Source organism: Phaseolus vulgaris, chromosome 11, assembly GCF_051622355.1.
Source record: "Phaseolus vulgaris cultivar YP4 chromosome 11, ASM5162235v1, whole genome shotgun sequence".
Taxonomy (NCBI): Eukaryota; Viridiplantae; Streptophyta; class Magnoliopsida; order Fabales; family Fabaceae; genus Phaseolus; species Phaseolus vulgaris.
This window is the reverse complement of record NC_143508.1, coordinates 20,855,572-20,927,660: the sequence shown is the minus strand read 5'-3', so window position 1 is coordinate 20,927,660 and position 72,089 is coordinate 20,855,572. Positions and strand designations below refer to the sequence as shown.

The 72,089-nt window shown below is 37.7% G+C and overlaps 3 protein-coding genes, 1 long non-coding RNA gene and 1 pseudogene across 10 annotated transcripts; 1 reads left to right on the top strand and 4 right to left on the bottom strand.

Moving 5' to 3' along the window:
- Positions 1-27,873: 27,873 nt before the first annotated feature.
- On the bottom strand, positions 27,874-36,472 carry LOC137820798 (uncharacterized). The gene is made up of 4 exons (XR_016517352.1): positions 29,168-36,472; positions 28,944-29,068; positions 28,483-28,625; positions 27,874-28,201 (listed from the first exon to the last, which is right to left on the bottom strand). It is a non-coding gene; the product is annotated as an uncharacterized LOC137820798 (long non-coding RNA).
- Positions 36,473-38,375: 1,903 nt separating this feature from the next.
- Positions 38,376-40,108, bottom strand: LOC150023106 (uncharacterized). The gene has a single exon (XM_090297305.1). The coding sequence runs from the start codon at positions 40,067-40,069 to the stop codon at positions 39,713-39,715; it is 357 nt and encodes a 118-aa protein (XP_090153431.1). The 5' UTR covers positions 40,070-40,108; the 3' UTR covers positions 38,376-39,712.
- A 176-nt stretch (positions 40,109-40,284) lies between these two features.
- LOC137820773 (uncharacterized) lies at positions 40,285-55,293 on the bottom strand. 7 transcript variants are annotated; one of them, XM_090297306.1, is made up of 14 exons: positions 55,053-55,293; positions 54,534-54,705; positions 54,325-54,435; positions 53,871-54,182; positions 53,658-53,776; positions 53,293-53,428; positions 53,128-53,210; positions 52,930-53,046; positions 52,720-52,846; positions 52,504-52,641; positions 46,145-46,267; positions 45,605-45,697; positions 40,689-45,504; positions 40,285-40,580 (listed from the first exon to the last, which is right to left on the bottom strand). In XM_090297306.1, exons 1-4 carry the CDS (start codon positions 55,190-55,192, stop codon positions 54,063-54,065), a joined length of 543 nt encoding a protein of 180 aa, XP_090153432.1. In that variant the 5' UTR covers positions 55,193-55,293; the 3' UTR covers positions 40,285-40,580; positions 40,689-45,504; positions 45,605-45,697; positions 46,145-46,267; positions 52,504-52,641; positions 52,720-52,846; positions 52,930-53,046; positions 53,128-53,210; positions 53,293-53,428; positions 53,658-53,776; positions 53,871-54,062. The 7 variants fall into 6 exon arrangements, with proteins under 7 accessions (XP_090153432.1, XP_090153433.1, XP_090153434.1 ...); XM_090297307.1 differs by having other exon boundaries at positions 54,391-54,435; XM_090297308.1 differs by having other exon boundaries at positions 40,689-45,493; positions 54,391-54,435.
- On the bottom strand, positions 40,289-41,307 carry LOC137820756 (uncharacterized). The gene is made up of 2 exons (XM_090297716.1): positions 40,689-41,307; positions 40,289-40,512 (listed from the first exon to the last, which is right to left on the bottom strand). The coding sequence occupies exons 1-2, from the start codon at positions 41,305-41,307 to the stop codon at positions 40,289-40,291; spliced, it is 843 nt and encodes a 280-aa protein (XP_090153842.1).
- LOC137820764 (uncharacterized) lies at positions 47,179-48,765 on the top strand (annotated as a pseudogene).
- Positions 55,294-72,089: the final 16,796 nt, after the last annotated feature.

Genomic DNA, 72,089 nt, shown 5'->3' with positions numbered 1-72,089 from the left:
GGTGTCCAAAGTATAAGGTGAGATGTATTAAACTATGGCTTATGAAAAAAAAATGCATTGGTATTGATTTTTTGCTTATGGTTTTGTCTAATACAGAGTAGGAGTGGTGTAAGCATGGGATGCAATTTTTTTTAGATGGTGCAAGTGCATTGAAGACATTGGGGATGACAAAGATGGAACTATTGCTAGACAAAGAAACAAGATTTGTAGCTTGGAAAAGCGTTTGAAGATGTCAAGAAAGTGGATAAAGATGTTGTTAGTAGGGTTGTGTGTTGTTGTTGTAATAAACCTTGCGATGTTGATTATTTTCTTAAAATTCCCTTGAGTGACGTCTGAATGTATGTTTTGGTTGGGATTATGATTGAAAGAATTAATGTAATATGTATTAGTGTGTTGAGTTGATTATGTCTAGTATGTAATATGTATCCTGAGATTTGTATCAATGAAAAATGAATTTTAGCAAGTGGTTGACATAGAAGTTATGTACTATTTTCTTGTTTTGTGGTGCTGCATAATTTTGGGGTTGAATAAGTTGGCATTGTGGAAAATAAGAATGGTGTAACCAAATTAAGATGCAGATTCATTCTTGAAATCAGTATCAGAATAAACTAACATGGGTGCTTTTACTTTTTTATGAGACAATAAAGTTCAGTTATCCTGTGTCTGAATAAGGTGATATGCATCTCATAATGGTCTAATGGACAATTCCACAATGGTTGCAGTGAACGAAGTAAACTTCATAATTGAAACTATGTTGGTTAACTGATTTGCAATTCCCAGGGCCAAGGCTGCATTGTAAATGCAAGTTTATTATATGTAAATGAAACCTGATTGAAGATTTCACAAAAGTGATGTGAGGGTACATCAAATACGTTGGCTGTTTAGAAGATATTTATAGAAAAGATAAGCAGTGATATTCTCAGAAAAATTTAAACAACATTTAAAAATGTGCAACCGCTATATAAGTTTTTTCTCCAAGGGCTTGAGATTGAAAGGTATTATACAATTGAAATTAAGAATCAAACAAATTAGTATCATGAACAATTAAGAACTCTGATTTGGACAACACAGCAAGAAAATTCAGAGCAAGCAGAGGCCAATCTCATCAAAGACTAAATAAATGAAGGAAAACTATGATGTTATAATAATATAAAGGTAAAGTATGTAAAAGTAATACAAAAGATATGTAATACATTAGAAGATAAAGCACAAGCAGATTTTCTTCACTAATGAATCCATAAGAGCTACCATAGTTTGGTCCTATAATAATTTTTTTTCAAAATACATATGTTTAGAAATGAGTGAGTTCCAAAAGCATTCATTACTTCCAAAAGCGGCCTCTGATGGACTGTTTTTTTTTTTTTTATCAGCAATAAATTAATAGAATAAAAAGAGACACTTGAGGGGTGTCTCAACCCTTATACACAAGGCCTTCATAGTTTAAACAAACAACAATACAAAGCAGAGTTAAGGGATCACTTACCACTAGAAAACATAAACTATAAAGGCTTCCCAAACCAGAAAAAATTGATTAGCACATACACCAGCATAAAACAGATTGCGAGGATATGAGAAAAGAGACTCCCTCCCATCCCTTTACAACATGACAAAGCCATTTTCAACTTAATTAGGACCAAAAACCCACGGTAGTCCCAGTCACAGCTGTAGGCAATACCCAGGTTTTCTTACAACATGACAAAGCCTCTGATGGACTGTAACTTAAGCCTCGTGTTGGGTCTTGAAAATGTTGCAGTTGTAGCTGCCTAACTTAGACCCTACATCATAAACAACTTTGTATATGTTCTCTAAAAGTAATAAAAAACAGAACCACTCTGAAACTAAGTCAAAAATTACTAACCTTATAAAGAAGCAACCACAAAATGACACCACGGTTTGGATCGTAATTGCTACCCCTTCACCACCTCTGGATCGCACCACATAATCGCTCCTCCAAATCGACCATGGGAACGCAGCTCACCATTGTAACTCACGATCGCACCATCGAATGAGGGGAGCACACCTCCGAATGGAATCGAAGCAGGGAAGCGCACCACAGAATCCAACCAGGGGAGCAATCCTCGTATCAGAAACCCTAAATCAGAAATTTGAAATCCCCAATTTGAATAACCTAAACCCTAATTCAGTATTCACCAAAGTAATGTAAGCACAATCCACGTAACTTACACGTGTCTGCCACATAAGCACCACTTAACGCCGTTTGGTGATATTTAACAGAAAGGACCATTTTGAATACATTTTAAAAAACTTAGGGACCAAATTGAATTTTTTTAAAACCATTGTACCAAATTGACTATTGGCTATAAATATAGGGACGAAAAAGGTAATTAAACCATATATTTATCATGTTATTTATTCTTTCTTTAAATATCACTACCTCAATCTATAGAATTACTGAAACATGATCATGAGATATATAAAATATTTTTTAAATAAAAGTGATATAATAAATAGTATCTAAATATTTTATTATTAAAATATTTTTAGAATTATTGAGACATTGATTATATTAGAATATATAAAATAGTTTTAGAGTAAAAATATATAAATAAATAGTATTTAAATATTTTATTATTAAAATAAAAAGTTTATATAAATAAAAAATATATTCATGAGTTTGTCAATCTCCAAATTTGGATGTTAACTTGTATGTCATACACATTATTTATAGACTTTTAAAATTTAATTTTATCCCGTTCGAAATGAAAATTATTAGTTATATGAAACCGAATATCATTTGTGACCTCCATATGCAACATAAGGAATTAGGAAGACCAACTACTAATCGTAGTTATAACGAAATTTATCAATCAATTCCTGTAGGGATATCGTGTGCGGAAGCGTGATAATTTCAACCAAACATTATGAGAAATTAAAGTAACAAGTAAAATGAGAATGATACCAGAAATTTTTCGGTGAAAAACCCCTTTCAATAGAGGTAAAAAACCACCGGCGAGAGAGCCAAAACTTCCACTATAATGGTACTGGGAGTACAATGAATTCCTCTTAGGCTAATAGATAAACAGCCCCAAAACAAATTTTCTCTATATGGGTTAAACACTTACACCCAAGAGCATAAATAGAGAGTATAGGAAAAGAGAGAGGAAGCAAGTGTGTGTTGGTGTTTGTTGTGTGTTACATTGCTTGAAGGAAGTCACTATATATAGTGGTTCTTTGAGACAACAATAATAAATACAATTAATGGTAATTAACCTCCCTTTAATGACAATTAATTGTAGTAAGAAACCTCCATTTGATGACAATTAATTGTGGCAATTAATCTCCCATTGATTGCAATTGATTGTGGCAATTAACCTCCCATTGATTGCAATTGATTGTGGCAATTAACCTCCCATTGATTGCAATTGATTGTGGCAAGTAAACGGAAAGGTGAGTCATAACCCACAAATCTCCACCTTGACTTGCCTTTGACTGAAACACTCTCTCGCCATGAAGCCTTGATTAAGTATGGATAATACCAGCTAAGTTCAGGCAATGATTGAAGTTAGCCGATGGAAGTGGCTTGGTCAACATGTCCGCAGGATTTTCGGCCATATGGATTTTTTCAACAATTATATCTCCTGTATCAACAATGTCTCGGATAAAATGGTGTTTAATTTCAATGTGCTTGGTCCTTGAGTGATACTTGTTGTTCCTGGTTAAGTGGACAACACTCTGACTATCACAAAATATAACAAGAACATCTTCTTGACAACCAAGTTCACTTACCAAGCCTCGAAGCCATATAGCCTCTTTCATACCTTCTGTAACAGCAATATATTCTGCTTCAGTGGTGGACAAAGTCGCAATGGCTTGAAGTGAAGAATAGCAGCTGATACCAGACCCACATAGGGTAAAAATGTATGCTGAAAGTGACCTTCTCCGATCTAAATCACCACCATAGTCAGCATCAACATAGCCAACTGCTCCTCCGGGATCGGCTCTATGTTGATCATGTAAGAATGGATGGCTTTAAACTAGAAGGGGGGGGGGGGTGAATTGTTTAAAGAGAATTTTCGTAAACTTTTAAAACAAGAATGAATTTATCTTAGGAAACTATTGATAAGAAATTCAGTTTACCAAAAACAGCAAACAAAATCAGCACAACCAGAAAAACAATCGGTTGTTTATACCAGCAAACAACAATTAAAAACTGAATTTAAAGAGTTAGAGATAGAGAGATTGTACACAGTTGTTTATACTGGTTCACTCCAAACCCAGAGCTACATCCAGTCTTCTCAGAAACCCTGAGGAAATCCACTAAGCAATCACACCTTGATCACTTACACAACAACCAAGAGAATGACCTTGAACATCTCAAGAAACACACTCTCCTTGGTCAACACACCTACACCAAGATTGTTGATCTTGATCCCCTCAAGAACACACAGCCAATCTTAGCAAACACAGAAACGAAACTTGTTTCACAGAGAGTACAAGGATTACACTTGTTACAGAAGATAATCTGAAATCAATACAAGCAGAATCCTATTCCACAAACTTTGATCAATCACAAACTCTTAGCAATCTCAGCTCTTTGAAAAACTCAAAAACTCTTAGCAAAACTGATGGAAAAGGCCCAAGCACAAGCCCACATGCAAGCCCACCAAAGGGTAGATTTGGGCCAACCATAGAGTTATGGCCAAGAGGATCCAAGAAGACGTTCTTTTACATGTTCAAATGCCATAAACTCTAGTGTAGAGTAGACTTTAATTTCTTGTCAAAATTAGCATAGGAACTTTATTTGTAATTTTCTTAGAATTAATTTTGGCACCTAAAACACCAACCTAGGTAAACTTAGAGTTTCTAAAAAAACCTCTAAATTTACCAAGGCCGGTCTAGAAAGCCCATGGAGGGGGTGAGCATAAAAACTAGACACACCCCTCCCCATGTGCTCATTTGTGCACCCATGTGCCATGTGCACCCATGTGCTTCATATTTACATTTCATTTGGCTAGCATTAGGGTCGCATTATGGTCCTCCTTAGCCTATAAAAGGAGGAGCCTACACCTTGTATTTTCAAGTTTATTGTGAGTAAAGTTATGCTGTCATTTTGTGCCAAGCTTTGCTTCTCGTAGAATTCTAGGCTCTAAACTTCATCTCCTTCACCTCTCCTTGGGTTGGCCGAACCTCCCTAGCTTCATACATATCATGCACCTTCAAGATCAACACCACTCTTAGGAGGATCTTGCTCACACACCTTCATAGCTTCCGCACCACTTTTTCTTACATGATTCAAGAAGACCTTCATGAAATGCCATCATTTGGTATCATGAGCTATGGTTCTTCAAGATGAGTTGCTTTTGGTCTTTCATTTTTAGTTCTTCTTTACTTTCATGTTGTTCATCTTATTTTCCATAATTGTCTTGCTGTTTTTTACATTTTAATTTGTTTGGTGTGCTTTGTGGAAGATCCAACCGAAGCACTCTTGTTCAATTGATCTTGAACAAGTTCTTGTGCAAATTGTGATAGGATTCCATACACCTTTGAGTGCCTATTTTCTTTTAGGCTTTTGAGTCTTTATTGCTTTTATTATTTGGTTCATATTATGCTTTTGAGTCTTTAATTTCTGAATCTTATATGTTTTGTCAAGTCATGTTCATCCACATTGTCAACAATTCTTAGTAGTCCTTTATTTGGCTTGATTGTTTCTTGATTTTGGGTATCTTTAATTGCTTTGAATCTACTGTTCTTTGATCTTTTGGTGCCTTTTTAATTTTAGTTTGAGTTCATATTGTGTTTAGATCCTACACAATTCTATTTTCACAAATTTCCATTGTGTCTAAACTTTGGTATCTTGCTGTTTTTTTGTTTCCAGTTTTCAGAATCCCCTGTTTCAGATTTTCTGTGCTGACTGTTTTGATCCAGAAAATATTTACACTCATAGGAAAAAAAAATTTCTCTGGAATTTGAAAGTTTGAAGTGTTATAGAAAGGACAAAAAAAGAATTAGTCCAAAAGAAGTAACAGAAAAAAAATGATAAATCTTTTAAAATCAGTGTGCAAATCTGAGGCGCTACAGCTGGCGTAACTGAACACCAAAATTGCAAAATTTATTAAAAAAAATTGGTGCATGCGTTTTGAGTGATTCCAAAGCCAGGATTTAGCTAAGATCTTGAATATCTTGCATATCAAATTTCAGAATCATATCTTAAAAACACAGCTCAGCATAAATTGGGGAAAAACACGTTTCTGGCCCACAACATTTTCCAGTGGTGCTGCTTTTTTTATTTGGTCATCTAATTCTAGTGCTATTCTTAGGATTCTTTTGTGTGCCTACCTTTATTTTGGTACCTTTTTTTTGCTTGCTTAATATTTCTTGGACCTCTTTCTAGTTGTCATAATCTAACTCCTTTTGGTGGTACTGTTTTATTCAATTAAATTGTTTCTTGCTTTTGTTCTTTGACCTCTAATTTGGTGTTGGAATTTATTTCTCCTTTGGTGCTTAATTGAATGGAAACTTGACTTGGGTAAGGTCTAGTCTTTTGATAGGTGCTGGAATTGGAGAATTAAAACCTTCATTCTAAGGGGAAACAAAGCCAAGGCCGAAACAAGCTTTCTTGAAAAACACTACAAACACTTGGAGGGCCAACAAGCAAAGACAACAAGGAAGTGCATTTAGCAAAAAGAGGATCAAAAAAAGGGAGTTTTCTTAATTTCCTTGCAACTTAATTTGTGTTAATTACCTCTTAATTACGATTTAGACGGTGAGTGTGTCTTCAAGGGCTCAAAGTGTCCAAGAAGCCTCACCTAGGGCCGACTAGTATAGAATTCTTAATTAGCAATTGTTAATTGTTTGTAATTGCCTTTTCTTTTGCTTAGTTAGTGACGCTTTGCATGCTTATTTTGTTAAGTTTGTGATAAACCGTCTAGCTTTGTTAATTAGTTAGCATACATTGTTTTTCTTGCATTGAAAAAAAAAGTTTTGATTTCTCAACTTAATTGTGTTTCAAGTGGTTTACTAAGAGAAAGCTTTGTGTGAAGACATTGAGGGATAGTTTTTGGCTAAGGCAAAGGCTTGGTATTTAAGTAGTCCACTGTGACTCACCTCCCTTACCTGGAAGACTACCTTCTTTGACTTCCCTAAATTTTTCTCAAGGTAAAATACTTCTACACAAAGCTTTAGTCATGTCTTCTCACTCCTCTAAATCTCTTAAAAGTGAGGTGAAATCCTTGAAATCTCTTTTGAAACAACTTACTAAGGATATTCAATCAATTTCATCTAAACAATTGGAGAATGAGATCAAAACTAATGAATTGACTAAAGCAAAGAATGAGAAGTCTCAATTTTCAAAAAAATTACATTCTCATGCATCTAGCTCTAAACATCATGATTATCTTGGGGAAGAAAGTCTTAGAAAAAATGAATATCATCAACAATTCCCTAGGAGAGCTAGGAAAGAGAGACAAGAAAACCTAACCAAGCATATCTCTCACACTCAAGCTAGAGAAATTCCATGTTTAGAATACCTTGGCAATGATCAATTAGCATCTCAATGTTTCAATGAAAGATCTATGATCTTAAGGGACAAAGATGAGAATAGTAGCCAAGAAAAAGAAGCTAGTAAGAGTGAAGAAAATGTAAAAATGGAAAAGCAAGAGAAAACCCTTGGGAAACAAAAGGCGTGGGAGAAGAGTGTTCCTTCCCACAAGGTCATTCAACAAGAAGGAAAAGTTGAAAATATACCTCTTGTTGAACAACCTAGCCTTACCTTTTGTAAAGGAACACTTGCAAGCCTAGAAAAAAAAGAAGAATCCTTAAAAAAGGCTTGCATAGATAAAAATATAGTAGATTATTTTACATACATGCCAAGATATCACCAAGTGAAGGTCAAGTCATCTATACGCATCTACAAAGGCAATTTTTTATGTGAAGTAGTGCCTAAAGAAACTTGTCATGTCTTATTGAGACAACCTTTGCAACGAATTGAAATTTCCATGAACAAAGGTTGTATCAACGAGACTACCTTCACACATAAAAGAGAAATTCTTCATGAAGGAGAACTCATGGGTCAAATTAGAGTTGATAAAACTCTAGAGCTTTTAAAAGGAAAATTATTGTCACCCATGAGAAAAGATGTTCAAAGACATTACCCTAGATACATGCCGTGTTTTAAAAATACATCTAAGGCGATGTCTCATGAACTCTATACTCCTTCACCTTTTGCAAATGATCCTTGGGAAGACATAAGCCTAAATTTCATATTAGATCTTCCTAGGACAACAAAAGGTTTTGATTCCATTTTCATGGACATGGATAAACTCTTCCTTAAAGAAGTGACAAGTCTTCATGATTTCTCTTCAAACTTAGTGTTGGATAGAGCTCCAAAATTTGAAAACCATCATTTGAGGATTCTCTTGGAAAAACTTGCAACTAAGTTGTCCTTTTCAAATTCTTATCATCCTCAAAAGAATGGTCAAAATAAAATTGAAAACATAGCTCTTGTTACTATGCCTAGAGAAATCATGAAAGACAACCACAATTCTTGGGATGAGTATCCTTTTTCTATTGAGCATGCATACAATAGAGTAGTCCACAAGACTACTAATATTTCTACATTTGAAGTTGTATGTGAATATAGTCCTCTTTCTCTTTTTGCGTTGTTACCACTTCCTAAAGGAATTATGCCTAAGGAACAAGTAACCACTATTGAAAATTTTACAAAGCATGAGAGGATTAGAGAACACATGCAACCATCAAAAGAGAAATATTGTAAAAAGTTGCCAAAAACAAAAGAAAAACAAAAATGGCAACTTCATAAAATTGATTTGTATATAACTGCTTCAACTAACTCATTTGCTTTTTTGATAATTCCCCTAGGTGGACGTTTGATCCAGGAGGACAAGCTTTGGCGAAGCAAGAAGCTGCTATCCGAGATCAAGTCTGAAGATCTGAGGATAAGTCTTCTCAAGAAAGAGGAGATGATGGACACCATCCAGCCACAACCATTCCCTTAGGAAGCAAAGGCATTGGATTTGAGGACAAATCCTTTTCTAGAGGGAGGGGATGATGGAAAAGGCCCAAGCACAAGCCCACATGCAAGCCCACCAAAGGGTAGATTTGGGCCAACCATAGAGTTATGGCCAAGAGGATCCAAGAAGACGTTCTTTTACATGTTCAAATGCCATAAACTCTAGTGTAGAGTAGACTTTAATTTCTTGTCAAAATTAGCATAGGAACTTGATGAGCATATATTTATTCACACACAATAGCCTTAATCATAGATTATTGGACTATAATAATAAATAAATCCATTGTTTTAATTAATATTCTTATAATTGGGTTTATTTGGGCCTTAACTATTATTATTGTTAATTTTGTGTTTTTAGAGTAAATTATCCAGAGGAAGCATCTACCTTTGTGAATGGGCCAAATATGCAAAAGTCCAAGTTGCTTCTTGAACCAAAACAGAAAAAATATTCTGAGAAGAAGAAAGAGAAAATAAAAGCTACAAGATTTCAGAAACAGAATTGGAAGCAAATGTTATGCAAAATACAAGAATTCTAGAAAGATAGAAACTTGGAAACGGTTAACAAAATATAAACTACAATATTCTCTCAAGATCCTTGGAGCAGAAAAGCCTATAAAAGGACACAAGCATCAAGGAGAAAAGAGAGAGCTTCATAGGGTTTTCTTAGTTTATTTTCTTCTTTATAATTCTTTTGTTTTGCCTCCGCATGGAAGGCTAAACCTTTTTGGTTGATTCTTTTGTAATTCCCCATTGAGTTTTGAGGTTTTGTTCAATAAAAGTTTCGATTTTTAATTCTCTATAACAGTTGTTTTTATTGTCTAATCTCCTGGAAAACTGGTTTTTGTGAGAGGTTGTACTTGAACGCATGATTGAGAGTCTTCCTTATCTTGAACTTTGGTTTCTTAGTTAGTTCGCATTGCTCTAATTAATTTCTTGGGCGCATGATTCAAGGGAGAGGAGGTAAGCATTCCCATGGAGTATACGCATGGAACAAAGTGGGTATTGATTAAACCAGTAGACGCATGCTTTACTGGTGAGTTTCAGTTGAATCAGATCGGCGCATGTTCAATCTGGTTTAGCTCTGTTGGAGGATTGAGAAAAGATTAATCTTTAGAGAACCTGTGAAGAATTCAATGGTGGAAGAACTTGGGATCAACCGCTTTTTATTTGTTATTTTAATTTTTTTTATATTTTCTGCACAACTATCTCAAACCCCCTTTTTATCTTTATTGTTATTGCTAACTTTTATTGTCTGCATATAGATTTTAAACCCTGATCAACTGATTTTACTATTGGATTCGTTGGGAGACGACTTGGGGACATTTGTCCACAATTATACTATCATCTCTCTAGTGTTAGACAAGTTTACGCTAGAATCATATTAATTTGACAGCAAAACCACAGTTATCAGAACTTTATTTGTAATTTTCTTAGAATTAATTTTGGCACCTAAAACACCAACCTAGGTAAACTTAGAGTTTCTAAAAAAACCTCTAAATTTACCAAGGCCGGTCTAGAAAGCCCATGGAGGGGGTGAGCATAAAAACTAGACACACCCCTCCCCATGTGCTCATTTGTGCACCCATGTGCCATGTGCACCCATGTTCTTCACATTTACATTTCATTTGGCTAGCATTAGGGTTGCATTATGGTCCTCCTTAGCCTATAAAAGGAGGAGCCTACACCTTGTATTTTCAAGTTTATTGTGAGTAAAGTTATGCTGCCATTTTGTGCCAAGCTTTGCTTCTCCTAGAATTCTAGGCTCTAAACTTCATCTCCTTCACCTCTCCTTGGGTTGGTCGAACCTCCCTAGCTTCATACATATCATGCACCTTCAAGATCAACATCACTCTTAGGAGGATCTTGCTCACACACCTTCATAGCTTCCGCACCACTTTTTCTTACATGATTCAAGAAGACCTTCATGAAATGCCATCAAAAACTTATCAAAGATTACTTGTCAAATTTGTTTTTCTGAATTTATTCAAAGATGTAGTTTGTTATCAAATCTTAACAAACTCTTAAATTGCATTAAAAGATTGGTGAAAGCATTTAATGACTGGAGCGTAAGCAATTAAAACATTTAAAGCTCAGTCAAAGATAAAACAGTTTTTTTGTTATGGTCCCAAAACAAACAATCTGTTGTTTCCTCGAATCAATCGGTTGTTTTGGTTCTTAAAAATTCAACCATTTTAAAACCAGTTTTCAATCTTTTTCTCAAAACACCTAAGTATAAACAATAGGTTGTTTCGACAAAACAATCGGTTGTTTTAACTTAGTTTGAAAACATTTTACTTTCACAAAGATTGAGAATGCCTATGCTTTAGATTTAATCAAAGGGTGGATTACAACATTTAAACTACCCCATAACTAAGCTAAACCAGCACAGCAACACCAAGCACAGCAAAGGCTTCAACATCCTTCAAAGGGTTTGGATTCTTCAAAGCTTTGAACACCACTTGGTTCAACAATCTCCCCCTATTTGATGAAGACAAATCCCTTATGCTTGTGTTGTACCTGATTAAATCTGAAGCAGTTCCTGCAAGATACAGTTTTGAACAAAGCATAAAACTTCTGATATTTGGTTAGCACAGATAAACAGTAATAAACTTCAGAGCTAAATATCAGAAAATATTACTCATCCCAAACTGTTTTAACAAAACTTAAACATAGCAGAAACACAACATATATCTCCCCCTATTTGTCTTCACAAATAGACGAAGAGAAGAGATAAAACAAGATATTGTTTTGATTACATCATAATTAAAGCAGTAACAGCAGAAAGAAAGAAATTTAAAAACCAGATATAACAACCAAAAACAATCGATTGTTCCGATAACCAATCGGTTGTTTTTCCTTCATTCTTCTTCATCAGCAAACTGAAGATCAAAGATTTGGTTCTGGACAGCTTCAATTTGTTCATCTAGAGTCATGAATCTTGCATCCATGTTGTCAACCTAGTGTCAATTCTTTGGAAATTGCTAACACAGAGATCATGGAGGCTCCTTTGATTTTCAGCAAAGTTATCAAGCCTATTCACCATGAGTCTTTCAAAAGAAGACATGGTTTGCATCCTTTCTCCTTGATTTCCAGCACCAGTACTTGGTCCAGCATCTTGATAATCTTCAGGTGGATCTTCATGTTGAACATCCATATCAGCAGGTTCATCTTGTTCAAGATTAGCAGCACCACTAGATGAGGCACCATGATCACCATCCTTGCTTATCCATTTTCCACCTACTTTTGTAAAACCCATTTTGCTGAGTGATCCATTGTTCAACTCTTGAGTTGACTTGACCAACTCAGATGTTTCATCTTCAAGGTTTACTTCAAAATAGAGTAGAAATTTAGATACCAAAACAACATATGGATAATGATAATCACCTAACCTCATGGCTTTTTGCATGTGTTCTTTCATGATGTGGATCCAATTGATTTTGATTTTCTTGGTGATGCAGAAGATATATACCAAATCTTCTTCAGTTAGAACAGAATGATTACTCCCCCTTGGAGTTAGAATCCAAGTCACAATGAGAGCAAGCAATCTCTCATCAAGCTTTAGACCTCCAACCGAGCATGTACTTACTTGAGCATGTTGATTCTTCAAGCAACTCTTGTAGAATTGGATTTTGTTAAAATCCTCCACCACTCCAAAGTATCCCTTGTTAATTCTAAGACTAGAGAACTTGAGACCAGCAACAACAGTCCGTACTTCATGAGTTATCTCCATTTCTACACCCTTCACATGAGAAACTAGATTGTTTCCCTCAAACTTTAGGTTTGTGTAGAACATCCTCACCAAATCTGGATATATGTTTCCCTTCATCTCCAACAACTTTCTAAGAGATTGATCCTTGAGCAGCCTTCTCACATTATCAAGCTTTTGACTTTTCAGCCAATCAAAGCATACAACCTTGGGGTTGTTTATCTTCTTGATACTTGTTTCATACCTATACTTCTCAATAAGATCATTGTCTCCAGAAAACCAGCCTTCTAGCCTTCCTCCAGACCTTATAGCTCTGGATTTGACTCTCTTTGAAGTGGGAGGAGTTGATTCCATGATGGCAGAGACGAAAACAGAGAGGAGCTCTCTTCACATATTTTTGCAAGAGATGTTGCAATTGGTTGTTCTTGTTGAAGAGATCAGCTGCACCAGATTTTATAGGAGAAAAAGAATCAATTAGCATTTAATTTTATTCAGTGGGTACCTGATTTTCAGAGAGAGAGGACTTGACTCTGCTCTGCACAGAAAAAGCTGAGAATCACATGGTCTTCACATGTGATCTTTGACTAGTCATTAAGGCTCTTGAATTTCCAAGATTTTGGAATATTTTCCTTTATGACTGTTGTAACTCCTTTCTGAACGTAATCAGCTTTCAATACAGATTCTTTGACCAAGATTCTCTCTTTGAATTGATCTGCAACGGATAGAAATTCAAAATAGCAATTAAAACAATTTCTTCATAGTGCTGTCAGACCAAAACAATCGGTTGTTTCGAAGAAACAATCGGTTGTTTTTCTACAGCAGTTTAAAACTGTTTTTGAATTTTAACCATGAGCAGAAGGATTTCAAAGCAGATGACATTGTGCATAATAAAAAGATTGTTTAACCATGAGAAAGAACTTTGAAACATAAATTAAGAATAAATAAAGGAAAGTCTTATCCTTATTTTAATTCTTCAATGAGTCATGTGCTTTATGATCAAGAAGCCTCTTTTCACTGTTGAGGTCTTTTGCATAGCATTGATTCAGCTTCAATGACTGTCTTTTTCTTCAAGAACTTGATCAGATGACTCAGTCCCTCCTTTTTCTTTAGTTTTCCTGCATGAAAGATTTTAAGCAACAAGATTTGGTCCCTTTACAAATTTGGGTCCGTTTGACTTTTTCTTTGCAGTTAGAAACTTCACATCCCTTAGGAATCCATTTCATAAAATCTCTTGGAACAGAATATTTCCTTATTTTACAAAACCTAACAGAGTGGCCTTTCTTCATGCAGTAAAAGCATATAACAACCGGTTGTTTCGTCTTAACAATCGGTTGTTTTTCTGATTTTCTTCAAAAACTTTTTGAAAACTTATCTTGCTTGTTCTGTGGATTAAAGCCTAAACCAGCCTTTCCAAAAACACAGCTTTGAGATGCCAAGACATTCTCAAAGTTAGATTTCCCCTTTGAAAGCTTGTCCACAGTTTCAACAAGATAGTGAACCTTTTTCTCAAGATTTTCACAATTTTCGCAAATGAGAGTATCACACTTGCAAGAAGCATTTTTGAAATGGTTTTCCAATTTTTCAAAATCACTTTTTGCTTTTTCCAATTCTTCTTCAAGTGATTTAACTCTCTTTTCAAGCCAACTGTTAAGATCTTTCAATCGGTTGTTTGAAAGAACCAACCTATTAGCTTCATCATGTGTTTCTTGAAAAGCTTCAAGTAATTCACTGTAATTTTGTTCATTTAAGGAAGCACATGAACTTACCTCACTTGAGCTGCAAGATTCATCATCATTTTCAGCTACCAAGCATATGTTTGCTTTCTCATCTTCACTTGATGAAGAACTTGATGATGACACCTCATTTTCATCCCAAACTATGTAGGCTCTTTTTGTCTTGTCTTTCTTCTCCTTGTAGCTAGTCTTTTTCTCTTTGCTCTTGTTTGGACAATCTGCCTTTATATGACCTTGCTCACCACAACCAAAACAAGTATAGTTATTTGAATTAAAATCATTGGATTTCTTGTTTCCATACCTATCTTTGTTGTTGTCTTTGTTGTGGTTTCTCTTTAGGAATTTGCTGAACTTTCTTGACAGCAAGCTAAGGTTTTCCTCATCACTATCATCATTGGAATCTTGCTTTCCCTTGTGCTTGGATGCTTTTAAGGCTATGCTCCTTGTGTGCTTATCTTCACTCTCTTGAACATTGAGTCTATTCATCTCTAGCTCATGTTCCCTAAGCTTTCCAAACAAAGAAGCAACACTTAATGATGTTAGATCTTTAGATTCAGAAATAGCAATTACCTTTGGTTGCCTTGCTCTATCAAGACATTTCAAGATCTTGATGTTCAGCTCTTCTTTATCAAAGGTCTTGTCAAGGCTCATAAGGTGATTGATGATGTGCATGAATCTTTTCTGCACCTCAACAATTGTTTCTCCTTTAAGCATTCTAAACATCTCATACTCTTGGATTAGAGCATGCTTTCTAGCTCTTTTCACCTCATTTGTTCCTTCATGAGTGACTTCCAAGGTGTCCCACATTTCTTTTGATGATTTGCTTTGCGAGACCTTAAAAAACTCATCAGAATTTAAAGCAGAGGTTATAATATTTTTGGCAATGCAATCGAATTTGGCCTTTTTGCTTTCTGCATCAGTCCATTGAGACCATGGTTTCTCAATGACAGATCCATCCTTTTCAAACTTTGGGACAAAAGGACCATTTTCAATTGCATCCCAAATTCCTTTGTCAAGAGATTTCATAAATATTTTCATTCTTACTTTCCAAAATTGGTAGTTCAAACCACAAAACAGAGGTGGTCTGTTAATTGAAGCACCTTCCCTAAAAGGTAGTCTATCAGCCATTAAAAAAGATTTTTAGGATCAACTTGAATAACTTTCAAGAACCAAGCTCTTGATGCCAATTGTTAGAATGGATGGCTTTAAACTAGAGGGGGGTGAATTGTTTAAAGAGAATTTTCGTAAACTTTTAAAACAAAAATGAATTTATCTCAGGAAACTATTGATAAGAAATTTAGTTTACCAAAAACAGCAAACAAAATCAGCACAACCAGAAAAACAATCGGTTGTCTCACAGAAACAATCGGTTGTTTATACCAGCAAACAACAATTAAAAACTGAATTTAAAGAGTTAGAGATAGAGAGATTGTACACAGTTGTTTATACTGGTTCACTCCAAACCCAGAGCTACATCCAGTCTTCTCAGAAACCCTGAGGAAATCCACTAAGCAATCACACCTTGATCACTTACACAACAACCAAGAGAATGACCTTGAACACGTCAAGAAACACACTCTCCTTGGTCAACACACCTACACCAAGATTGCTGATCTTGATCCCCTCAAGAACACACAGCCAATCTTAGCAAACACAGAAACGAAACTTGTTTCACAGAGAGTACAAGGATTACACTTGTTATAGAAGATAATCTGAAATCAATACAAGCAGAATCTTATTCCACAAACTTTGATCAATCACAAACTCTTAGCAATCACAGCTCTTTGAAAAACTCAAAAACTCTTAGCAAAACTTATCAAAGATTACTTGTCAAATCTGTTTTTCTGAATTTATTCAAAGATGTAGTTTGTTATCAAATCTTAACAAACTCTTAAATTGCATTAAAAGATTGATCAAAGCATTTAATGACTGGAGCGTAAGCAGGTAAAACATTTAAAGCTCAGTCAAAGATAAAACAGTTTTTCTGTTATGGTCCCAAAACAAACAATCGGTTGTTTCCTCGAATCAATCGGTTGTTTTGGTTCTTAAAAATTCAACCATTTTAAAAACAGTTTTCAATCTTTTTCTCAAAACACCTAAGTATAAACAATCGGTTGTTTCGACAAAACAATCGGTTGTTTTAACTTAGTTTGAAAACATTTTACTTTCACAAAGATTGAGAATGCCTATGCTTTAGATTTAATCAAAGGGTGGATTACAACATTTAAACTACCCCGGAACTAAGCTAAACCAGCACAGCAACACCAAGCACAGCAAAGGCTTCAACATCCTTCAAAGGGTTTGGATTCTTCAAAGCTTTGAACACCATTTGGTTCAACATAAATACCAAACCAAGATCTGGAGACCCTTTCAGATAACGAAGTATCCATTTAACGGCTTCCCAGTGTGCCTTGCCTGGATTATGCATGAACCTGCTAACAATGCTAACAACATAAGCTAAATCAGGTCTAGTACATACCATAGCATACATGAGACTTCCAATTGCATTTGAATACGGGACATGTGACATGCGTCTTTTGTCCTCGTCTGATTTTGGACACTGATCTGATGACAACTTAAAGTGGGCGGCAATTGGAGTATTAACAGCTTTGCAATCTCGCATTCCAAATTTGTCAAGCATCTTAAGAACATACTTCTTTTGTGATAGAAAAAGTTTTCCAGCTTGACGATCTCTGTTGATCTCCATTCCTAAAATTTTCTTGGCAGGACCTAAGTCCTTCATATCAAATTCACTGCTAAGCTGAGCCTTTAACTTGTTAACTAAAGATTTATCTCTTGCGGCAATCAACATGTCATCAACATATAACAACAAGTATATAAATGACCCATCAGATGTCTTTTGAAAATATACACAATTATCATAGCTACTTCTGGAGTAGCCATGTCCAACCATGAAAGAATCAAACCTCTTATACCATTGTCTTGGTGATTGCTTCAAGCCGTAGAGAGATTTCTTCAAACGACATACATGGTCCTCCTTTCTAGGAACAACGAACCCCTCAAGTTGTTGAATGTAAATCTCTTCCTCAAGATTACCATGAAGAAAAGCAGTTTTCACATTTAACTGTTCCAGCTCCAAATCATACAAGGCAACTAAAGCAAGTAATATATGTATTGAAGTAAGACGAACAACAGGAGAAAATACTTCATTAAAGTCAATACCTTTCTCTTGATCAAAACCTCTTACAACAAATCTTGCTTTGTTCCTTGTACTCTCAATACCAGGGATCCCTTCTTTTCTCTTAAAGATCCACTTGCAACTAATGACTCGTTTTCCTTCTGGTAACTTCACCAATTCCAATGTTTCGTTTTTGAGAAGACTCTCAACTTCTTCTTGCATAGCAGCAATCCACTTTGTTGAGTCGTCACCAGAGATAGCTTGAGAGTAATTCTTGGATTCACCTTCTTCACCCATCTCTTGTGCAATAGTTAAAGCATAAGCAATGTTGGCAGATTCTGCAATTAATCTTTGAGTCGGTTTTCTTGGTCTCTGTTGTGGAAGTTCTTGAGCCATAGACCACGGCTGTGGTAATCGTCGTCGTTTAGGTGGACATTGCTCATGTGGACTCAAATGTTCACTTGTACCATCAATAGCAGTGACTTGATCATCTTGAGTACTGGAGGAATTGGGAACGTCTTCCTCATGAGCGGGTGTTTTAATCTCAAACTCCACCTTCTCTCGAGCATCTTCATGGTCACCTGTATCAATTGAGGAAATTACAGTATCTTTTACAGAAGAAAGTATAGCATTTTCATTAAAGGTCACATTCCGACTGTGAATTACTTTATGAGATTATGGGTCATATAGACGATAGCCTTTAACCCCTGAGTCATAACCCAAGAAAATGAACTTCTTAGCACAAGGTTCTAATTTTCCCTCGTTTACATGAGAATAAGCAAGGCAACTAAATATTTTAAGATTAGAATAATCAACATGGTTACCTGACCGAACTTCTTCTGGAATGTTGCAATCAGTTGATCTGTTAGGAAAGCGATTTATCAGATAACATGCGTTGAAGTCGCTTCAGCCCAAAAAGATTTGCTCAAACCAGAATGGGAGAGCATGCAACAAACTCTCTCCAGGATAGTTCTATTCATTCTTTCTGCAACCCCGTTATGTTGTGGAGTACTTGGGATGGTGAAGTGTCTGGAAATGCCTTCCTTCTTGCAGAAATCATTGAATTCATTCGAACAGAACTCAAGACCATTGTCTGTCCTTAGCCTTTTTATCTTCTTGCCAGTTTGATTCTCAATCAATAATTTCCACTCTTTAAAAGTGGAAAATCCTTCATTCTTATGTTTGAGAAAATACACCCACAGTTTTCGTGAGAAATCATCAATAATTGTCATCATATAATGACATTTACCTCTGGAGGGAACTTTTGACGAACCCCAAAGATCCAAATGATTATAATCCAAAGTACTTTTGGTTCTGTGTATGGCTTTAGAAAAACTAACCTTTTTCTGCTTACCAAAAATGCAATGTTCACAGAAATCAACCTTTCCAGTACAGTGGTTACCAAGATGACCCTTCTTCTTGAGGATTAGAATTCCCTTCTCACTCATGTGGCCTAATCTCATATGCCACAACTTGGTGTTATCTTTGTTGGGTGAGGCAACAGCTGCAGAACCTGTAACTGTTGAACCCTGCAGCACATACAAACTATCACATCGAATTGTCTTTAGTAACACAAGAGCTCCTTTAGACACTTTTAAAACTCCACCTTCGGCTGAGTATCTACACCCATGAGATACAAGGGTGCCTAAGGAAATGAGATTCCGTTTCAACTTAGGGACATATCTGACACCTGTTAAAGTTCTAACAATTCCATCATGTGTCTTGATTTTGATGGTTCCTTCACCAACAACTTTGCATTGAGCATCATTTCCCATCAAAACAAGACCATTATAAACTGGTTCATATGTGGTAAACCAATCTCTATTATGAGACATGTGAAAAGTACAACCAGAATCAAGAATCCATTCATTTTTTAACCTTTGTTCAGTGTTGGAAGCTACAAAACAATCCCCATCAGATTCAGTTTCAACAATACTAACTTCGGCAAATTTTTCTGGTTGTTTACCATTTCCCTTATCTTCTCTATCTTGCTTATTTTTCAATTTATAACATTCAGAGATCTCGTGTCCCTTTTTCTTGCAATAACGACAATATTTGGAGTTCTTGCCCCTAGATTTTGACCTAGATTTATACTTATTGTTCCTACCTTTCTCTTGGTTTCTCCTTCTAACTACTAATCCTTCACCAGAACTTTCAGAATGAATTTGAGTATCAAATTTTTCTTTGGCTAGTAAATTAGTCTTGACATCATCAAAACTTAAGGTAAGATAATTACCGTATAACATAATTTCTTTGAATTTTCGATGCGAGGGTGGTAGAGAAACAATAAGTAGAACGGCTTTATCCTCATCATCAATTTTAACATCCAAATTTTCCAAATCAATTATGATGGAATTAAATTCATCAAGGTGAGATTGGATGGGAGTACCTTCGGACATTCGGAGTGTAAAGAGTCGCTCATTTAACCGGAGTTTGTTTGCAAGACTTTTGGTCATGTATAGAGACTCCAATTTACTCCATATGCCTGTTGTAGTTTTCTCGTTGATGACCTCACGCAACACCTCACGAGACAAGCATAACTGGATTGCAGACAATGCCTTTTCATCCATCTCATCCCACTGCTCCTCCGTCATAGGGGTTGGTCTCATCATTTTACCTGTCAAAACTTTCTTTAAACCATTCTGGGTGAGAACAGGTAGCATCTGGACTCGCCAGTTAGCAAAGCTAATTTTACCATCAAATTTCTCAATATCCAATTTTGACATTATTGAACAACAAATCCTGGTTGAATTATCGAAAAGCTCTTATACCAATTTGTAGAGATATCGTGTGCGGAAGCGTGATAATTTCAATCAAAGATTATGAGAAATTAAAGTAACAAGTAAAATGAGAATGATACCAGAAATTTTTAGGTGGAAAACCCCTTTCAATAGAGGTAAAAAACCACCGGCGAGAGAGCCAAAACTTCCACTATAATGGTACTGGGAGTACAATGAATTCCTCTTAGGCTAATAGATAAACAGCCCCAAAACAAATTCTCTCTATATGGGTTAAACACTTACACCCAAGAGCCGAAATACAGAGTATAGGAAAAGAGAGAGGAAGCAAGTGTGTGTTGTTGTTTGTTGTGTGTTACATTGTTTGAAGGAAGCCACTATATATAGTGGTTCTAGGAGACAACAATAATAAATATAATTAATGGTAATTAACCTCCCTTTAATGACAATTAATTGTAGTAAGAAACCTCCATTTGATGACAATTAATTGTGGCAATTAACCTCTCATTATTGCAATTGATTGTGGCAAGTAAACGGAAAAGTGAGTCATAACCCACAATTCCAAATAAGTTACATGAATATTCTTACTATAAGAATGAAGGTGATAGAGGGTAAACTATCCATATAAATAATATAATGTCATTTATTGTAACATTTAGTTACTCTCTTTTTAAAAATTTATTCACTTAATTGAAAACTTTATTTTATTTTATTTCATCTCTTTTTTTTTAAGAACAGATTTTATACATTCAATCATAAAAAAAAATATATAATTAATTTAAAGGTTAAATATGTTTTTTTCTTGAATTTTGATGAAGAATTGGATTCTGTCCGTCACTAAGTAGACCTATTAAATCTTTGAACATTGGTAAGTCATGCAAGGCATTCTGATAATCATAAGGAGTAACTGACATTGACTATTTGTCTACGTCAACGTGATTTTTCATCTTCATCAAAATTCAGAAATTAAAAATATATTTAACTTTAAACAAAAATAAATATTATATGTATAAATAGATACAAAATTATTATTTAAGGTTTTGAATTAAAGATAGTTTATTATATAGGTTTGTTACATTAATTTTTTTTATAAACTTCTTTATAATACATGTTCTTTCTTGAAGAACCCACATGCTAGAAATTTCTTTTAAATAATAATAATAATAATTTTAAAAATTATAAATGAGGTTTTTTTATTATGATATGTCTATTTTAAAATTTATAAATCTAATTTTTTTCTGTATTACAAAATTAAAATTAATTTTATTTACTTGATTTAAATTTTAACAAATACATATTTTACCTTTTTTTAACTTTTGCAATTAATTTTCTCTTTTAAATATGATTAAAATGAATTATTTACTCGTTAACTCCATATAGAGTCGAATTAAATTTAAAATATATAAAACTTTAAAATACGAATAAGCACGTGGAATTAGACTAAACCATTTATTTTAACGGTTGCACTGTTGAATTTTGAACTACCACTTATCAACATTGAGATTGTAGTAATGGATAATGAAACCTTTTTGTTTGTTAAAAGAATGTAGATTTTATCTACGAAATTTTTTTATAGATAAATTAAATTTTTCTTGTAGTGTTTCGATATTCTACTTTTACGAGTTCTGATATTCTGTTATATTTTGAGAGACTTGCAATATAAGTCTTTAAAAAGAAATCAACATTGTGTTTTAAAACTTTATATATGTACTATAATTAGATCAGCATTAACTCCACTCTGGCCTCGCAACATTCCATATGGAATAAGTTCCATGAGTCTTAATAAAGTCTGGCATCTTAAACTTAAACTCAACCTTATTGACATCAATATCCACATCAAAGCACGATGCCAAATCTGCAGTTACCTGCGAATTCACTTGCATTAAAAAAAAATAGTAGTGTTGAATGCACGAAAATCAAAATAATAATAACCCTGAAATCGTTGGGAGTTTTAGCAATGGATATTTGATGGCTAAAACGGTGTTGTCAACAAATTTAGTCCGTTGATTCCATGGTGCTTCTCCCTCCATTCTCGTGAGTGTTGCGGAGACGCAGTAGAATACTAATTGTTTGTTTGGATTTAAGGTTTATGGCAAAATGATGGCACTTCATGTGTTAATGGCCACACCTTTTTAATTATTGCTAATGGGTCAATCAATCTACTTAATTATGCTTAAAATACAAAAAACGACTTTTTTAAATTAATTGTGTTTGAATTTAATTGTAAAAAAAATATCAAAAAAATTTAAAAAGTACAAAGGTGATGTATTCTATATTTCAAAATGATTTTTTGTATTTTATATTCTATATCTGGAATAAAATTGAATTTTTAAAGGCTTTTGCATCCCACAATTTTAAAAATTCTAAAACTGACCTTGACCTTTTATTTGGAAAAGGACATCGTGGTGGAGTGTGCTACGGATTCATCAATTTGGAAGTGAATCATATTGTTTTTTGGATGGGGAGATGTGTTGTGCTACAGATTTCCCAATCCAAAAGATTTACAGATTCTCCAATCCGAAAGATTTATGAATTCTCCAATCTGAAAGATTTATGGATTTCCAAATCCAGAATGTGAAAAAACAAATGCGGATTCCTGATTCCGTAAAATTACCGAACTGCATTATCTATAATAGTAGATATAAACTGCGGAAATAATAATCCGAGACACTACCGAACACCACCAAAAGAAACACCTTCCTATGCTAAAAAATGGAGCAGCGCCGCTACTGCTCAAAAGAGAAATGGAATTCGTGTGTGCAAGAAGAAGAAAGAGTAGTGTGGGTCTTATGTGCATTTTAGGGTTTTTAAAAAATAATAGGATTATATTTGTCTTTGCATAATATTGTGGGAGTGCAGGAAAAAAAGTATGAGTGCAGAAAAAAAAAAGTTGGGGTGCAGAAAGACACTGCTATTTTTAAATTATAGGAGGGTGCTTTTTTAAATTATGGAGTTGCAGAGCGAAATGCCTCAACATTCAAGTTTAGGACTGTACAGTCCTTTAATTAACAGAAGCCCAGCCCAAAGGCTCTATATAATATTTATTATATTTTTCAAAATATCATACAGAGAATCAATATAGCCACAGTTAATAATAAAAATAAGGGTTAAATGTATATTTAAATATATTTTAAATTCATACATTTTAAACGGGTCTATTTCCTTTAAAAATTAATTTAGTTTTCAAACTTTTAAAAGTATATCGATTTAATCTTTTTATCTTTCTATCAACTTTTTTAACTATAAAAATGTCATTAAATGTTAAATGTTAGAATAGAAAAGACTAATTTTATATATTATGTAAATTTAATTTTTCTATCAACTCTGAATATAAAAAAATAGTTACTAAATATCAAATTTAAGTATATAAAAAATTAAAAAAACACATTTTTTTTCAAAGTTGTAGATATGAATTCATTAAGTATAAGGATAGGAGATAAGTTTACAAAAAAATTGTCAAAACAATATTTCTCTATAATTAACCGATGCAGTTTTAAACTTTCTGCGAAAACACACTATCCCTAGTGATTGAGATGCATTACTATCAAAAAGAAAAATTTTAATGTAAAGTTTCATCTCTGTGTTTTTGGTCCTCATAAAAGGAATCTCTTATCTAAGTAATAAACCTAGTATTGCTTGCATAGCCCTCAAAGGAGGAATCTCAAATTATGAATACTAAAGTCGTGCCATGACTAGTTGAAACTAACTCTGAAATCCTCTATTTTAAACACAACTTACCATGTATACACTACACAATTTACCCATTTTAATATTTTTTAAAATTTGCTCATTTAATTTCCAATTGAAATTACACCAGAATGGTTAAAAAGCCAAACATTCAACCTTGCAATAATAAATTAGCCAACATTAAACTTCAGCTTAATGCAGTACGGTATGAATTAAATAAACCAAAAGAGAGAAAAAGAAAGATTTTAGAATGGGTGCTAATGCCAGATAACTATTCAACTTAAAGACTGCTAATTCGGCACCTCTATAACTTTTTTATTTTAAAAATATTTTTTTCTAATATTTGGCACCTCTATAATTCAGAAGTTTTTTTTTATATATTAGTTTTTGAATTATATAATCTAAAGTTTTTTTTTTTCAGATGTGTGATTAGCTTTCGGATTACCTAATCTGGAAGTCTTCTCTGGATATGAGATTAACTTCCGGATTATATAACTCAAAAAGGACTTTTGGATTTTATAAATCTAAAAAACACTTCCGAATTTAAAAACATACTCCGAATTATGTATGATGATGACAAAAAGGATAAAACGGTATTTTAAAATTTAGTATGGGAATTACACGTAGAAAGAAGTCGTCCAACTTAAAAAATGAGGTATGGCAACAAGCCACTGCATTCCAGAAATACATGAAAACAATCTGCCCAAACATTAATATACACGAAAGAATCCCTAAAGACGTTGTGTCTAAATTTCCAGCTCAAAACACCGGGGTGTCAATGCGGGTCACATAGGTCCGCCTCGCACTTGACTTGCAAAAAGTGGATCGAGTTGGCCCGCTCCGTATAAAATTTGCGAGTTGATTTTTTAGTCCGTCTCGCATAAAATCTACGAGTTAATTTTTGTAACCCGTCCTGCATAAAGGTTGGCTTGCGAGAGAAATATTTTTTTTTAAAAAGAATTTTAGATAAAAAAATTTGAATTTTTATTATTTAGATGCATTAGGTAAATGATCTCATAATATTATTTTCACGAGACATGCATAGTTAAGATGTTATTAAAATTTTCGGAATGTGAAATATGAGGCTACATGAAGAAAATATGGAGGTGCAATTTTTTTTTTTTTTTTTACATTTTAAAGTTATGCGGATCAACCCGTCCCGCACTTGGCCTGCACGGGCTGCGGGTTATGCGGGACGGACCCAAGCGGGCCAGCGGGTTGAAATAAGCAATCTGTTCCGCATTTTTTTAAGCGGGTCACAGTCCACCCCACTTTGTCACCCCTAACCATTGCTACAGTGCAATAAGTAATATATCCTGGATTATTTCTTCTTGCACCTTAACAAATTTCTTCCTGCACCCTATCATTTTTGAAGAAGACTGTTTTACCCGTTTTAAAAATAACTTCTAGATTGCTTTTTTTGAAATATTTTCCATAACAAATTTTATTAATTCTGGATTTACCAATCCAAAAATCAGAAAAATGTATTCCAGAAAAAAATTTCAGAATGATTTTTTGTTTTTTAAATTTTCTATTCTGGAAACACTTTTTGCTTACAGAATACTTATTCCAGAAACATTTTTTGTTTGCGGAACTCCTATTATGGAATCACATAAAATTGTGAAAGGGTAATTTTGGTATTTTAATAATGTAGGGGTGTAGGAAGAAAAATGTAGGGGTACAGGAAGAAACTCCCTATATCCTGTAGGTATTATGCCATATTATTAGGACAGCTTCTTCATGCACCTCCATGATTTCTTCGAGCACCTCTATAAACTTTTAAAATACCAAAATTGTCCTTTAGTAAAAAGGATAAAAATAAAGTATAGTTTTACATTTTGTCGTGCTTGTTGTGGTGGTGGGGTGTAGTGTCACGGTTGTGGTGCTTGAGCTCGTGATTGAGGTGGTGCATTATGTTGGTAGTTGCGTTGCGGTGGTGGTGGTAACTATAGTGGTGTCGGAAGTGGTTTGCTCATCATTCTCCTCTTTCTTTGATAAGTTATCGTGCCCTTAAATACTCATTTCCAGATTATGTAATCAGCTCCATCAACGGATCACGCAATCCGGTGCCAAGAACAACAATGTTCCATATTAGATAATTTGTATGTATACCGGATCTGGTACGTGCAATACTCACACAAAAACCAAAACCAAAGCTACAAATTCATTCCAAATTACGCAATGCGAAACTTAATTAGATAAACCTATCAGATTACGTAATCCAGAATGTTGAAAACATAACACCTACCGGATTACATAATTTGGAACCTAACTTAAAACTTACCGGATTACGTAATCTGGTGCCTATTTGTGTGAATGGTTATCGGACTACATTGTGCCTTCCGTCCCATTTCACTTCAAAATTAAAACCAATGAAATTACTAACTTGTAAATTCTGTAAATGAAGAAGGCAGTGGAAAAGGAGAGCTTTAGAAGGAATGAAAGCTTTGAGATATGGAGAACTTGGAGAGAATGAGAAAGCTTGAAGGAGGTGAAGGAGGCGGCAGATGGATGGGGTGTGCAGCGCTGGAGTGAAGGAGAAAGGGAGAGAATGTCAAAGTAGGTTAAATTAAATTAGGTTAAAGTTATATTTTATTTTTTTAAATATTTTTTATTGAAGGGTATAATAATAAATGTGCTTTTAGTATGAGGTGTGAGAAGAAGCCATGGAGGTGCAGGAAGAAGCTATCTATTACTAGCTTGCTTCTTTACCAAAAAGAATCAGGCAAATGCTTCCTGCACCCAACACTTTTGAACCTGCACCCAACATAATTTCAAAAATTCCGAAAATACCCTTTATTCTGAAATTAAAAATCCAGAATTGAAAATAATGCATTCCGGAAAAATAAATCTTGAAGAAATTTTTGTGTTTTGGATATAAAAATCCAGAAAAAGAAAATCAAAATCCCATTCCAGATAAAAAAATTCGGAACTGAAAATAATACATTCTGAAAAAAATTATTCGGAAGAGATTATTGTGTTTCGAAAAAGGGGGTCCGGAATATAATTTTATATGTACCCTATTTTTTTAAGGGTATTTTCGGTTTTTCCCCTGTGATTGGGTGCAGTGATATGGTGTAGGAAGGAATTGCCAAAGAATCAGGAAATCCTACTTCATCATTGTTGGGCTTGCCAAGTAGTGGATGTGGAAGGGAATGACATGAAAAACTTGACATAAGATTGCTTCTTCCTACACCTCCATCACTACTTCTTCAGCCACCCCAATACTAAAACCGATTTTACTAATATACTCTTCCATAAAAAATATTAAAAAATTAAAATCTAACCTAATTTTTACTTTAATTTAATTTCTAACATTTTGCACTCACATTCATTCACAGCTTCACTCCCAGCGGCACCCACCTCCCCTCCAAAGTTGTTCTTCAAATTTCTCTTCCAAACATTGTCCTCCATTATTCATTACAGTTGTCCTTTTCATCCACTACAAGGTTAGTAGTTTTGATGGTTTGAATTTTTAAGCCTTTTTAATTTTTGGTGAAAGTGTTTCAAATGGGATAATGTAATCCAGTATTTTTTTTTTTAATTAGGTTTCGGATTACATAATCTAGTAGTTTTAGTTTGTTAAATAGGTTCCAGATTACGTAATCTAAAAGTGATAATCTTTAAATTTTGAATTATGTATTCCGATAGATTTATTTTTTTAATTAAGTTTCAGATTATATAATATGATATTATTAGTTGTTAAATAGATTCTGGATTACATAATCCAATAAATTTGTCTAACTAGAATTACATAATTTAGAAATAGTAATTTTTTAGATCAAACATTGCTTTTATTTTTATCTTTTAACTGATGGGTAATTTTGAGAGTTTTAAAATTTATTGTGGAGGTGGCTGAAAAAGTAATGGAGGTGCAAGAAGAAACCGTCTAGACATAAACATCAATCTCCATAACTCCTTTTCTCCCAAGAAAATGGCACACTTTTGCTATACAACATTGATCCTACATTTGACTAATTCCTCCATGCTATTTAGTTAATTTTCTATCGATAAAATTAGCTAGTTACCGGACAAAATTCTGTCAATATACATATTGATAAGATGACCAAATCAATACTAAATAATTCATGAGCCTTGGGGCTTCAGAAAATATACACTCCTCACAAACCCTTTCCCAATTTCCCTCACTGCTTTTAACACCTTCCAAGGATTATAATCTTCATCAACTACTTCCTCGTGCTTCCGCTTCTATAAAGAAAGGAAAAATGGTGATCAGAAGATCTATTAGTTGACATTTGTAAAGAATTCATATTATACTTCACAAAAAACCCACTAATATAAACGCAAATTGTTTACCTTGGAAGGATATGATTCCCCCCATGTTAGGCCAATAATATCCCCTCCCAGATAATCATGACATACTTTGAATGAGGCTGAGAACTCAAAAATGATATGTATCTAATTAGCAAAGAGGATATTGTGCTAAGGTTACCCACATATTCAACATCAAATCACTTCCATATACTTGCCTTTAAATCTCTGATTAAGCACTTTGATGGATCAAAATCTACCAGCAACTTATTTTTAAGTTCGTCTGGCCTGCCCTTCAAATCTTTAGGCAACAAAAAGGGTTGAAAACACTTGCTGGCTCGTCCTTCTGCAACATGTATTCCTGCCAACAAAGCAATTGAGAATACCATTTGATTAATTAAGCATAACTTGTGAAAGGGAAACGAATAATGTATAGATGTAAAAGATCAAGCTATCGATAAGTACTATTCTTTAACATATTAATTCCTTAGTCTAATGAGTTTGACCCCATGTCGTCCTGCATTATAAATGTATGTTTCATACATAGTACAACATTTTATGTGATATCATCACACTTGACCCACACGATAAAAAACGTTAACTGTGAAATCATGTAGTATCTACCTTGCTACACCTATAACTACCAAATAATTTAAGAACTGTATAACAGGTAAACTACCAGCTACTAATTGTGCCATGATTAATTTCTGAAGGAGGGAAGAGAAGCCTTTGGCGATACGGGCGATTGTCCTTGTGGAGAATAGTTACTGCATCATAATTGTTTAAAGGAGTCCTGAAAAGGCACTGCAGCAAGAATGAAAATACTCAACAATGTCTCCCGAAATATCTCTTCTACAACTAGAAGTTGAAACAAGAAAATAGCTGAAAATTTGATCCACTCACCTCCCATCTATATGGTGATGGGTTTCACTTCATGATCGGTTGTTCTTATTGGAGTTTTGAAAAAGGTGGCGGAAGCAATGGATGTAATGGATCAAGAAAAGCTTATATAGAGCTATGGGTTCCTTGTAGGTGCATGAAAGGTATGGAGAGTGATTGGTTGAGCCATATCACTTGGAGAAAGATGAAGGTGAATATCAAAGTGTCTAACCTAGAGAGACTAGACAAGGGAATAGAAGCTAGCAATATTTGACAGCATTTTACTCATAAAATTGATCTTACAAAACATGAGTCAAAACATCATATTTATAGGAGATAGTGCCTTGGAGAACAAAGAGCAAAGGTAGGATGATAAATACACAAAAGAAGGGTTGCTAGGGTATTGACTAAAGTCAATGCCACACCCTAGGAGCAAAGTTCTAGAAACTAGGTTAACTTCTTACCCTAAAAGACTCTACTCAAGCTACAATGATAAGCACACCTCCCCTATTATGCTAAAGAAACCCTATTTTACTGAAATTACAAATAAAGAAACTAGTTTCCATGACTTGGGTTTTACTTCTTGTGGTCCTCTTTGAACATATAAAGAAAAGTTTCTCTACCATCAATAACAAAGTCCCAATCTTCTTGAATCCTCTTTGCCATGGACCTAGTTGTTGGGCCGACCTAAGCTTGGACCTCAAATCACATGCTTTTGCCTCTTCATCTTCACTACCTGCAAAAGGTGTTAGATCCATAACATTGAAGGTAGTATGTACTCCATATTCTTCTGGCAGGTCAATTTGATATGCATTATTATTAATTCTTTTGAGAACTTGGAAAAGACGATCACCTCGAAGACTAAGTTTAGACTTCCTCTGATTAGGGAATCTATCTTTTCTAAGGTGAAGCCAAACCTAGTCTCCCTCCTCAAAAATCATCTCTCTCTTCCCCTTATTGCTATGTTTCACATATTTCTCTGTTTGTTGTTGTATTTTGTTTTTAATCCTCTCATGCATTTTATTTACAAATTCAGCCTTTGTTACTCTTTCTTTATGCACAAAATCTTGTGGATTAGGTCGAGGTAACAAATCCAAAGGAGTAAGAGGATTGAACTCGTATACAATCTCAAATGGAGAAATGTTAGTAGTTTTATGAACTACTATATTATATGCAAACTCAATTGAGAAAAGTACTCATCCTAAGATTTGTGGTTTCCCTACATGATTGACCTAAGCATAGTGGAAAGAGATCTATTTACAACTTCAGTTTGTCCATCCGTTTGAGGATGATAATCAAAATCTCTGTGTCTTAGGAAGTCCTAATATGAAATCCATGCTTATATCTTCCCAAGGAGCACTTGCAAAAGGTAAAGGAGTGTAAAGTCCGTGAGGCATTGTTTTAGATTTAGTTTTTAAACATGAAATGCATCTATGACAATGTCTTTGGACATCTTTCCTCATGTGTGGCCAAAAGAAAGAATTTTCTTTTTAAAAGTTAGAGAGTTATATCAACTCCAAAATGACCCATGAGTCCTCCTTCATGTGTTTCTTTTACAAGGAGTTTTCTATGTGTTCCTTGGGGTATGCAAAGTTTTCCTTCTTTAAATAAGTACCCCTCATAAACATAAAAACCTCCTTGTGCTCTATCTTGGCACTCAGCAAAAGTGGGTGCAAAATCATGATCTTCTTTATAAAGTTTAGGTATTTTTCAAATCCAAGAATTTGGGCTCCAAGTTCAAAAAAGAGGGCATGTCTCATTGATAGAGCATCTACCACAATATTTATATTGCCCTTCTTGTATTTGATTACATATGAAAATTGCTCAAGAAATTTCATCCACTTTGCATGTCTTTTATTCAACTTGTGTTGACCCTTCAAATATTTCAAAGACTCGTGATCACTACGTATGACAAATTCTTTTGAGACTAGATAGTGTTTCCAAGTCTACAGGGCCCTCACAAGTGCATAGAGCTCTTTGTCATAGGTGGGATAGTGGAGGGCGACACCATGAAGTTTTTCACTAAAATATGCAATTGGGTGCCCACCTTGCAACAGCACAACACCTATTCCTACTCCCGATGCATCACACTCTAGCTCAAAAGTTTTTGAAAAGTTTGGTAAAGCTAGAATGGATGCATTAGTGAGTTGAGCTTTCAACCTTTGAAGGCTTGCTCAGGCTTCTCTGTCCAACAAAATGGAGTGTCTTTCTTCACTAACTCATTGAGTGATGAAGCTAAACTTGAGAAGTTAAGAACAAATTTCCTATAGAAACTTGCTAGACCATGAAAGCATCTAACATCTTCTACTTTTTGTGGGGTTGACCATTCTTGGATGACTTTGATTTTCTCGGGGTCAACATGTAGCCCTTTTTTGTTTACTATAAAACCTAAAAACACTACACTATCTACACAAAAAATGCACTTATCTATATTAGCAAACAAACTATTTTTCCTAAGCACTAAAAGAACCTCCCTAAGGTGACTTGGGTGGGACTCTGGGCTTTGACTATATACTAATCATGGTTGTCAAACTCGCGAGTCAACGTAGACTCGTGGGAGCTCCGTAGACTCGACTCGTAGTGATGGAGATCAAGCCCAAGAGGATATGGAGGCCAATCAACAAGATCAAGAGGAGGTGGAGGCACAAATAGAAGACGCCCATGGAGGTCAAAGTCCACCTCAAAGGATTACAAGAAGCATGTTCAAAGCTTTGGGAGCTAGAGGACATTTATTTTCTCTTTTTGTAATTTCTTTAGTTGAAGGTGCTTAGAGGGAAACATTAGAAACCTCTTTTGTTTTAGCATCTTTTAGTCTTTAGTTAGGAGTCTTAGGGGGGGGGGGGGGGGGGTGTTAGTAGATAGGTGTAGGAGTAGAAAAGGAGGTGCCAAAGTGAAGGAAGAGGTCACACCTTCCTCATGCTTTGTTTTAGGCGCAAATTCTAGAAGCTTTTTGGGAGGGAGTTTTTGAATTTGTGTAGCTCATAGTTCAGCACCTTAGGCTATAAATAGAGGTGCTCTCTTTGTATTTTTCAGATTGGAATTAATCTAAGAAAACTCTACTCAAATTTTGAGTGAACTTTGGAGAGCTTTTGGAGCCTTCTTCTCTAGTCTTATCTTGATGGATCATTGGAGTCCTCAAGTGGCGGCATCACTCTCATCTAGGAGCATTCCACACTTCTAGTGGCGAGATCATCCAACATTCTTCCATCTTCATGAGCACTCTCTTCTCCTTCCTTCCTTCTCTTTCAATTGTTCATGTTGTCTTGTGTTCTTGAGTTGTTTGGTTCGGGTTTTCTATTTTTTTTCCAGCACCTATGTTCTGTTCTTGTCTTTTAATTACACTTTTGTTCGGTTCATATGTTTGCTAATTCAATTCTGTTCAGTCCTTTCAATTTTACCTCTCTTTGTTGATTCAATTTGACAATATGTGGAGCATCCAAATGAGTTTGGGATTTGGTACTAGTTTTTGGTGAGTTCTTGTCTTAGAACAATGATCCAACTCTAAGAAAAGTGCCTCTATAATGTCCAGCTCAAGGTGATTCTTAAGAATGTCAAGAATCATTCTCTATATGGCTAGTGGAATCACATCATGTGGTATCATGAGTCTTAGGTTCATTCTTGTTTAATTGTTGAGTTGTGTGCACTTTATTTCAAGAGCTCTTTAATTTCTTGCAATTTATGTTTCTGTTTTAGAATTTTACTTGAGTATTCTTGCTGTTTTTCTTTTACACCAAGTGCTTGTGAAAAGGTTTATGGCACTCATTCTTCTTATGAGTATGGTTGCTCTTTTGGAATGACATTATCCTTCCTAGAGTTTACCTTAAGCTTCCTTTCACTTGTTGTTAAAATTTGTGATGTGTCTTTTAATTTTGTAATCATGTCAAGTTTTGTCTTAGTCATGTTATTCCATAATTGTCATTACTTCTAGTAGTACTTTTCTTGTTTTGATTGTTTCTTGCTTTAGTGTCTATTATTTTCTGAATTGATATTGATCCTTTGTGCATTTTTCTTTTTAGAATTGAGTTCATACTTGTATTCTAGACCTATACAAGTTCCAATACATCATTTTCTATTATGTCTTTGCTAGTTCATAATCCTGTTTTTTATTCCTATTTGGATTCCTCTGTTTCTGAAAAAAGTGCTTACTGTTTTTCCTTATTGCAATTGATTTACTCACTGGAAAATTCTGAAATTCTGAATTTGTGATATTCAAAGTGTTAGAAAAGAATATAAAAAAGAATCATTCAAAAATTCAAAGTACACAAAAAATGATAAATAAAATAAAAAAAGTGTACAATTCTGCCGAAAAGAATACGGTAATCTGACAGCGATTTTAAAAATTTTATCTCAATTAATTGGCTTACTTTTTTTAATTGATTCTAGTGCCATTATTGAGTTAACATCTTGAAGTTTCTGTGGTTTAATTTTCATAATCCAGTTCGCTCTACATCATTCCAGTTAAATCAGTGAATATCAAGCACAATTTGCTTTTTAAAAAAAAAAATTTCCAGTAGCTAATTTTTTGTTTTCTTCATCTACTCTAGAGCTTTTCCTTAAGTATTCTTTTGTGTGCCTACTTTTCTCATTGAGTTCTTTATTTTCTTGATTGTCTTTCATTCTTACTCTTTGAGTTTGTCTTACATATAGTATTCCTTTTGCAATTACCTTTCCTTGCTTATACCTTTTCTTGTTTGTCTTTATTGTTTCATTGGTTTTGTGGTGGTTGCTTTTGAGATTGGTGTGCTTGCTTTGACATCTTTCATTTGAGGATTCCAAGGCCTCAAGATCAGATTGGTGCAAGAACATTATTTCTTTGAGAGTGACCTCTTTTTCTACCTCATTTCACTTCGGCAGTTTCAATTGCCAAGCTCACTGTTTTTGCTAATTTTTTAACTTGTTTGTTGTTTTGTGTGTTTGCTGTTTTTAATTCCAAATGGCTGGATTTTCAAGTGATGCATCCTACAAGCAGAATTCTCCTTCCAAAGCTTCAATTCTTGGTGAATTACATGAAGCTCAAAGAACAATTAGACGGTTGGAGGAGAAATTGCAAAAGATGGAGGTCCAACAAGCTAGACCATCTCCTTCTATCCATGATGGACATCATTCTCATAGACCATCTTCAAGAGCTTCTTGAAATGATGTTGGCCGTGAAGATGAGCATAGGAGAAGGAGACCTCCACCCCAAGTCCATGGACAAAGACATCATCACCAAGGGGAAAGAATTCACTACGGCAATGGCTTCTATCATGATGCAAAGTCCAAGCTTCCTTCGGTCAAGCTACCTTGTTTTAATGGTTCTAGTGATCCAAATGTATATTTAGATTGGGAGGCTAAGTGTGATCAAATTTTTGAGATCCATGAGATCCAAGATGAGCATAAGCTCAAGCTAGCCACCCTAGAGTTTAGTGATTATGCCATGAAATGGTGGCATGGAATTGTAAAGGACATTATCTATCACAAGGGTCCTCCTGTGGACTCTTGGAACTCTTTAAAGGATCATATGCGCGCTAGGTTTGTGCCCCCACATTTTAGGAAAGACCTCATGTTGAGACTCCAACGGTTTCAACAAGGCACGCTAAATGTGGATGAATATTATAAGGAGCTTGAGACGCTTGTGCTTAAAATTGAATTAGAAGAAAGTGAAGAAGCCATGGTTGCTAGGTTTGTAAGTGGTCTTAGGAAGGATATTCAAGACATTGTTGAGTTACAAGAGTATACATCATTGGGCTCTTTAGTTCATCTTGCAATGAAGGTGGAAGCCCAACTTGCTAAGAAAAACTCTTTTAAAAATGCTTCCAATGATGGATACTACACCAAGTCTTGGAGAAACAAAACTTCTTTTTCTAAACATCCTTCCAAAGATTCTTCTTTCAAACCCAAGGAATCTAAGCCATCTACTTCTAGGCCTAAATCTCCCACTAGAACGTCTAATACTAAATGCTTTAAATGTATGGGTTATGGTCATATTGCTGCAAATTGTCCTTCCAAACGAAGTATGTACATGCATGAGGGCATTGTAGTTAGTGAGCATGATTCGGATTCTCCTAAGCATTCATTGCATTCTCATGCATCTAGTGAGGAAGAGAGTGAATGTCCACTTGAAGGGGACTTGTTAGTTGTGAGAAGACTTCTTGGACAAGTTTCACAACCTTTTGATGAAAGTCAAAGGGAAAATATTTTCCATACAAGATGTCTTATTCAAAACAACATTTGTTCCTTGATAGTGGATGGGGGTAGTTGTGCAAATGTGGCTAGTACAAGAGTAGTAGATAAGCTTGGATTGCCTACTATCTCTCATACAAAGCCCTACAAATTACAATGGCTTAGTGAAGTAGGAGAAATAATTGTTAATAAACAAGTCCTCATCCATTTCTCCATTGGAAAATACAAAGATGAGGTATTATGTGATGTTGTGCCCATGGAAGCCACTCATGTTCTTTTGGGAAGGCCTTGGCAATTTGATAGAAAAGTTTTACATGATGGCTTTACCAACAAACTATCTTTTGAATTCCATGGTCACAAGGTTACTTTAAAATCTCTCTCTCCAAGAGAAGTTCATGAGGACCAAGTTATTATGAAGAAAAAGAGGGAGAGTGAAAAAGATAAAAAAGATAAAAAAGATAAGAGTTCTAAGCCTACACTCCTTATGTCTAGGCGTGACATTGAAAGGGAAATAGTGGCTCATCATCCTCTTTTCTTAGCCATCCCTAGAACTCTTAGAGTAGAATCACTTGTTGATAGTCCTCATTGCTTGGAAAATTTGGTAGAAGAGTTCCAAGATGTGTTTCAAGATCCTCCAAATGGACTTCCACCTTTGAGAGGGATTGAGCACCAAATTGATTTGATATCGGGCTCTTCTTTACCAAACCGTCTAGCATATAGGACCAATCCAAGTGAAACCAAGGAAATTCGCCAACAAGTTGAGGCTTTGATTGAGAAAGGGTGGGTGCAAGATAGCATGAGTCCTTGTGCTATGCCTATCATCTTAGTGCCAAAAAAGGATGGCACATGGCGAATGTGTTCGGATTGTAGGGCCATAAATAACATAACCATTAAGTATAGGCATCCCATACCTAGACTAGATGATTTGTTGGATGAATTACATGGTTCTAAAAATTTTTCAAAGATTGATCTTAAAAGCGGCTACAATCAAATCCGTATCAAACCGGGTGATGAATGGAAGACGGCTTTTAAGACCAACTTTGGTTTATATGAGTGGTTAGTTATGCCTTTTGGTTTAACTAATGCACCAAGTACCTTCATGCGCCTCATGCATCATGTTCTTAGACCTTTCATTGGTAAGTTTGTTGTGGTTTACTTAGATGACATTCTCATTTATAGCTTATCTTTGAATGACCATAGGTTGCATGTTAGGCAAGTTTTAGAAACCCTTAGGAAGGAACATTTGTATGCTAACCTTGCTAAATGTATGTTTGCTCTTGATCATATAGAATTCCTAGGGTTTGTGGTGAGTTGTAAAGGGGTCCATGTGGACAAAACAAAGGTAGTGGCCATTCAAAATTGGCCTACACCGAAATCTTTGAATGAGGTCCGAAGTTTTCATGGACTTGCTTCTTTCTATAGAAGATTTGTCCCAAACTTTGGTACCATTGCCGCACCACTCAATGACATAGTGAAAAAGGATGTGGTCTTTCATTGGGGAGAAGCACAACAAAATGCTTTTGACACTTTGAAAGAAAAATTGACTAATGTTCCCATCTTGGCCCTTCCTAATTTCACTAAGACATTTGAGATTGAGTGTGATGCTTCAAGCATAGGTATTGGGGCTGTTCTCCTTCAAGAGGGCCACCCCATAGCCTATTTTAGTGAGAAATTGAAGGGAAGTCATCTCAACTATTCCACCTATGATAAGGAATTATATGCACTTGTTAGGGCTTTGTTTACTTGGCAACACTATCTTTTTCCCCAAGAGTTTGTGATACATAGTGATCATGAATCTCTTAAATATTTGAAAAGCCAAAGCAAACTTAACAAGAGGCATGCTAAGTGGGTGGAATTCATTGAGCAATTTCCTTATGTGATCAAACACAAGCAAGGCAAAATAAATATTGTGGCGGATGCTCTTTCTAGAAGATACACCTTGCTAAATCTTTTAACCTCTCAATATCTTGGTTTTGATCACATTAAGGAACTTTATCATGATGACCTTGATTTTTCTTTCCTCTATCAAGAGTGTCTTAAGGGAGGACACAAAGACTTTTTTATTCAAGATGGCTTTCTTTTTAAGGGAAAACGTCTTTGTGTTCCCCAATGCTCTATTAGATTATCTCTTGTTAGAGAAGCTCATGAGGGGGGTTTAATGGGACATTTTGGGGTTGCTAAAACTTAGGATGTGTTGCATGAACATTTCTTTTGGCCTCATATGCATAAACATGTTCATAGTTTGTGTGATAAATGCATAGCTTGCCACAAAGCTAAGTCTAAGATACATCCCCATGGTCTATATACTCCTCTTCCTATCCCTTTAATGCCTTGGGTAGATATATCTATGGATTTCATCTTAGTCTTACCCAAGACATCAAAGGGAAAGGACTCAATTTTTGTGGTAGTGGATCGTTTTTCAAAGATGGCTCACTTTATTCCTTGCCACAAAGTGGATGATGCATGCCACATTGCAAACCTCTTCTTCCAAGAAGTGGTTCGCTTACATGGGATTCCTAGGTCTATAGTGTCCGATAGAGATCCTAAATTCTTGAGTCACTTTTGGAAGACCTTGTGGGGCAAGCTTGGGACTAAGCTTTTATTTTCTACCACTTGCCACCCACAAACTGATGGTCAAACCGAGGTGGTGAATAGAACTTTAGGACAAATATTGAGATGTTTTATTTCGGGGAATCCTAGAGTGTGGGAGAATTTACTACCCCATGTTGAGTTTGCATATAATCGTGTAGTAAATTCTACCACCTCCCATTCTCCTTTTGAGGTGGTCTATGGGTTTAATCCCCTAACACCTCTTGATCTTCTTCCTATTCCCCTTCTTGGAGATGTCTTGTGCAAAGATGGAGATGAAAAAGCTTCTTTTGTGAAAACTTTGCATAAAGACATCAAGAAGAGAATTGAGAAGAAGGTTGGCAAGTATGCTGAACTTGCCAATAAAAGGAGAAAAGCATTGTTGTTTGATGAGGGCGATTGGGTTTGGCTTCACTTGAGGAAGGATCGTTTTCCTACTCAAAGGAAGTCCAAACTAATGCATCGAGGGGATGGACCTTTCCAAGTCCTCAAGAGGATTAATGACAATGCTTATGAGTTAGATATGCCTGATACATTCTTAGGTAGTCATACTTTTAATGTCAGCGATCTAACTCCTTTTTCTGTAGGTCTCCAGAATTCGTGGTCGAATTCTCTCCAACTCGGGGAGTATGATGGAGATCAAGCCCAAGAGGACATGGAGGCCAATCAACAAGATCAAGAGGAGGTGGAGGCACAAATAGAAGACGCCCATGGAGGTCAAAGTCCACCTCAAAGGATTACAAGAAGCATGTTCAAAGCTTTGGGAGCTAGAGGACATTTATTTTCTCTTTTTGTAATTTCTTTAGTTGAAGGTGCTTAGAGGGAAACATTAGAAACCTCTTTTGTTTTAGCATCTTTTAGTCTTTAGTTAGGAGTCTTAGGGGGGGGGGTGTTAGTAGATAGGTGTAGGAGTAGAAAAGGAGGTGCCAAAGTGAAGGAAGAGGTCACACCTTCCTCATGCTTTGTTTTAGGCGCAAATTCTAGAAGCTTTTTGGGAGGGAGTTTTTGAATTTGTGTAGCTTATATTTCAGCACCTTAGGCTATAAATAGAGGTGCTCTCTTTGTATTTTTCAGATTGGAATTAATCTAAGAAAACTCTACTCAAATTTTGAGTGAACTTTGGAGAGCTTTTGGAGCCTTCTTCTCTAGTCTTATCTTGATGGATCATTGGAGTCCTCAAGTGGCGGCATCACTCTCATCTAGGAGCATTCCACACTTCTAGTGGCGAGATCATCCAACATTCTTCCATCTTCATGAGCACTCTTTTCTCCTTCCTTCCTTCTCTTTCAATTGTTCATGTTGTCTTGTGTTCTTGAGTTGTTTGGTTCGGGTTTTCTATTTTTTTTCCAGCACCTATGTTCTGTTCTTGTCTTTTAATTACACTTTTGTTCGGTTCATATGTTTGCTAATTCAATTCTGTTCAGTCCTTTCAATTTTACCTCTCTTTGTTGATTCAATTTGACAATATGTGGAGCATCCAAATGAGTTTGGGATTTGGTACTAGTTTTTGGTGAGTTCTTGTCTTAGAACAATGATCCAACTCTAAGAAAAGTGCCTCTATAATGTCCAGCTCAAGGTGATTCCTAAGAATGTCAAGAATCATTCTCTATATGGCTAGTGGAATCACATCACGTAGACTCGTAAGAGTCTACTTTCATATTAAAAAAAAAATAGTGTAAATAACTACATTTAGTCCTGAATGAGAATTAATAATATACCAAATCATCTAACTTCAAAGTCTCAAATAAAGATGGCCATACAAATACTACAAAAGTTAAATTGTTCAATTCAAGTCATAGAAATTAAATAATTAGAAATTCAAATTTCTATGTCCAATCCTCTAATGATAAACTCTCCTCCATCATCTCCATCATCATCTCCATCATCATCTTCATCATCATCTTCATCTTCATCTTCATCTTCATCTTCATCTTCATCCACATTGACATCAAAAGTCAAATTTTCAATATCAAATGCATCTAGAGTTGGAACTGTTATTGCCGGATTTAAGTGAACATTTGCATCTTGATCTTGATCAATCTCATCAATATTATCTCCCTCTTCAGTTATCAATTCATCATTTGATTGAATATCATCAAAGGGAAGAGCAACTGTTTTTCTAATTTGCTTATTACTCAACTTCAAGTTGTACATGACATACACCAAATCATTCATCTTTTTCTGATGCAAACAGTTTCTTCTCTTTGTATGAACCTATATTAAATAGGAAATTTAGTAACTAACCATATAAAACTAAATAAAGAAATTATAAATAACTTCAATTACCATTTCAAATGAGCTCCAATTTCGCTCACATCCAGAAGAGCTACAAGTCAAGCTTAGAATTCGGATAGCAAACCTCTTCAACTCTGGAGTTCTATACCCAAACATCTCTCACCATTCTCCAGGAAGTATTGTTTTTCTACTTTCCTTTGCGTCATCCATTGCAAAGGCTCCTCTACCAAAATGATACTCAACAAGTTGCACATTAATTATCCTTCTTTCTGCAACATCCTTAACCAATCTTCTCATGGATGTATACAACCCTTCTTTCACCTCAGGATCATCAGATCTAAACTCAGGTTCATAATGGAATTGGAGATTGAGATAATATGCAGCTGCATGCAGAGGCCTAAGAAGTTAATTATCCCATCTTGCATCAATTATTTCCCAAACCTCTTCATAGCTACATACATTCATTCAATAGTAATCAATACCAACCAACCAACTATCATATAAGTAATAGAAGTAAGAGTAATTAAATTTTTAAAGAGAAAAGCTATAAAATTTTTACCTTTTCTTAACATGATTAAAATTGTTCTTAATCTTCTTTTTTTTGCACGATCCATCTCTTCATATATGAAACCCATTGCAGGTTTTGCATCTGAATCCACCAATCTTAGGACCACCATAAGAGGGGCAACAACTTTGAGGCACGTGGAGATATTCTTCCAAAATCGGCTGTCTAATATCATATTTTCAACCTTTTTCCCCTCTTGTGAAGTTCCAAATTTGCTTGTTTTCCATTCTTCAGAACTGAACATGGTCAATAATGAGGCTTTCAATTCACGAAGACAACCGAGAGTTATATAAGCAATGGCAAATCTAGTCACACCCGGTCTTATCCAGTCTCTTTCTTTCGTGAACTTCTTCAACATGCTAATTAGCATTGATCTGCCATAAATATAAGTGGTGATCTTTCTTCCTTTCTTGATAGTAAGTTCATGAACCTTCAACTTCTTTTCAAAATCTTCAAAAATCAAATCAATGCAGTGTGTAGTACATGGGGTCCAATACAAATGCTCCCTTTTTTGCATCAACAACTCTCCAGCTGCCTTGAAATTTGCAGCATTATCAGTCACCACTTGCAATACATTTTCTTCTCCAACTAATTCAACAACGTCATCCAACATTTTAAAATCTTTATCTGTTGTTTTTTATATGTCTGACGTGTCCAATGAATACATAAAAATAGTCCCTTTAGTTGCAAATAGAACGCCTATTTTTATCTGTCCACCTATCAGACATGATTGCGCAACCTGTTTTCTTCCACTCTTCCTTGTATTCTTAAAGCACTAAATCAGTTTTGTCAATTGCTTGCTTCAATAGTTTTTCTCTAATATCATGATAAGTTGGGGGTTTATAGCCAACTCCATATTTTCCAATCATTTCACACATCTTTGCAAAAGCTGGATTTTTAATTACATTAAACGAAATGACACTTGTGTTAAAAAATTCAGCAACTTGAGCATCCACTTCTTCTTTATAACCTTTCTTCATCATTTGATTTATGGTAGCTTGAACTGCCCCCCTACTACCAACTTTTTCTTTTCCTTTAGAACCATATATATGTTGTCTTTCTTCGAGCCCGTCACATCCTTGGTCTTCATCAATTATATTTAACTTTCTTTTTTTCAAAGAGGCTTGCTTAGCTTCTGCAACAATTTTTACCATCAAATCTCTTATTTCTTCTGGAACAGAACAACAAGGTTCAGAGTCCTCCCTAGTTCCAGCAAGATGATGCTTGAACCTAAATATTCCTCCACTCACAGTCTTTGAACAATAACTACACTTCACTTTTTTACCATTTCCATTAATATCTATCCCATGCTTCCATCCAACATCAGTTCTATTTCCTGGAGCATTTTTACTTCTATTAGAAGATGCAGATGTAGTTCTATTGAGCTCACTTGAATTTGATCCACTCCCAGACATTTCTTAACAAAAATACTGCTCCTCCAAATTCAATTTTTGTCCAAAAAAACAAAAATGTAGGGCAACCAGCAACCATTCTCAATTAAAAAACAGTTCATTCTGCAGCCAATAAAAAAAAAATAGAACCCTAATCCCTTCCCTTCCCTACCCTAATTTCACACCACCTAACTCTAACCTTATATGATGAGCAGCAACAACCCACGAGTCCGACGAACACTCCGACGTGACCACCGCAACGCACCACCGCGACGCCACCACCTGCAGCAACCCGCGACGCCACCACCTGCAGCAACTCGCGACGCCACCACCACCTACAGCAACCCGCGACGCAACCACCACCTACAGCAACCCGCGACGCAACCACCACCTACAGTGACGCGACGCGACCACCACTAGATCCACTGCAACCCGCGACCACCGCTCAATCTATCGCTGCCACACTCCACATAACAGAACGGAAACACAAAACGAAACACAAAAACCTATGTTTTTTTTATTTCATTTAGGTCCCCCATTCAAAATGACACAGTGTTGTTTTTTTTTAAAAAAACCCAGCTGGACTCGCCAACTCGGACCAGAGTCGCGAGTCCACACCGAGTCTAGCGATTCCACACCGAGTCCACCGAGTCTACCTCAAAACCGAGTCTGCTACCGAGTTAACTCGGTAAGGCAAAGTGGGTTCGTAAACTCGGACGAGTCAACGAGTTGACTCGCGAGTTTGACAACCATGATACTAATATATCATAAAAACAAACTACTACATATTTACCTATGCAATCCTGAAGGACATGATTTATAAGCCTCATGAAAGTGCTAGGTGCATTAGTGAGTCCAAAAGGCATCACTAACCACTCATATAATCCAAATTTGGTCTTAAAAGCAGTTTTCCACTCATCACCCTCTTTGATTCTTATTTGGTGATATCCGCTTTTGAGATCAATTTTAAAAAATATAGTGCACCCATAAAATTCATCAAGCATGTCATCAAGTCTAGGAATTAGATGTCTGTATTTGATGATGATATTGTTGATGGCCCTACAATCACAACACATTTTCCACTTGCCATCTTTCTTTGGTACCAACAAAATGTTGAAGATGGATGAAGCTTCTTCTCTACCTAGTCTTAGTGTGTGTTTGATGTAGAAAATAACTAGTTTGCTTTGAAGACTGTAATGTGTTTTTAGATGGTCTTGTAATTAGGTTTGTGTGAGTTTTAGGTTGCCTTTTGATACATGACCTATCCTAGATGCTTAATCAAGGTGGTAAGATCAAGCACATGAAGTGATTAAATGTTTTTCAAAAAGCTTTTTAGAGTTTTCTCAAAAATCAGGATACTGCACAAAAATAAATTTGTTTCTCTGTAAAAGAATAGGTTTATTTTTGTTCTGCTAAAAGGCTTTTCGAAAGTTTGTTAGGCACCTTCAGTCAGTTATTTCAGTTAAGCTGAGCTGGCAGTTTTCCTGAAAAACAATCTGTTTGTTTTGAATTTAACCTATTGTTTTTATAACAACTTTTTAACTGTTTTTTGAAAAGTTGTTAGAAACTAATTTCTATAAATTGAAAGGCTTTTCTCACATGAAAGGTTGTTGAGCAATCACGATTTTAACAGAGAATAAACATTTTTTGTGTGAGAAGAAGGATTGAAAAGAGTTTTTGAAAGATTTTTCAAAGGGATATTCAAGTGTGCTTGTTCTAGTAGAACCTTGATCTTGGTGAAGGTGCTGGTACTGTTTTTGCTACAATTGGGACAACTGGTTTATGTTCTTACATCTTCCTTTCAGGTGTTATCTTTCCTTTATTCTTTCTTGTAAAAGGTGTAAGTGTTAGTCACTCTTGATAGGGTTTCTTGGAGTGCAAGGTGTGCTGAAATAGAGTTTTTCAGCTTTGGTTGTATGGTTCTTGTAGGCTTCAAGAACTGTTGTATGTTGTAATTGATTGCAACTGGTTTTAGTTAATTCCACCTTGGAGTAAGGTGAAACTGAAAGTAGCTCATTATGAGTGAACCAATATAAAGTGTGATTGCATTGCTTTCTGATTTTTGTTTAATCTGTCAAGAACGAAATATGTTCATTTGAAATTAAACCTGTTATTTCTGAGCTTAATAAAAACTGTTCTTCTTGATCTGGAAAAGTTCTTTAATCATAAACAAAGTATTTTTTGTATGTGTTTTTAATTGGCTTAAGGACAAACAGTTTTCTTCATTAAATCTTTGATAAAGATTCATTCTCTTTGAAGCTTTGTGTTGAATGAACTTGATTGATCTTTTGGTATAATCTGTGTTCTTCAAGTTGCTAAAAGTTAACCAATCTGGTTTTGTTAACTTTCACTGTTTGATCTCAATCCTAATCTGAATAAGTTCTGATTGTGTTAAATGTTTTGAAGAATCAATATGTTCCTTTTAAAATCAATTTGTTATTTTTCCTCTGTAAACCAGATTGTGTTTGCGAAAATTTTATAACTTCAATTCACCCCTCCCCTCTTGAATTTAGACAATAATAGACCCAAACACAAAACAGGTACAACATAAGGACTTAGACTCTTTTGAACCCAACTTTTCTCCAATAATTCCTGAACTCGATGATATGCTTGATGAATTGCATGAATCCACTATTTTCTAAAATTGATCTAGTTCATGTCCTAGTTCAAGCCCAACAACTAGGTTCTTGGCAAAGAGGATTCAAGAAGATTGGGACTCTGCTACTGATGGTAGAAAAACTTTTCTTTATATGTTTAAAGAGGATCACCAGAAGTAAAGCTCAAGCCATGGGAGCTAATTTCTTTATTTGTAACTTCAGTAGAATAGGGTTCTTTTAGCATGATAGGGGAGGTGTGCTTATCATTGTAGCTTGAGTAGAGCCTTTTGGGATAGGAAGTTAACCTAGCTTCTAGAACTTTGCTCCTAAGGTGCGGCATTGACTTTAGTCAATACCCTAGCAACCCCTATTTTGTGTATTTCCCATCCTACCCTTGCTCCTTGCTCTCCAGGGCACCATCTCCTATAAATAAGGTGTTTTGACTCATGTTTTGTAAGATCAATTTTATAAATAAAATGCTGCCAAATATTGCAAGCTTCTATTCCCTTGTCTAGTCTCTCTAGGTTAGAACTTTGATCTTCACCTCTACCTTTCTCCAAGTTATATGGTTCAACCAATCACTCTCCATACCTTTCATGCACCTACAAGGAACCCATAGTTCTAAATGAGCCCTCCTTGATCCATCACATCCATTGCTTCTGCCATCCTTTTCAAATCTCCAAAAAGAACCACAGGTCATGAAGTGCAAACCCATCATTATCGTGATATGCAAACCCATCATTTGGTGCCCATCTTCTGGAGATTGTCCTTGTGGAGAATAATTATTGCATCATAATTGTTTAAAGGAGTCCTGAAAAGGCACTGCAGCAAGAATGAAAATACTCAACAATGTCTCCCGAAATATCTCTTCTACAACTAGAAGTTGAAACAAGAAAATAGCTGAAAAATTTGATCCACCCACCTCCCATCTATATGGACCAATCTCTTCTTGAAATGTGAGTTTTGTCAGCAAATTGGCACTGCTTCGACCATATGCAACTAACCTTTTCAGTTCCTGGTAAAATCATAAATATTGATACATAGTCACAGGGCAACCACCACCATGTCATCATAAATCATAAGTTAACAAACGCTTGAAACATATGTAATGCAACAGAATCCTTGGAGTAAAAACAGTGTTAAAATGCAGACATGAAGGCTAAAACATCAACAGATTGGAATACTTATGTATGGAAAACTGAACAACATACTGTGAGAATTTCCTATATATTCTTGAGAACACTCAACTTTAACCAAGCCCCAACTATTGAGGACACTCTTGCTGGAGGACATTCTTGCAGAATGTTTTTAGTTAACCCAAGCTATAGATTATATTGTAGAGAATTATTCCTTGAATTATGTGACAATAAAATGGAGTGAGGAATGAATCGAGAAACTTCAGGGCCTCAAGCGATACTTATCTAATAAAACTCAATTATTTCCAATTTGAAGAGAAACTAACCATTCCACTAGGTGATAATCCAGTCCATGCCTCCGATTCTTTATCGTAAACTGTAGCTAAGAACATTGCTGGCCATACACTTTGTCCACTCTCTCCCTGACTTTTTCTTAGCAAAAAGTTGTCCTGAAAATCCATATAAATATATTTTCAGAGACCAACATTATCAAGATTTACCTAACCTAATCACGTACTACTCAGACACAAAACTTACATTTATTTCCTTCTCATCACTTTGGCTCAAGTCACTATTTATGTCAACAACCAACGGAGAGAAAGTCCAATCATAGTGTGAGAGTAGCCGCTTAAGATGGTATTATAATATATTTTAAAAATACTTCTGAATGACCTAAGCCCTTTGCAGCTTTCTCATGTGAAAGCCAAGCCCCTAGAATTTGCTAGAAACCCAAAAATAACAAGGGGTAGAAAGGGGCTCAATGTAGATGATCATGACTAAGGGAGAGAAAAAGTAACAGATGAAGTGGCAGAAATGTGAGAGAATGATGGATACAATATGTTTGTTTGTGGATGAAATTAGCCTGGGACTTCTGCAAGAGACTAGGCTGGAAATTCCAGAGTAAGGTATTGATAGAAATGCTGAGGTACAACTGGACCAGGAATATGGTCCTAAGCCCAAGATTTGGAGAGTGTATGAGAGGAAGAATAAGAGAGGGGTTAAGAGGAATGACGTGGCCCTGAATCAGGCTTGATATGTATGGAGGATATAAGGGGTATAAGCATTAGTAATATATATAGGTGGTTAGAGGAGAGAGAGTATCGAGGATTCTGTTAGAAGTGGATTCACTGTAAACGTGAATTGTAGAGGCCCTGTGGCTCTGGATTGGTAGCTTGCTACCAATTACTGTTAGATTGTTATTTCCTTATTTTTCCTGCTGAGATACACGGTATTAGTTACCTGATTCAGGAATCCTAAAGGAGATATCCATTTTCTTGCTGATTGTCTCTGTTATTTGATCTGCATTCCATTAAATTGGTCCGACCTGCCGGATAAAGACCCAGCCCGGAGAAGACCGTCGATGCCAAGGAAGCCACCTACGCCTAAGATGGGTGATCGGATTGACGCTTTGGAGACCCAAGTGGGACATGTTACCTCCACGCTCGACGCATTGGTTCGACAGATGCAGCTCCAGTCCGAACAGATGCAGTAGCAGAGTCTAGTTCTCGCGAAACTAAGCAAACTAAAGGAGGGAAATAGAGAAGGAGAGGCATCGAGTGGAAACTCGGGTGGTGATTCGCCTTCGAGTGAGTCTCGACTCGCCGGGAAGAAGGTGAAGCTTCCACTGTTCGATGGCGAAGATCCAGTGGCTTGGATAACTCGTGCGGAAATATATTTCGATGTCCAGAACACACCGGAGGATATGCGGGTGAAGCTTTCACGTTTGAGCATGGAAGGTCCCACGATCCATTGGTTTAATTTACTGATGGAGACGGAAGATCAGCTATCATGGGAAAAACTCAAAAGGGCATTGATCGCACGTTACGGTGGCCGGAGATTGGAAAACCCGTTTGAAGAATTATCCACGCTCCGTCAAACTGGAAGAGTTGAAGAGTTTGTTGAAGCATTTGAATTGCTTTCCTCGCAGGTGGGTCGATTGCCGGAGGAGCAATACTTAGGATATTTCATGAGTGGGTTGAAACCTCCGATCCGGCGAAGGGTGAGAACTCTGAATCCTTCTAATCGGATGCAGATGATGAGGATGGCTAAGGATGTTGAGGAGGAGATTAAGGAAGACGATGCCGAGGGTGAAAAAGCTGTGGGGAAAAGGTTTGTGGGCCGAAGAGAAGAAAGTGGGCTTAAGTTCAGTAGTGGGTTTAACCCGACCCAGAAGGACATGAATAGACCCGAAAACTTAAGTTGGCCCAACCCGGCAAAAACAGGGAGCTCTTTTGGGTCGAACGCGAACCCAACTTCATCGCTGAGCTCGACGGGACGGAAGAGCGACGGCGACCGCCGCGGTAGAGCTTCGGAACGGTGGCGGGGAGTGCGAAGTGAGGAGATGGAGGAACGACGAGCAAAGGGGCTTTGTTTTAAGTGCGGTGGTAAGTATCACCCAACCTTGCACAAATGTCCTGAACGCTCCCTACGTGTGTTGATATTGGGGGAAGGAGAAACAGTGAATGAAGACGGAGAAATAGTAGCGTTGGAGGTAGAAGATGCCGAGGAGGAGGAAGAACCAGAGGCGGAGTGCAAAATTATTGGGGTTCTGGGAAAGATGGGAGAATATAATACCATGAAGTTGGAGGCACAATTAGCTGATGTGGTTGTGGAGGTGTTGGTCGATAGTGGAGCTAGCCACAATTTTATTTCACCTGAATTGACCTCCGCCTTGGGACTACCAGTAAGCCCTACTACTGTTAAGAGAATCAAGCTTGGGGATGGCCATCGGGTTATGTCCGAAGGCACATGTAAAGGAATTAAGCTTTTTCTGGGGTCTAGGCTCTTTGTAATAGATGCTCTGGTGTTGGAATTAGGAGGGTTAGATGTGGTTCTCGGTATATCATGGTTGAGCACATTTGGGAAAATGGTAATGGACTGGAAAAATTTATCTATGCAGTTTTGGCATAATGGGGAGCTGGTAACATTACAGGGTCAAGGAAAATGACAGGTTCGACATGGCTGTCTCAATTCCTTCTTGACGGGCCAAGAGCGGGACTGGAATGGTGAAGGGTGGTGGACTCAATTGGAAGAGAAGCAGCATGCAATGGAATTGGGTCAAAACAGTGTGCGGGAAGTATTGGAGCGGTTTCCTGCAGTGTTTACAGACAAGTTAACACTACCTCCAGTAAGAGATCAAGTGCATAGAATCAATTTGTTACCTAATTGTGGTCCAGTCAATGTGCAGCCATACAAATACCCTCACCACCAAAAATCTGAAATTGAGAGACAAGTAGCGGAGCTGTTGCAGGCAGGGGTTGTTCAGCCCAGTATGAGCGCTTTCTCTAGCCCCGTCATTTTGGTCAAGAAGAAGGATCAAACATGGCGGATGTGTGTGGATTATAGAGCTCTCAATAAAGTAACTATCCCGGATAAATACCCTATACCCATTGTGGATGAATTGTTGGATGAATTACATGGGTCAACAATTTTTTCGAAGATTGATTTAAAATCAGGGTATCATCAGATACATGTGCATGAGAATGATGTGCACAAAACTGCGTTTAGGACTCACAATGGTCATTACGAATATCTTGCGATGCCTTTCAGATTGATGAACGCACCAGCCACTTTTCAGGCCACAATGAACGACATTTTTAGGCCATTTCTTAGAAAGTTTGTGTTGGTATTTTTCGACGACATATTAGTGTACAGCAAGGATGAAAAGGAGCACATACAGCAACTTCAACAAGTGCTACAGGTGTTAGTGGATCAGTGTTTTGTTGCTAACATGGCTAAGTGTAAATTTGGATGTTTGCAAGTAGATTACTTGGGTCATATAATTTCTGGTGCAGGGGTTTCTGTGAATCCATAAAAGGTTAGATGCATCTTGGAGTGGCCTGAACCTAAGAATGTTAAAGGAGTGCGTGGGTTTTTGGGTTTGACTGGATACTACAGGAAGTTCATCAAGGATTATGGCAAGATTGCCAAACCTCTGACCGAATTGACAAAGAAAGATGGTTTCAATTGGGGTATGGCTGCTAAGGAAGCTTTTGAGAGGTTAAAGAAAATTATGACAACATCTCCTGTTCTTTTGCTGCCTAATTTCTCTGTGCCCTTTGAAATTGAATGCGATGCTGCAGGGAGAGGAGTAGGTGCTGTGTTGATGCAAAACAGACAACCAATTGCTTATTTTAGCAAAGCTTTGTCTGACAACAACTTGATGAAAACTGCTTATGAAAAGGAGTTGATGGCTTTAGTCCTTGCCATTCAACATTGGAGGCATTATTTATTGGGCAAGGAGTTTGTTGTGTACACTGATCATAGGAGTTTGAAGCATTTTTTACAGCAGCGGATTTCCTCTCCTGACCAACAGTGCTGGTTGGCAAAGTTGTTAGGCTATCAATTTGAAGTGCGTTATAAACCGGGTTTCGAAAACAAAGCTGCTGATGCCTTGTCTCGTTGCTATGATGAGGGTGCATTTTCTGCACTGGTGCACACTCCTATATGGTTAGGGAGTAATCAGCTACTACAAGAAGTGAGGAATGATGAATCTGTTCAGAAGGTAATGGCGGAGGTGATAAAAGATCCTATGGCTAAACCGGGTTATAGTGTGCAGCAAGGGGTTTTATTGTACCAGGGCCGTTTGGTATTGGGTGCTAAATCTCCCTCCATTCCTTCATTGTTGAAAGAATTTCATGAAACTCCTATGGGCGGCCATTCTGGATTTTTGAGGACTTATAGGCGTATTGCAGAGAATCTTTACTGGGTGGGAATGCAGAAATCCATCCGGGATTATGTACGAGCATGTGATGTGTGCCAAAGACAGAAATTTGATGCAACTACTCCAGGGGGTTTTTTACAAACTCTACCTATTCCCAATGCTGTGTGGGAGGATATTTCCATGGACTTTGTGACTGGCTTGCCTAAATCCAGAGGTTTTGAAGCGGTTTTTGTGGTGGTAGACAGACTATCCAAGTATAGTCATTTTATCTTATTGAAGCATCCTTATACTGCCAAGTCTGTGGCAGAAGTCTTTGTTAAGGAGGTGGTGCGACTCCATGGAATTCCTAGTTCCATTGTAAGTGATAGAGATCCCTTGTTTGTGAGCCATTTCTGGAGGGAATTGTTCAAATTGCAGGGTACGACACTCAAAATGAGCACCGCCTATCATCCCGAAACAGATGGGCAAACCGAGGTTATCAATAGGTGTCTTGAAAGCTATCTTCGGTGTTTTGCGGCTGATCAACCCAAGACTTGGGCCTATTGGGTGCCATGGGCTGAATATTGGTACAACACTACTTATCATGTGTCTATAGGTAAGTCCCCTTTTGAAGTTGTGTACGGGAGACAACCTCCTAAATTGCTGCGATACTTGAGCAATGAAACAAAGGTAGCTGCAGTTGCTTTGGAGTTAAAAGACAGAGATGAGGCTTTGGATCAACTTAAGAAGCACTTGTTCAAAGCCCAGCAGCAAATGACAGTGTATGCCAATAAGAAGAGGAGGGATTTGCAGTTCGAGATTGGTGAATGGGTGTTTTTAAAATTGAGGCCCCATAGGCAACAATCAGTTGTCCGAAGGATAAATCAGAAACTTGCAGCACGTTTTTATGGTCCTTTCAAGATCATTGAGAAGGTTGGAGAAGTTGCTTATAAGCTTCAACTACCTGACTACTCCAAAATCCATCATGTTTTTCACATATCCTTATTAAAGGTTTTGGGCTTTAGAGTAACAGTTCAGGAAGGAGTTTCCATTCCTCAAAGTTTGATCCAATGGAAGAATAAATCTATTGATGATGTCACATGGGAGGACAATGTTGTGTTGAGGGGTCAATTTCCAGAATTTAACCTTGAGGACAAGGTCATTTCTGATGCGGCTGGCATTGATAGAAATGCTGAGGTACAACTGGACCAGGAATATGGTCCTAAGCCCAAGATTTGGAGAGTGTATGAGAGGAAGAATAAGAGAGGGGTTAAGAGGAATGACGTGGCCCTGAATCAGGCTTGATATGTATGGAGGATATAAGGGGTATAAGCATTAGTAATATATATAGGTGGTTAGAGGAGAGAGAGAGTATCGAGGATTCTGTTAGAAGTGGATTCACTGTAAACGTGAATTGTAGAGGCCCTGTGGCTCTGGATTGGTAGCTTGCTACCAATTACTGTTAGATTGTTATTTCCTTATTTTTCCTGCTGAGATACACGGTATTAGTTACCTGATTCAGGAATCCTAAAGGAGATATCCATTTTCTTGCTGATTGTCTCTGTTATTTGATCTGCATTCCATTAGGTATATTGAATTTCAATCATTCTGGCTGTAATATTTTGGTACCATTATTTGGACATCCTAACATCATAACCAGTTCTCAAACCACTTGATAAGCAAATTGATACAATATCTGCAGTCACATGTTCCAGGATATTCTGCCAAAAATATAGGTTTAAAGCAGTGAAGAGTTTACTGACTATGGCTTAGTACTCAATGTCTTCGGACAACATAGGAAGGTTTTGATCTATCTTCTTAGCCAGGAAGCTAGTCCTTTTAAAGAGAAAATGATAATGAAAGGAGAAATTAATTAAAGAGAAGAGATTAATATAGTCCTATAAACAATTTAATGTTAAAGAGATGAGTGCAAGACTTTGAGAGTAAGTGATGCAATGTTCAAGCAAACACTGATTAAGTATCATTTCATTCCTGTCAAAAGTAATGGTTGATTAGATGACTAACAGTGACTAGGAAACTAACCTCAAAAACCCAGTGATCCGCAAACAGGGAACATCAAATGGCAAAGGATTAAGAAAAAGATATGCAACCAATAGTTCGACAGCCTCTTCTACCATGCAAGCTGAAAATAGATGTGAAGCAGCCCATCGTTTTGCAAGTCTAGACACACAAAAGGTCTACATGAGCTTCAGATTATAACTGGAATATAGCTTGACACAGAAATCTGCAAATTTTCACCTAACTACTGGTTTAGGGTCCAAATATTGGATAACGACTTTGTAATCGATTGATCATGTTAGCATGCTGACTACGGATAAAAAGTTTCTTGTCACAGAAGGAACTTGCTTAGCCTGATAATCCCCAACTGCATGTTAAAATGGTTTGATAAGTTAAATTGAGAAGTGGCATTTCCAATTAAATCATCATAATCATATACAAAGGACGTACTTTCCTTTTTTAGCAAACTAAGGCCTCTCGTGCAAAAAATTTCGACAAAAAGCATATCCTGACATTAACACATCCACATTATCCTCAGTGGCAGTGCATGCCCACGTCTTTTGAAGACTGCCATAATCAGATTATCACATCTTAATAAATATCAAAAAAGAATAAGATCCAGAAATGGATAAAGGATCTACAGCCTACCTCAATCCAATTTCAAAAAGGAAGCTAGGTTTTGTTTCTTCAATTGCAATTTCATCCATTGGCCAGTTCCCAGAACCTTCCAGCTGTAAAGGGCAAAATAATTAGCTCTTCAATTGTCTGTAAAAACACCAGGACACTAAGTACAACTGGTGTGTTAGGCCATACCTGAATCATAACTTTCAGTGCCTGACTTTCAGTGCCTAAACGCATGATGGAACAAACTTACTCAATCTGAGAGATTCAATTTTTTGATTAGCTAGAAGATGAGGTTCAAGAGCGAAGACCGATGTAAACCTGAAAGCTGCTAATGACAATAAGTATTTCTAGTTGAGCTGAAGCTTAAATGAGATGCAACATTAACTTGAACCTCCTTATACTTTTTTTTTCTTTGCAATTTTATTCAAGGTTTTAATTAACAATAAAAACACACACCAACAAGCATTACAGATCACTTCAAAATATGGTACAAGAAAATGTATAAGGAACCTATACATGAACAATTAAAATATTTGTCTAGGAGGGTAAAATACCAGAGTCTAAAGGCTGTACACTGGAGTGGACACCTTCAAAGGAAGGTCTTCAATAAGACGCAAGCGCTTTGATGAAACATCAAATGCCCCAAGCAAACTACCTGAGTATGATATAGGATCTGTAGGTGAATCATTTCAAAAGCATTGCAGCAGTGTTAATACGTAGGCATATGGCATGAGACCAGAAAAGGGAGAATTCACAATGCTCATTACCTCCAGCACCATGAAGCAAAGAGAAATCAAGTTGATCCACAACAACTACAATATTTTCCTTGGATAGAGAAAGATGTCGACTAAGTACATGCTCAACTATTATTTTCAAAAAAAGATGTCTAGCCCATAGCTCACTTTCCCATTTTAGGGGGAAAAACGTCACCATGTCAGTAGTTGTCAAGATGCTTTATCTCAACTCACAAGATGTAGAGTTATAACAATAGATGCCTCCCCTGTGCTTTCTGCAACTCTACCATCTTTAAATCTTCTAAGCTCTGCTTTCTCTCCCCAAAACTTTTGAAATTCAAGAGCCTGCTTCAAATCATGGGTGAGCACTGCATTACATTCAGCAACCCAAATGTGAAAGCAAAAAGAAAAGTGGGTATATGAGCAGAAGAATATATATATATATATATATATATATATATATATATATATATATATATATATATACCTCTTCTTTACTTTCGGCATTTGGGCCGATATCAACCATCCTATATGCTTTTTCCAAAGTACTCACTGAAATTCCTATGAACAAGGGCTCTTTATCAAATACCGACAAGCCCTGAGATTGTGATTTCAGTTAGAAATAGAACACGAGACGCAAAGCTTGAAGAAAGCACATTTTAAATGGGATACTGAAATTCATGCTTAAAATCATACATCGTCCACACTCCACTGGCACTGTGTATTTCTCCATGTAACTTGAATGACTTTTGCTCTATCATTTAACCCTTTAGATAAAATACCAGGTATTTTATCCTCGTATGATCTCCAGCACTCATCATCCAAACAAAATCCCATTGCAAATACTTCCTTTCCCTTCAAATTTATTCTACAAGATCAAAACACGTAATAATATAAACTTATAGTTTTTATAATGAAGCAAGCCATAATGAAATCTATTTAAAGGACAGAATATCCCGTCATAAAATAAAGTGTTTGAATAGACAAGCATATATAACCCAGAAAAAAGTAAAGGCAGAGGAGAAAAGGTTAACAAGTCTCCAACGTGTTATAAGAACCATTATGACTGATATGTTTTCACATTCCATATCCATGTTTATATGACAACATTCACCAATGACCCAATGCAACCCACAATACCCTACATGTAATACTATCAAAGAACCAAAGCTGCCAATCACTGTCAATGACAAAGAAATATTAAATAAACATTACCTCATACAGTAATCATATTTAACAGCATAGGTCATAAAAACTTCCTCAAATCCACCATCTCTACACTTTTCTAAGCACCTAAGTGTCATAGCAGCCTCATCCTGAAGCTGATTACGGAAGAATATCCAAAATAAATACATAATCAACAAGCTTCGCAGCTGCAGCTATTTTCATTGTTAGAATAACCAACATTATTTCAAAGGCATTACAGACACGGAAAGCACACCTGGATTCACAATGAGCAAGGGTTTTCTGGCTTCATTCTGAATACTGGACCACTCAATCTGCAATTATATTTAAAAAATTTAATTTAAAACTCAAAATCTCGTTCTGAAAAAAAAAAATTCAAAAACATTCTTTTTATTCACATTCTTCTTTCTTTTAAGGTCATCTTCTTCATTTTACATAACTATTCTCATCATTTCACATCAATATTTTCCACACTTCTATTTTATATTTTCTATTGGATTCTTTAACCTCAAATTGATATCATACAGGGTGAATTTGCCAAAGTTGAAATGTTTTTACTTACGGGTGAATTGGCCAAAATTCAAATGATTTTACTTTTCGTACGCACAATTAATTATAAAAGAAATAATATTAGGAAACTACTTTATCATTAATATAATGTAATCTCTGAATATAAAAAATATATAGTATAAGCATTATCTAAAAGGATTATGAATATATGAAGTCATTAAATCACATGAAAAAATATGGTAAGATAGATAAGATACAAAACACAAAGCTACAAGCTCAAATAAATATATTGGTGTAGAAGTAAATGATAAATACCTTTCTATTTTATAAAGAAAATACCTTATAAATTGCTAATCAACTAATTTAAAGAAATTAGTTATTAGTGGTCATTGTTTGTGGTTGGAAAAGGAAATTAGTTTTCGTTCTTTATTTGTATAATAAATGTACAAAGTCAAAATTTTGGAAAAAGCACTACAATGATGTAATTTATTTTAAAAATTACTGAAATGAAGCTGGTCATTTAAAAAAATAAACTACGCATTTTGGTAAGTTATATTTAGAAGTACAATTTTAAAAAAAGAAAAAGAAATCAGACTTCCAAATATAAATTCATTTTTATTATTATTATTATTATTACTATTATTATTATTATTATTATTATTATTATTATTAGTAGTATTAGTATTATTAAATAACCGTTTTATATGTCACGATTTTTGTACAAAAAAATTATTGAATTGAGCAGTCGTATATTATAATATGACTTTGATGATTCCTTCTAAATTTAATTTAATGAAATCTTGTTTATAAGTATGACTTTAATTTTTGATAATTTAAAATTATATATTTAATTTTTTTAAATTGGAGATGAATTTAAAAAAATAATCAAGTATGATGTCAACATGTTTTCATGATATTCTTTTGATATGTAATTGAATATATATATTGTTGTCGCCGGTTGACCGGGATCGTCTTTGCGCGTGGCTTGTCCCTGCGAGTTAGGGCACCTTCGTCTTGCTCCGTCTGTGAGTACCTGAAAGAAGTGAACAAAGGGGCGCCCTCGCGGCCGTTTGCACTCCGACGATCAAGTCAGCTAGCGAGAAACATCAAAGGGGACACACCCTTGAGAGGTGGTCGAAAAAACTGTACTGAATGACTAAACTGTGTGACTAGAATTGTGTCGCCCCAATTGCCTTGTGCTCACTGTGAGTGCGTCGCGAAGACAACTAGGGTTTGCTTTGTGTATCTGTGTGTATTAGGTTAAAAATATGATCCCCTCAAATGCTCCCAAGGTCCCTTTTTATACCCTTCTTATCTTTTTAGCGCATCAAAGCGTATTAAAAGCGTATAAAAACATTCCTTGGAACATTCGAATCTTAACTGAATTAACGCGTACCTTGGCAAACTTTCACTGAAACCTTTAATGAGCACGTGTGTCTTGCCACGTGCCCTTCTGACTTGACCGTTTATTCTGTGTAGAGGGTCCCACAGCGCCGCAACCCAACTTAGGGTTATTCCATCGTGTGAGTCCTCTTTCCTGCGAAGTGCTTATGGCACGTGGGTTGACTTTCTGGGCGTCAACTCACGCGCCCCAATCATTAGCTGCTTGCCCTGGGGGTGGGTCTACCTTTCCCTCGTACCATGCACATGGTTCTCCCATGGTTATGGCCCTCTCATGGGCCGTATCTGTTCCAGGGTCTCCCAGTGGTGGCAGGGGTACTTCACGAGTCAGGATATCCCCTTCTGGTGCTAGACTTATGGCCTTGAAGCCACCTTTCTCTTCTCCTTACTGTTGTTCCGCATGGTTGAGGCTCGAGGCCTATCGGGCGATGTCTTCGCTCGGCGATGTTTCTCTTTAGGCGAGGCCCCTTTTGGGCGACGCCTTTCTTGGGCGATGCCTCAGCGAGGCAATGACTCGAGCGGCCAACCTGTTGACTTCTCTTCCTTGGGTCCCTTGAGGGCTCCCACCATGTGTTGACCCTGACCTTTGGTCAACGCCCGGGAACGGGACGGTACACAAGCCCCCCAGTCTTGAGCTGACACTGGTTTCAGCGAAAAGACTAAGGCTAAGGCCTCGCCCCCTTTGTCCTTAGGGTATTTTGATGACACGTCACTTCCTGACCGGTTGACTTGATACTTTCTGCACCGCCGGCGCAGCGCACCCTCGAGGATTCTGACGATGTGATATTCTCTGAGCAAGAAAAGTGACTCTTCAGGTCGTGCCTTAATCCCGTGACACGTGGCCCAATCGCACGGTGCTCTTTTTGCGTCCTTTGGCGCCTCAACTGTAACGCTTGAGTCTTTGAAATCCCGCACTTGAACTCATTGTTTCTATCTTTTCGTATCTTCTCCGTACTGTTAGTCTTTCTTCCAAGAGTTCTCCCTGCGTTCTTTTCTCGTCGACTCTTCCCTTCTGTACTACTGCTGGACCTTTCTTCTTTGATCTTTTAGTTCCTTCATTGACAGTTCATCTTCTTTGATCTTTTGGTTCTTTCAGTGACAGTTCGTCTTCTTTGATCTTTTGGTTCTTGACGGTTCGTGCCAATATGTCTGCTAACCCTCCTTCTTCCAGAGTTAACCATAGGGATCTCTATGCATGGGCTTCGGGCGAACTCCTTGACGAGTGCTCAAGCCTAGTGTCCACCAAAGCTGTGAGGGACCACATAGGGGAGCCGATTACTTACGACCATCGTGCCTTCGGGAAAAGGCATGATGACGACGTTGCAGTGCTCCCTTGTGCTCTTGGGGAGCCCGTTTGTGGGGACGAGCGGGCCAACAACGGGGTCCCCTTCTTCTACTTTTATCAGGTGGTCTTTAAGTGCGTCGGTGTGCGCTTGCCTTTCTCTAGGTTTGAAAAGGAACTGCTAACGGAGATCAATGCCACCCCAGCCCAGCTGTACCCTAACAGTTGGGCCTTTGTCAAAGCCTTTGACATATTGTTTGGTTTCCTAGGGTGTGCACCTTCTGTTGACATCTTTCTTCACTTCTTCGAAGTGAAAAGACAAAGAAACAACCTCTGGATGACTCTCAGCAACGTTCCCGGTAGGGTCCTCTTAACCCCCTTCCAACACTCCTTCATGGGGTGGAAAGGTAAGTTCGTCAAGGTTTGTTGTTCCGACCTTGTACCCTCCGCTCTTGACGACTTTCCCCTGTATTGGGTGAAGGAGGCCAGAGCCCTGAAGTCCAAGCCCCTTAAGAGGTTGCCTTCAAGTGATCAGGTGGCTTGCCGGATTTTGGCGGGTGCGGGGGGCTTTGATGCTGCTGCCTTGATAAGCCTGGAATACAATGCTGAGGCCCTGGAAAAATACATATGTACGAAAAATTCCCCTCATGACATTCCTATTCCTCGCTTTTGCTGAGTTCTTGCATGATTTTATTTTGGAGTGCCTTATTTTGTGTCCGTCTTTTACCATGCTTACCCCCTGTTTGCGTAGGTTCAAAGATAAACAGGCAACAAAGGTCGCTGTTGGCCCAGGCGTTGAGGTCTGAGGATGGGGCATCATCATCACCTTGCTCAAACTCCGGGGGCCACTAATGAGTGGTCGGATTTTGCTTTTCGTATGAACATTGAACGTGTACATGATTGCTTTTGTCTAGTTTGCAACTATCACGGACTTTATCTGTAATTGTAACTCTTGATTTACGCTTTGATTTATGTTTAAACGCCACCCGCTTTATCTTTGCATGCTTGCGTCTGCTTCCGCTCTCTTTGTCATGCTACGTGCGTTACCTTCAACACTCCCCTCCATTGTGTTTGACCTTAATTCTTTAGGTAGCACGTGCTTTTTTCTCTTATTCTTCATTCTTTCTTTTCAAGTTGCGACGCGTACTCTTCTCTTGATCCCTTTACTCATAGCCTCACTTGCGCTCTATCTCTGCATGCTTACGTCTGTTCATGCGTTTGAGCTTCCTTGCCTAAACCTCCAACGGCTTCAACCTGGGTTTACTAGTAAAATCGGCGAGGTGTCTTTTCGGGCGATGCTCTTCTTGGGCGATGCCCCTCTCGGGCGATGTTTCTCTTTAGGTGAGGCCCCTCTTGGGCGACGCCTCTCTTTGGCGACGCCTTTCTTGGGCGATGCCTCAACGAGGCAATGACTCGAGCGGCCAACCTGTTGACTTCTCTTCCTTGGGTCCCTTGAGGGGTCCCACCACGCGTTGACTCTGACCTTTGGTCAACGCCCGAGGATAGGACGACACACATTCCCCCCGATCATGAGCTAACACTTGTTTCAGCGAAAAGACTAAGGCCTCGCCCCCATCGTCCACGTGGCATTTCTTGCTGACGTGACATTCCTTTGTTTCAGTTTGACTTGACATTTCCTGAACATTTGATGCGACATTCTCTGCGCTTGACGTTTTGAGTTATGCTCTAATCTCTTGACACGTGGCTTGATCGCACGGCCGTTACTTAGCGCCTCTCGCGCTCCTCGAGTTAACGTTACATCTTTCAAAAACGCGCGCTCCAAGCTACTGTTTCATTCACTCTTCTCATTCTCTCCACTGTTCATCTTTCCAAGCTTTCTCTGCAACCCTTGTTTTCTCTCTCGCGCTTTCGGTCTTCGGATCTCTCGATACTAAAAAAGGTATGACCTTTCTCCTTTACTAGCTCCCTCTTTAACTTTCGTATTGCTACAACTGCCTGAGACTGTTTATTTTCCCTGTACTCCTTGTATTCCCTTTCTCATTTCTCTATCTCCCCCCCTTTGAACTTCTCGAGTGGGTAGGGGTTTTCGTAGGGTTTTTCCCACCCCTTTTCTTCCTGACCTTGCTTGCTGAACCCTTGTCTCTTCTTCCTTCTTCAGCTTCGTCAATGGCACGCACAAAAATGACGGCCAATCCCCTTTCCCTCAATGTTAACTATAGAGACCTATACTCATGGGCTCCGGTTGAACTGCTCGACGAGTGCTCGAGCCTAGTATCCACCAAAGCTTTGAGGGACCACGTAGGGGAGACAATTACTTACGACCATCGTGCCTTCGGGAAAAGGCATGATGACGACATTGCGGTGTTCCCTTGCACTCTAGGGGAGCCCGTATTCGGGGACGAGCGAGCCAATAACGGGGTCCCCTTCTTCTACTTCTACCAAGTCGTCTTCAAGCGTATTGGGATGTGTCTGCCGTTCTTCCGATTTGAGAGGGAGTTGTTGACGGAGATTAATATCGCCCCGGCCCAATTGCACCCCAACGGCTGGGCCTTCGTCAAGGCCTTCGGTGTCTTGTGCGGGTTCTTTGGATGCACGCCCTCTGTCGATATTTTTCTGCACTTCTTTGAGGTGAAGAAGCAGGGGAAGAGCCTCTGGGTGAGCCTTAGCAATATCCCTGGAAGGGTTCTCCTATCCCTTCTCCAACAATCCTTCAAGGGGTGGAAGGGTAGATTCTTCAAGGTTTGCTATTCTGATTACGACCCCTCTGCTCTCGACGACTTTCCCCTATACTGGGTGAAAGAGGTTAAGACCATGAAGTCTAAATCGCTGGATGAACTGCCCTCGAACGATAGAGAGGCCTGTCAGATCTTGACCAGTGTGGGGGGCTTCGAAACCGCCACTCTGATAAATCTAGAGTTCAATGTCGACGCTCTAGCAAGATATATAAGTAGGAATGTCCTTCCTCATAACTTTCTGACCTTTGTTTTCGTTCGATTCTTGTTTGATGCATGATTGGTCTGCTTCTTTGTATTTTAACTTTAGCCTGTGCCTAACCTCTGCTATATTTGTCTTATCGGTGTAGATTCTAAGATGGATAGGCAACGACGGTTGCGACTGGTCCAGGTGCTGAAGTCCAAGGATGAGGTCTTGGCGTCTCCGCCCACAACCTCTTCCGTACCTCCATCTCCTCCTAACCCCCAACCTCAACCCGCAACAATACCAACAACTCCACCAACCCAAGCTTCTCCCCATCCCCTTCCAAGTTCGCCACCTCCTATCGCAGCCGTGCCCCTCGTGCTGGTCGAGGCGGGTGCCTCCGCAGCCCCCCCTGACAAGGGTAAGAGGGTGATGGAGATCGTTTCTGACGATGAGGACTCTGTTGAGGGGCAAGTCTTCAAGCGACAGAGAACCCAGCATGCCCCTCGGACGGTTACCTCCGCCGCTTCCTTCTCTCATGGGGCTGAGTCCTTAAGGGAGGATCCACCGAGCACCACTTCCCCTCCTCAATCAGTGCATCAAGAGCGAGGGCTTGAAGCCGAACCCGTAGGCGTTCTTCCACCTGCCCCAGAACTTCCTCTTCCCATGCAAGAGTCATTAAGGGGATTTCTGAGCATGGGATCTTCTGGTAGCCAAACTGAAGAGCCTCAGAGGGAGAGCCTGTATTATTACATGGGCCTCTTCATGTCCTGTGTCTACACCTGGCACAGACAATCCAAGGCCAAAACCGCTCAAAATTCCGCCTTTCAAGCACTGAAGAAGGAAGTTGCTTCCCTAAAAGAAGATAAGGAGAAGTTAAAAGAGGAGAAGGAGAGGCTGGCTGCCCATTGGGGGCGTCAAGAGGGTGCATATAAAGAGTCACTGGGGGTGGCGCAGAAGGCGAGGGAGGAGGCCAACAAACGGCTGCACGAGGTGGCTCAGGCCCAGGCAGGGCTCCTCAATGAAGTGGTCCCCCTTCACACAAAGATTGCTGGTCTTGAGACGGCTGCAGAAACCTCTAAGGCGTATCAGAAGAAACTCGAGGACCAATGTGTGGACCGGGAGCAAAAGCTGGGGAAGATGGAGGTCGCTCTTGCGAACAAAACTGATGAGAATGCCTCCCTCCAAGCCAAAGTCCAAGAGTTGACCTCTGCCCTAGCCTCCAAGGACCAGGAGATGACCGCTCAAGCTGCCAACTTCAAAGTTGCGGAGGAGAAGCTGATAGGGGAGGCTGCCACCGGTTCGCCGATGGGTTCGCAGAGGCCCTTGTTCAAGCTACCTGTGCAAACCTCGGCATCGATGTCTCTAGGTGCAGCCCCTTCAATGAAGTGGTCGATGGCAAGCTTGTGCCTTTGGAGGCCTCCGAGGAACAACCTTCTCCTTGTTTCAACGAAAACACCTAATGTGTACATGGTTACCTTTTGTTTAACTTGTAATCGTCATGAACCTTGACTTGTAATTATAACCTTCGCTTTACTTTAAGGCCTATTTAGACTTTATCTTCACATTCTTGTCCGCTCCTAACTTCTCTTGTACTTTCATCTATTTTTGCTTCCTTTTCTATATCAAAGACCCGACTGGTACTTGCCTTCAACGTATTTCTTGGTTGCTTCGCCTTTACCCTTTAGGCAGCGCGCGTCTCTCCCTCTTATTCTTTCTTCTTAAGGCGTGAGGCACACCCTTTGATGGTCCACGCTTCTACGCTTCTTCTTCTTAATCTTCGAATTTCTTTTTCCCTCTGAACTTGGGAAATCTTCAACCTGCATCTCACTTACCTTTCCTGGGCCCGAGGCACTCGTAGCCGAAGGCAGTACTGATTTTCTCATCGCTTTAGGATAAAAAGGGGAGTCTCTTCTTTTTGGCCTCGACATCGCTCAAGGGTGCGGAGGACTTATTCTACCTGTGTTGGGTGTCTACGCTCGAGGAGAGACCTGTTCTGGGTGTCCTCAGCGTGTCTAAATACTTTGGGACAAAATTCGCGCTCTGGTGCCCACGCCCATGGGGAGGTCTAAACAATTAGCGCTTCGTACTCCGCCTGTTTGTTGCTGGCCTTAAAAGCGAAGCGTAAAGCCTGCTCGATCAATACATCATTGGGCCCTTCTAAGATAATTTCAGCCCCACTCCCTTGCTGGTTGGAAGAGCCATCCACCAAGAGCGTCCACTGTGCCCCTACTTCCACTTCTTGAGAGTCTCCTCCTGGTGAGAGTTCTGCCACGAAGTCGACATAGACTTGCCCTTTGATGGACCCACTGGGCTCATATTGGATATCGAACTCTGACAACTCGATCGCCCAACGAACCATCCTCCCCGCTACATCTGGCTTTTGGAGCACCTTCTGGATTGGGAGATTTGTCATTACCACCACTGTGAAACTGTGGAAATAATGGCGGAGCCTTCGTGCCGAGAATACTACTGTTAGATCCGCCTTCTCTAGTGATTGGTATCTCAATTCTGGGCCTTGTAAGGCCTTGCTTACGAAATAAATGGGTTTCTGTACCTGGTTTTATTCCTGGACCAGCACAGAGCTAATGGCCCACTCAGTCACCGCAAAGTACAAGCGGAGGGGGACGCCTACTTGTGGCTTGCAGAGCACAGGTGGCGTCGCCAAGTACTCTTTCAACTTGAGAAACGTTGCTTCACACTCGTCTGTCCACGCGAAACGACTATTCCTTTTGAGGCATTGGAAGTAAGGGTGGCCCTTCTCCCCTACAGCTAATACGAATCTCGATAACGCTGCCATTCGCCTTGTCAATTGTTGTACTTCTTTTACTGAGGTTGGGCTCCTCATGACGATGATGGCTGCACACTTGTCAGGGTTCGCCTCAATCCCCCTCTCTGTGAGTATGAACCCTAAAAACTTTCCTGCCTCCATGCCGAAGGCGCACTTTTCTGGGTTTAACTTGAGGTGGTACTTTGATATGGTAGTGAACAACTCTTCTAGATCAGCTGCGTGCCGCCTTCTCTCGGGCGAAGTTCCCACCATGTCGTCCACGTAGGCCTGTACGTTTCTTCTCAGCATAGGTGCGAGGACCTTGTCCATCAGGTTCTGGTAGGTGGCGCCTGCATTTTTCAAACCAAACGGCATCACCTTATAGCAGTAGCTGCATGTCTCCGTCATGAACGCCGTTTTGCTCTCGTCCCTGGGATGCATCTTGATCTGATTGTAGTCCGAGAACGCATTCCAGAAACTCAGCATCTTGCAGCTCGAGGCGCTGTCCACTAATGCGTCGATGTTAGGCAGCGGATACGAATCCTTTGGGCACGCCTTGTTCAGATCTGTGAAGTCAACGCACATCCTCCATTTCCCGTTTGCCTTTTTTACCAGAACCACATTGGCTAACCACTCAGGGTATTGTATTTCCTTGATGTGCCCAGCGTTGAGCAGCTTCTGCGTTTCCTCCTTCACGACGAGGCATCGCTCTTCGTTGAACTTCCTCCTTCTCTGTCTCACAGGGTGAACCTTTGCATCCATGGTGAGATGGTGGCACAAAAAATCTGGGTCTATCCCTGGCATATCCGCCGCAGTCCACGCGAAAGCGTCGAGGTGGCGTGAGATTACTGCAGCTACCTCTTCTTATTCTTCTTGGCTCAGCAAGCATCCTAATTTGAACACCTTACCCCCTATTTGTCTTTCTACTGTGTTATCTTCTGGTCGGGGTCGCTCATTCTGTACCTTTTCTGTAAGAGGCTCGTTCGTGGAGTCCTCTTCCGTAGGCGTCCCCCCAACGGGTGCATCAGACATCGCCTCCTTTGGCTCTCCTTCTGTGGGCGAGGCCTCTCCGTGTATTCCTTCCCTTGTCGAGGCATCGCCGTCTCTTCCTCCTGTAGGCGCTTCTCCTATAGGCGTCGCCCCTGAGGCAGCTTCGACCAGCGTGGGATTCGCGGGCGTCGCCTCTTCCAACGGTTCTAACTCCCTTTGCGAATTTGGAATGAATGGTCGTTCAATCACCATGACCACACCCCTCTTTGTCTTCAGACTATTTTCATAGCACTTACGGGCTTCTTCCTGATCCGACTTGACCACAATCACCTTACCACTAAGATCCGGTAACTTCATCTTCATGTGGCGCGTGGAGGACACCGCCCTTAATCTGTTCAAAGCTGGTCTGCCTAGCAAAATGTTGTAGGTTGAGTTGGCGTTGACCACTAAGTACCGGATGTTTTCGGTGCGTGATGCTGCTTCATCAGTGAACGTTGCCCTCAGCTCCAAGTAGCCTCGTACCTCTACTGGATTATCTGCAAACCCGTACAAACATCCAGTATTGGGTCTCAAAAGGTCGGGGGACAACTGTAGTTTGTTGAAAGTGGACCAAAACATTACATCCGCGGAACTCCCCTGGTCGACGAGCACCCTATGGACCCTCCTTCCTGCCGTGACTACTGAAATGACCACTGGGTCATTGTCGTGTGGGACCACGTCCCGTAGGTCGGCCCTTGTGAAAACGAGATCTGACTCCCATGGGTCGTCTGGAAATTCTTCTGCAACTGTACTCACTGACCTCATATAGTTCTTCCGTTGAGAAGCAGTGGGCCCTCCCCCAGAAAAACCGCCAGAGATGGTGTGCACTTCTCCATGAGTTGGAACTTCATGTGCTTGACCTTCCTCTGGCGTTGCCGGGACTGTGGTCGTGGTGGACCCCGCGAGATAATCTTTCAAGAAACCATTCTTCACAAGCTCGTCCAACTAATAGCCCAGTGCCAAGCAGTTGTTGATATGGTGCCCAAACGCCTCGTGAAATTCGCATCATGATTCCTTGTGAGGCCTCAGAATTTTGTCAGACTTCACTGGTGGCCTCAACCTGTCAGCTATGTTGGGCACAACGATGAGGTCTTTGAGTTCTACCACAAAGTTGTGCCTCAGTGGCCTACTCCCCTCTCTCCTTCCTTCGGCCCGACCCCTGGGCGGGGCTCTCCTTGTCTCGTAAGTGCACTTTCTGTCCAAGTTCCTGGGCGACTACGGTTGAGCGACTTGCTAAAAGATCCAGGGCACATCCTCTTCCTGAATGCGTACACGATCATGGGCTCTTCATTGGTACCTACCTTTACGACCTGTGCTTCGAAGCGACTTATGTATTCCTTCAGGGTCTCCCCTTGGAATTGTTTCACGTCGAAAAGGTCGTACGAGACTAGGGCTGGGGCCCTGTTGGCCAAATACTGCTATCGAAATAGTCGTGAGAGTTGTGCGAAGGACGTGATGTGACCCTCTGGGAGGCCGATGAACCAATTCAGGGCCATCCCAGTCAGAGTGCTCATAAAGAGCTTGCATTTAACGACATCAGAGCCGCCGACCAACATCATTTGTGTGTGGAATGCCGTGAGATGCGCCTCGGGATCCTCCATCCCTGTGAAGGTTACTTTGGGCCCTGTGAATGTGTTGGGGATTACTGTCTCTAAGATCGCCCGTGAGAACGGTGTTGTGAATTCCCTAGGTGGGGAGGCGGCCTCACGCTAGTCTACATCGCGCCACCCGCGACGTAACTCCTCATTAGCTCGGTGGAGCTCATCGTTTCTCGCCTGGGAAGCTGCAAGATCCGCCTGCATGCGCTCTTGCTCCACTTTCTAGGCGGCCATTGCGTCCTGCAGCCCATGCATCAAGCCCATGAGTTGTTGCATGGTCATCTCTTCACTCCTAGCGCATGCTGGTCTCGTGGCCATGGCTTTCTGGAAACTCTCTCAATTTATCTAGGTTTTAAGAACTGGAACTGAGAAACCTGCGTGGTGGGATTGACGTTTTAGATCGGCCCCACGGTGGGCGCCAAATGTTGCCGCCGGTTGACCGGGATCGTCTTTGCGCGTGGCTTGTCCCTGTGAGTTAAGGCACCTTCGTCTTGCTCCGTCTGTGAGTACCTGAAAGAAGTGAACAAAGGGGCGCCCTCGCGACTGTTTGCACTCCGACGATCAAGTCAGCTAGCGAGAAACATCAAAGGGGACACACCCTTGAGAGGTGGTCGAAAAAACTGTACTGAATGACTAAACTGTGTGACTAGAATTGTGTTGCCCCAATTGCCTTGTGCTCATTGTGAGTGCGCCACGAAGACAACTAGGGTTTGCTTTGTGTATCTGTGTGTATTAGGTTAAATATCTGATCCCCCTCAAATGCTCCCAATGTCCCTTTTTATACCCTTCTTATCTTTTTAGCGCATCAAAGTGTATTGAAAGCGTATAAAAACATTCCTTGGAACATTCGAATCTTAACTGAATTAACGCGTACCTTGGCAAACTTTCACTGAAACCTTTAATGAGCACGTGTACCTTGCCACGTGCCCTTCTGACTTGACCGTTTATTCTGTGTAGAGGGTCCCACAACGCCGCAACCCAACTTAGGATTATTCCATTGTGTGAGTCCTCTTTCCTGCGAAGTGCTTATGGCACGTGGGTTGACTTTCTGGGCGTCAACTCACGCGCCCCAATCATTAGCTGCTTGCCCTGGGGGTGGGTCTACCTTTCCCTCGTACCATGCACGTGGTTCTCCCCTAGTTTTGGCCCTCTCATGGGCCGTATCTGTTCCAGGGTCTCCCAGTGGTGGCAGGGGTACTTCACGAGTCAGGATATCCCCTTCTGGTGCTAGACTTATGGCCTTGAAGCCACCTTTCTCTTCTCCTTACTGTTGTTCCGCATGGTCGAGGCTCGAGGCCTATCGGGCGATGTCTTCGCTCGGCGATGTTTCTCTTTAGGCGAGGCCCCTTTTGGGCGACGCCTTTCTTGGGCGATGCCTCAGCGAGGAAATGACTCGAGCGGCCAACCTGTTGACTTCTCTTCCTTGGGTCCCTTGAGGGGTCCCACCATGCGTTGACCCTGACCTTTGGTCAACGCTCGGGAACGGGACGATACACACACACACACACACATATATATATATATAAATTATATTAAAGGATTCACTACAAGAAAAAATGGTTTTAACCAGGGTTTATTTTTACATTATCCAGGATTAAAACTCCTATTGAGTCATTTACTCAGGTTTGCAGTTTCTCCCGCCAAACCATCCATGGGGAACATGTTCTTCGAAATTTTTTTAAACCTTAGGAAAAGTCTTTCAAAATTCTTGTTAAATACCATGGGTTTAAGAGAACCTCCGTAAAATACTATCGGTTTCAAAACCTCCGTAAGAACCTCCGAAAAATACCATGAGTTTCAAAAATTCCATAAAATGACTTATCGTTTGAAATAACCTTCAACCTCATTTTCCATCATCTCTAAGGATCCTCCTGACTTCTCTCTTCTATCGTAGACACATTACTCTCTGACACAGGCTCAATGGTCACCGATGACAGTCCTAGCAAGGAATCATAATTCAGCCACACTTATGTTTATTATATCTAAGGAGAAGAAATAGTAAATAAGACACTAATTTTTTCTTACACCAATATTGTTTTTTCCATCACCTTATTGTCCCAACTCGTGTCACAAGTCACCGTTATCTAGCTCGACAACAACTATTGTTTATTACTTCTTTATATATCCTAAATAATTACATTATCTGTCAGATGTGAGCTTCATAGCCATGTGTGTTCTTGACTATGAGAGCTTTAAAGACTACAAGAACATATTGTGAGGAGAAATTAACTTTATCATTTCACTTTCACAAGAAATTAATTATTGGATGCATTTTAAAATAAAAGCCTTAATTTAAAATATTTCAAAATTATGAGAATTAAATATTAACAATTATAACTAAAACTAAAATTGTACATAAAATATACATACATCAAAAGTTAAAACAAAATAAGTGACATTTTTTTTAAGTAGGAGCTCATAACAAAAAAACTAGAAATTATATAAACCAACTACCATCCATTATAAAAAATATGCAAATACAGTGGAAATACTTATTATCCAAGATTAGTTGTTGAAATACTTATTATTCAATATTATTTTGCTAAATTTTTAAAATAAATTTTAGAAAACTTATTTGTAATGTAAAGTTTCACTTTCAAAATTTTAGAGAATTTAGTTATAAAATATATAAATATATTAAAACTATACAGTTTTCAATTATTTATTTATAAATAGATTTAATTATATTTATTTATTCAAGTTTGAAAATATTGGAGTGTTTTACTGAGATTCTACAGTAAATCTTTGAAATTTAACGAAAATTTAAAAAATCTTCATTATTTTGTTGGAGTTTTAAAATAAACATTTAAAACTTTACAAAGGTTAAAAAAAAACCTCCGTTATTTTGCTGAGGTTTTATAATAAACCTTTGAAATTTAATGAAGGTTAAAAAAACGTCTGTTATTTTTCTGATTATTTAAAAATAAATCTTTGAAATTTAACTAAGGTTAAAAAAGCATCGGTTATTTTGCTGATGTTTTAAAATAAACCTTTGAAATCTAATGAAAGTTTAAAAACCTCAGTTATTTTGTCGAAATTTTAGAATAACCTTTAAAACTTAACTAAAGTTAAAAAAAATCAGATAATTAAATAAATTCCTAATAACTTCGGTTAAATTTTTTTTTTTAGTAATTTATTTTCAATTTTTATTAAAACAATATTATCGATAAGTATATTATATGCTTTTCATAAGAGTATGTAAAATTAATGAGTTTTAATTATAATATTTGTAAAAAATAATTTTTATCGCTCGGAAAAAAAAAATATTTTGGTTCCTGCTATTTAAGAGTGGAAATGAGTTAGATTAAATCAGACTCTAATAAATCTCCTTTTGACCTTAGTTAGAATTATTAGACTTGAATTTGACCTTTTATTTATTGGGAGTCCTTTTTTAAAAAATTGGCATTGACTTTTTGGTTTACATATAGTTGAAAATACGAATTAAAATAAATCAAATTATTTATGAATTATTTGAGTTCAACTTATTAAATACTCATTCAAATTTATTTATTAGGTTAAACAAACAAATCAAACTTTTCTTCTGGTTTGATTAACTTTAAAAAGTTCACTGAAGGAAAATGGGATTGAATTTAACTATTATAACATCCTGCGTGTCTCACACTTGGTAACTAATAAACCCTGTGTTGAAATTTACCAACAATAAGAAAATTATTTTTATATCAGCAATTAAAATTTAAGAAAGATAAAATAATATATTATATTGATAAAGATGCAGTACATTATGACAGTAACTTAATATTTTTTAAAATGTTGGCTTTATTTATTTTAACTTTGAATATTTATTTAATTTATAATCAATGTAGTATAGTTAATGTTTTAATCTAATATTTGGAAATTATTTTCATTTTTTTAATAACTATTACTCATGGAAGTGTTTATTGATTGTGGGAAAGACTATGTGAGAAAATTTAATTTTCTACCTTTGATAGTATATTTTTAATTATGTTTATTTCAATTACAATAATCAAATTCGAAATCTGATTTAAAAATCTAAATTTAGTTTTATGGATAAATTATGACGTAACTTAAATTGGATCCACGTTAGATTAAAATCGTTAATATAATATGTTGGACTGTTTTCATAAAAAATAATTAGTTAAACATATCAAACTTAGGTAATTTAGATTGTTTTGTGTGTCTGGCATATTAACCTATTTAAATAAATATCAATACTAGTTTTTATTAGTTATATTATTATAATTTTAATTTATTATAATGTACAAATTTAATATAACTGTTCTCGCCGGTTGACTCAAACGATAATCTCTGACCCTTCTATCTTCGTTTGAGAATCGAACTTCCTTGATTGAAGAATCTCTCACCTGCAAAGACAAAGGACGCATTAACGACCGTTTGCACTCTGACGCTCAAGTCAATATTAGGGCAAAGAAACAATGAGTGTGTAATGTAATTTCAGTCTTAAACTGTGTACCTTACTAGGGTTCTTAGTGTCCTTTATATAAGTTGAAACTAGGGTTTACCTTTGTTTTGGTACCCGTATCTAGGGTTCCTTGGAGAATGTCTTTGCGTTGCTATTACGTAATCTTAACATAATCTGACACATAAGACTTCCCTTAACTGGAGTGCAACGACTAACAGAATGGCCGTCTGGGTACCAACTTGTGCACCAAATCTCTGGGACCATTTGTTCTGTGGGTGCCCTAAGTATTCACGTGTCATGCATGCAGGCTGCCCTTGGAAATCCTAACCCTAATGGGCCTTAGCGCATCCAAAGGTTATTTACTTGTGTCGCGCCCAAATGCGCTATACACCCTGCATGCATGGATCCCTCGTGACTTAGCCTTTCTGATAACTGAGTGTTTTATTTGGTAACTAGTATAATTATGGGGCCCACCTTTCGTGGCCCAATATAGCTATTTAATCCACCGACGTTTCGATGTCCGAGGACTAGTCGGTACAATAACAATAAAAAATATATTACTGAATTTACTTTTTATAAAAATGTATCAGTAAATAAAAATTTATCAGATTTAATTTTATTAGGGCATCTTCCTTTAGTTTTTACTTATTAAATATCATAACTATTTTTTTATTTTCAAACAATGATACTGCGACTAAGAGAAGGCCATGCAATTTATTTATATTTATATTTATATTAAAATCATAAGTAAATAATTATTTATTTATTTATCATAAATTTTATAACAATTTCTTAAATTTTAAAAGATTAGATTTTTATTTTATTTTTTTATTTATATTTTAGTACTTTTTTTTCCCTTATTTATGTTCTATATACATTTTTCCAATTGATAATGTAAATGAGATGGTCAGATTGATAATATATAGTTTTTCTTTAAATTATTATTTATTTAGAAAATGATTATAATTTTTTACATTATTTAAATTTGGTTAATAAACTAAAATTTGATATTAATTAAATAAATTTTGTGAAAATAAAAAAATAAATAAAATAGTTGTTATTTAACTAAAGAAATGTAAAACATGTATAAATAAGAATGATGTTGTGTATGTAAACACAACTTCCCAAAAAAAATATCTGAAAACATAATTCAATAAAAAAATACAAATGGTTGAAAGTTGGATTCAATCAATGTTTA

Excerpts from the sequence above, each read along its gene's own strand:
- LOC150023106 (XM_090297305.1), bottom strand. The coding sequence starts at position 40,069 with ATGAATGATTTGGTGTATGTCATGTACAACTTGAAGTTGAGTAATAAG.
- LOC137820756 (XM_090297716.1), bottom strand. The coding sequence starts at position 41,307 with ATGTTGGATGACGTTGTTGAATTAGTTGGAGAAGAAAATGTATTGCAA. Across the intron at positions 40,513-40,688 it reads TTTAATCATGTTAAGAAAAG|CTGCATATTATCTCAATCTC; the intron begins GTAAAAATTTTA and ends CTCTGCATGCAG.
- LOC137820773 (XM_090297306.1), bottom strand. The coding sequence starts at position 55,192 with ATGTATTTATTTTGGATATTCTTCCGTAATCAGCTTCAGGATGAGGCT. Across the intron at positions 54,706-55,052 it reads AAATATGATTACTGTATGAG|AATAAATTTGAAGGGAAAGG; the intron begins GTAATGTTTATT and ends TTGATCTTGTAG. Across the intron at positions 54,436-54,533 it reads GCCAGTGGAGTGTGGACGAT|GGCTTGTCGGTATTTGATAA; the intron begins GTATGATTTTAA and ends TCACAATCTCAG.